This window comes from Malania oleifera, chromosome 4 (genome assembly GCF_029873635.1).
Source record: "Malania oleifera isolate guangnan ecotype guangnan chromosome 4, ASM2987363v1, whole genome shotgun sequence".
NCBI lineage: Eukaryota > Viridiplantae > Streptophyta > Magnoliopsida > Santalales > Ximeniaceae > Malania > Malania oleifera.
Genome location: NC_080420.1, coordinates 21923644 through 21995732, shown reverse-complemented (window position 1 = coordinate 21995732; position 72089 = coordinate 21923644). Strand labels below are relative to the sequence as shown.

General features: G+C 35.1%; 1 protein-coding gene across 1 annotated transcript; it reads right to left on the bottom strand.

The window, feature by feature from the left end:
• Positions 1-23781: 23781 nt before the first annotated feature.
• On the bottom strand, positions 23782-52904 carry LOC131153591 (uncharacterized). The gene is made up of 7 exons (XM_058106004.1): positions 52651-52904; positions 48703-48835; positions 48461-48564; positions 27094-27265; positions 26839-26979; positions 24094-24439; positions 23782-24018 (listed from the first exon to the last, which is right to left on the bottom strand). Exons 1-7 carry the CDS (start codon positions 52698-52700, stop codon positions 23993-23995), a joined length of 972 nt encoding a protein of 323 aa, XP_057961987.1. The 5' UTR covers positions 52701-52904; the 3' UTR covers positions 23782-23992.
• Positions 52905-72089: the final 19185 nt, after the last annotated feature.

Genomic DNA, 72089 nt, shown 5'->3' with positions numbered 1-72089 from the left:
CTGATGTAACCAAACTAGGTCTACTATTCAAATTGCTACTCATTTGGATCAGCACTTAGCAATCATGCTCAATTTTGTGCACGTAGATGTACCCCATCTGAAGGTTGTTTGCAAGCTACACTATTTTGGGCAACAAATCATCAGAATTATTCATAATGTGCATTGAGTTTGATACTTTAAAATTTATATAAATTTTAAAGTTCATCGTTCAATTGCGAGCATTGAACTTGAATTCAAAAAATATCCTCTTAAGCAATTTTTAAACCTCGCGAGGTTGTTTTCAAGGTCTATGAACCTATTTGTTTTACTATGTGAGGCATAACCTATTAATGCATACCTTCTAGCTTGAATTCACAGTTTAGATCTTTAAAAGATTAGATCGCCTTCAGTATGCTAGAAAATCATTCAATAGTTTTTATTTTTCATTTTTAGTTTCTTAAAAGAATTAAAAAAATGCTAACTCTTTTATTTCTAGGTTTCCCAAATAATTAGAATATATAAAATTATAATTTTTTTAAAATTTCTGAAAATCATATATAAAAAATCAGAAATCAAGAAAATAAGAAAAAGATATTTTCCAACTTTGCTAAGCAAATTTAGAAAATTGAAAAACAATATGGTATTTTTATAATTATTTAAATTTTTTAAAAATGAAGAATAAAAGTATTCTCCATGAGGGAATAGTGCCAAAACTTATTGTTTTTCAAATTTTTTATATAAATGTTAGAAAATAAAAATTCATAATATGGATTTTTTTAATTATTTGAAAAAAAAAAACTAAAAATGAAAATAAAAATTGTCTCTCACAACTAAACAGGCCCTAAGATTTTCTATTCTACCATTATAACAGGGTTAAAAATTCCCACCCTTTCAATAATTCAAACCTGAGACCAACATGGAAGTTCCAACTCCCAACCCTTTAACCTAAAAACACTCAAACTATTGTATTTACCAAATGAAGAAAAACTGGATTTTCCACTACCATAATGAATTCATGATATAAATTACGATTGAGAATGCAAGTATTTAAGTTCCATGATTGCACTTCACATTTTAAAGCTTAGGGAGTAGGGGCAATGGCATACCGAAAGATCTATAGTGGGATCAATAGAAATTTTATTGAATAAACAGTAGCTTCCCTAGCAAGAGGGTTTGGACCAACAACTTAAGGCAAACTTTGTAAACAAACAAGAAAGATAGAGAACACAAAGTCAAGAATCCTAAAGGGCTCAACTTGAAAATTAAAGAAGCTTTGAGTTATACTTGAAAATTTTCAAATGAGTTCCCATTAGGGGTGAGCATAATTCGGGGAAACCCAAATTAACCGAATTAACCGACCGAAATTGGTCGGTTCGGTTTGGTTAAAAAAATGGATTTTGTCAGTTCGGTTTTGTTTCATTAAAGTTCGGTGAATCGTGTTTCGGTTCGATGAATAGGAAATGTTAATTCGGTTAGCCGATTAACCGATTTAATAATTAATTAAATTTTAAATATAAATTAGTATCTATTAATTTGTTAAAGGCAGCAGGCGGCAACTCCTTCCTCCTTGGATCTGTGCCTTCTGTGGTTGCTGGTGAAGTGCGACAGAGAAACAAACTTGGAGTCTGAAACTGAACTGGGTAACGAAGAGTAAGGGATGTGGGTGGCCAGGAGAGGATCGGATTGAAATTCAAAACTGGAGATGGCATTAATGGCGTACTGAAGGCGAGCGGTTGAAAATAACGGAAAGAAGATAATGCCCACTTTGAATCTTTACACCAACATCCCAGTAGACGCTGTGGTTGCCTCCGACATTCTCAAAGATGCCTACAAAGTTGTTGCCAAGATTACTGGTAAACCAGAATCTGTTAAGTACCCATTTACCCACCACCTCCTAATTCGTAATCTTCATGCACTTGTTTTTGTGTTGTTGGTTTCCTTTTATTTCTTGTTATTAGCTCTTTTCTTTTTCGCATAATAGCGATACATTGACTGGCAATTGTTCGACAAAATTACTCTTCCAACCTGAAACTCTTCTGCTGATACTTCATTTGTCCACTTCAAGCTCTGCTGCTGTAGTACTTTTCTTGTTGACGTTTCACTTGGGGCAAAATTTGTTATCAAACTCTGACAGAGGATAGGGCCATGAATGCCATCTTTGCATTCTTGCCTTGAACTATTTCCTTACAATGATTCATATGATAATGAATTTTAAGAATTCTTTTCTATTCTAATTACATGACAAAATATAACTTATTTGCTATTCCAAACTTCAATTAATTAATTAATTCGGTTAAATTTGGTTAACCGAATTACCTGAAAAGATAATTCGGTCGGGTTCGGTTCGGTGAGGCCTAGTGGTTCGGTCGGTTCAGTTAACAGCATTCATTAACCAAAAATTTCAGTTAATTCGGTTAATTAACCGAATTTGGCCGAACCGACCGTTTGCTCACCCCTAGTTCCCATTACTTTAGAATATACATACACCAACCACCTTTCATCTACTATATTTGCAATCAAATCAAAATAATTATGTTGAATGAATGAGTAGAAAAGTTCTCCAGTTGAGGATCTACTAGCAAAGCTGCAATCAATTTTATGTAATTACAGTTAACATGCAACAAAAGAATTTGCTTCAAGGAGCTCTTTCAATGAAAAATCATCCTACAGATACTGAACTGTTAATTTAAGTCCTAACTTCTATAAAAATGTGATCAATTTAATGGGATGATCGCCACTTAATCGTGAAAAAAAAATTCAGCTCAATCCATATGGATCATGGTAGAACAAGGCATCAACGCTTCGCATCAAGTTGTCAATCAACCAATTCTATAGTAGATACGGCATGCCTTCAGTGTCTCAGATGTTATATAGCATTGAACCCAAATAGTTGGCATAAAGGCATTGTCAGCAGATGTTTTCTTTAAGTTTCAAATGATTCACATAGTCCATAATAATTAGAATTCAGACAGAAAATTCTCAAGAACAAGAGTTGTAAAACTTATTAATAAGTCAAAAATCTGAAGAACTCTACGCAAGATTATCTGATTCAAGTTCCAGGTTTATACCAACTCAAATAAGAATGGACAAATTTATTTGGTTTTGCACTGCCAAAAAGGCTTCCAAGAAGAAAGCACAACAATGCAAATGCCTATGTTCTCATGCCCACCCACACCCCCACATGCACCCACACACAAAAACAACAAAGAAATACAACAGAGGTATGCGACTTGAACAAATTCTTTCAATCCATTCTCCCACTCATGCCCAAATCTTCACATAATTCCAGTTGCTCAGTCTATTCCCATTAATTTCAAGTTTCCAAGTAGTATTGTGGCACGATTTGCCAAAAATATCTATAATAATAAAAAAATCTTAAAAGCATATACATAATAATTTTTTTCCAAAACCGATTGCTAACTCCAAACATAGAAAATTTTGACATACTAACTTTACCTTACTTTTCTTCTAATCTTAACTGTATAAATATGATTTGCAAAGAACATGAAGATAATAACTACCAAGACTTCTCCCTTTAAGAGATAAATAACGAGAGCAGATTTAAACCATGGCTCATAAAACAACGGCTAGGTAAAGCAGGAAATTTTACAAGCCTCCAACTTCTCTTTCCAGCAAAAACTCCAGCTTGATAGCATATAGAAATGTAGAGTGCTAACAGCCTTCATATCTAGCTATTAGTAAGAAATATTTAATAACTCATTCACTATGTTACTACAGAAGAGCTAAAACAATCATAATCCTGATTATCACTAGGGTGAGGAAACTTACTTGATTGTTTGCTTTACATGCTCAGGATTTCAAATCCTAATATAAAAATAAATATCACATACATGGGACCCAATACCTGCCCGCGCCCCAGCACACATACAAAGGAAATTATGATAAAATTGAATATGGAATTAAATACAGCAGATAGAAACATGGAAAGCTTAAACGCACATTTTGTGATGTAAGTGCATCAACACAGAAAAGGGTGTGTAAGTGTAAACATACACATGGTGCATAAAACAAACATAAATACCAAGATCAAACTCCCACAACAGGGATCAACTATATGAATCCTTCTTTGCCATTTGCCATGATCTAGGGCGGCATCCTCCAAATGTTGCCAAATGATAGTACCAAATGGAGAATACTCATATGTAAACACAATAACCAAATGAAAACTAATAACTTACTTGTTCAGTGGGATGTGCTCGACAAGGGTCGCGACCAAACCCAAGATGTTTGTCGAGAATTCCATCAGTCGGTTGGGAATAGCGGGAGACTGGGAAAGGGGTTCGATGGGGGTCGCGAGTCCACTAGGGGTTCGACCAAGCCTGAGACGTCCAGCGAATAGCACGTACCAGGCCGAGAGCAGTGGGAGATTGGGAGAGAGGTTCGTGGGAGTAGGAGCCAGCTAAAGGAGGAGGGAAGAGCAAGGAGCTGGGGAAAGTGTGGGAAAATATCCCGCGCGAAGGGATAAGAGTTTTGGGCAATAGTGATGGTTTCAAAACCATCACTACTACTCTTCGTCTAATATTTTTTTTTTTTTAAATGACATAACATTAGTAACGGTCCATAATTCGTCACTAATAATGGCTTACTAGTGACAAATCTAGAAATTTGCCACTAATAAGGGACCAATGGTGACGAATTTATAAATTCGTCACTAATACTATGAACATAAAATTTTTTATTTAAAAAAAAAAAAAGAAGTATTAGTGACGAATCTACAAATTCGTTACTATTGGTACCTTATTAGTGACGAATTCACACCATCATCACTAATACTCTGAACTGAAATTTTTTTTATTTGTTTTAAAAAATGCATTATTAGTGACGTTTTCAAATTCGTCACTAAGAAGGGACCAATAGTGACGAATTCATGAATTCGCCACTAATAGTCTGAACTTAAAATTTTTACTTTTTTTAAAAACAAGAAGTATTAGTGAGGGTTCTCGAATCAATCACTAATAATAGGTCAATAGTGACGAATTTACAAATTCGTCACTAATACTATGAACTTGAATTTTTTTATTTTTTTTTAAAAAGTGAAGTATTAGTGACGGTTTTCAAATTCGTCACTAATAATGACAAATAGTGACGAATTTTTTAATTCGTCACTAATTCTTTGAACTTAAACCCTTAACTAAATTTTTTTATATATTCATAAATACTAGTAGTGACGGTTGGTTAATCGTCACTAATAAGTGACTTTTAGTGACGAATTTAATCCGTCACTAATACCATAAAATCATTGTTAATATTTTTCCAGAAAAATTTTCGCACAAAAATTGTTTACCGCGCAGTTTTTAGTGACGAAAGTATTAGTGACGATTTTGAAGAACCGTGACTAATACAACACTATTAATGACGATTTTAAAACTATCTAATACTTTCGTTACTAAAAACCTGTTTTTTGTAGTGTAATCAACCAAAAATAAGTAATACCAACAAATTAATTCAAGTCTGAATTTTCAGCTACATCAGGGTTTGATCTCAATAGAAGTTTAAATCATTCAAGTCATTCACAAATCAATTTTGATCATTCACAGCATTCCCAAATCAGATTTAAATATTCACAGTAGATAAAATCAAGAAATATATGCTTGAAAGTAAAAAGATAAAGGGAAAGAAGAACCTTGAGATTTTTTACAAGTTTTGACAACATGCCTATGTCCTTGCGACGACCATGGTGACTTGCAGGTGGTGGCTTGCGACCGAGAGCAAGGGGTGACTGGAAGAGAGGATTGCCGGGGTAGGAGGGGTGGCTTGCGGCCGAGAGCAGGGGGAGACTGGGAGAGAGGATCGCCGGAGTAGGAGGGGTGGCTTGTGGCCGAGAGTAGGGGGAGACTGGGAGAGAGGATTACTGGAGCAAGAGGGGTGGCTTGTGGCCGAAAGCAGGGGGAGACTGGGAGAAAGGATCGCCGGAGCAGGAGGGGTGGCTTGTGGCTGAGAGCAGGGGGAGGTTGGGAGAGAGGATCGCCGGAGCAGGATGAGGCCAGGGAAGAGGAGGAGCTGGGGCAGTGGCTTGCGGCTGATCGAGAGTAGGGGAAGACTAGGAGAGAGGATCGCCGAAGCAGGAGGGGAAGAGGAGGAGCTGGAGCGGTGGCTTGCGGCGGAGAGCAACGGGAGATCGACTTGGAGCTAGAGAGGTTCGCGGGAGCAGGCGGAGGGGAAGGGGAAGAAGCCAACTGGAGAAGGAGGGAAAATATCCCGCCAAAAGCAATAAGGGTTTTTGGGCATTACTGACGATTTCAAAACCGTCACTACTACTATCCGTTTATTTTTTTTATAAATAACAAAGCATTAGTGATGGTCCAAATTCGTCACTAATATAGAACTTCGTCACTAATGAGACAACAATGGTGACGATTTTATAAATTCGTCACTAATATTCTGAACTTAAATTTTTTTTATATTTTTTTTAAAAAAAGGAAGTATTAGTGACGAATTTTTAGATTCGTCACTATTAGTCTCTTATTAGTGACGAATATACAACATCGTCACTAATACTCTGAACTGAAATTTTTTTTATTTGTTTTGAAAAAAGAATTATTAGTGACGGTTCCCAAATCCGTCACTAATATCCTTAACCAAATTTATTTTATGCTTTTTAAATAAAAACTAGTAGTGACGGTTTCAAAACCGTCACTAATATCCTCTTATTAGTGGCGGATCTCCCAATCCGTCAGTAATACCCTTTACTTAATTTTTTTATATTTTTTTAAATAAAAAAACTAGTAATGACGGTTTCAAAACCGTCACTAATACACCGTTATTAGTGATGGATATCCCAATCCATCACTAATACCATTAACTAAATGTTTTTAATATATTCATAACTATTAATAGTGACGGTTTGTTAATCGTCGCTAATAAGCGACTTTTAGTGACGGATTAAATTCGTCACTAATATCAGAGAATCGTCACTAATATTTTTCCAAAAAAAATTTCGCGTGAAAATTGTTTACCGTGCAGTTTTTAGTGACGAGAGTATTAGTGACGTTTTTAAAATCGTCACTAATAGTTTTGTATTAGTGACGGCTGCTAAAATCGTCACTTATGCTTACACTATTAGTGACAGTTCTGAAAAACTGTGACTAATACAACACTATTAGTGACGATTTTAAAACCGGATTTTAAAACCATCACTAATACTTTCGTCATTAAAAACCTGTTTTTTTGTAGTGTAGGAACGGAGCTTATGTCAACTATTTCATATAGAATGATATTAACTAAACTAAAGCAACTTAGGGTGTAGCTAGAAAATTTTCTCAACAAGGAATTTGTTCGATCTAGGACATCATCATAGGTTGCACTTGTGCTATTCACTAAGAAACATAATGGGGCCCTAAGGTTATGTCGGTGTTAGATCTTTGAAAGACTGGAGATGAAAATTGAAGTTGTTGAGTGTTAGTGCTGAAGTAAGGTGCATTAGAACATGATGTATAATCCATCAATTTATGTTAGTTATCAGTTCTGATAGACTTGTTTAAAAGATTAACTCAAAACTTATTGTGTTAATGATGGATTTTACATGATTCAACAAATTTCGAGGACGAAATTTTTATAAGGAAGAGAAAATGTAACGCCCCAAAATTAGTTATTACAGGAGGATGTAGTGGTTTCCAAATAATAATAATAATAATTATTATTATTATTATTATTATTAATGTAATTTGATTTAATTAAATTAAATAACATTATGGTTATACAAATATGCATAAGTATATAAGGATAAAAATATATGTATATAATATTAATATAAGATAATAAAGAAAAGAAAAAGAAATAAAAAGGGTATTAGGAAGCTTAATGTCTAAGCTTCTTGGAGACAAAGTTAACAGAATAGAGAAAAACAAAAAACCCACGCCCACTCTCTCTCTTCACGCTCTCCTCGTCTTTCCTCTCTCTCTCCTCGATTTCATCAGCCTAACGAGTATCGATCGGAAATCGAAAAATACCGTTGGGCTCCATTCTCCACCACCAACATTTTTACTTGAGTGAATTTGTCGTAGAAGTGACGTAGGCACTACTCTTGGGATAAGGTAAACTCTCCCTCTTTCTTCAATTTTTCCTTAAATCGTCAGCTAAATCGACGATTGGGCGCCACCACGAGGTCCAAGTCTCGATTTTCGACATTTTGGGGATCTTGGGCACCACTCCAAAGCGAGAGTGGGATTTAGGGAATTAAGCAAATTGGTTATTTTTGAGAGTTTAATTGTTTATTTAGAATTTATGGACTTAGGAAATTTTAAAGTAGTATTTTATTTGAGATGAAATTGATTGAACTATAGTTATTGAATTTAGGGTTCAGGTGAGCATCGCGGGTATAATTTCGAGATCCCTGCAAGCATAGTTCAGGAAACCAGGTAAAGGAATAGATTAAGTCGGGTATTTCAAAAAAATTAATGTTTATTATACAGTATATGTTTCAGGAATTATTTGTATAATATAATTAGTTTTGGAAAATGCTGATGTTGAACTGAGTAAATCATGATTTGATATTTAAAAATATTTTATCAATAAATTATGTTTTCTAGGCCAAATATTATTATGTAGAATTACTCACTCATGTGGCATGAGTATAAATTGAATGTATATATAGTATACTAGAGAATGTTTATATTTCACGAGACAAACCTAATTTTACAGTGATTTTAGAAAAATGATAATCAGTACAGGAATTCAGATACTTTTTCAGTATATTATGATATGATAACAAGCGCAGATGCTGAGATATGATAGCCGACGTAGATGCCGAGGTATGATAGCCGGCGCAAATGCCGAGATAAGATAACCGGCGCAGCTGCCATGAACAATATTATTATTATGATGATATGATTCGAAATTTATGAAATAACAGCTTTTATACAAAAATATGTGAAAGTCATATTCTATTACAGAAATATGAAAATGCTATTTATGAACTAAAATATGTATTATGTGAAATGTATTATATAGTATCAAAACCAGGATGGTTACTTAGGTTAAGAGCATGGTTCCATAGCTAGCTAGTCAAATCAGTATACTAGGTATACCCACTGAGTGCCGACCCCAGTGGTTTTGACAGTGTAGTAGGTTGGGTGGATCAGATTGGGTATAGCTGATAGTGCAACCACACTAGTAAGGAAGTGTGGGTTGGTGGCCGATTAGCCCAGAAGTGTGACGGGGTGGTAGGATACCCACTGTGTTACTAACCCGTTAGAAGTGTGTGTGGTGTAGTAGGATGGGCCAGTCAGGTTGGGTGGGCAATCGTGCATAGTATGTTATGTTTGACTTAACTTGGTAGGCTAGCCAGGTTAGGTCCAGCCTTCGGGCCGTATAACCTATATCATGAGGGGTGGAGTCATGATACACAGACATCTAGGGTATAAATTCAGTGTTATATAGATTCAGCAGATGATTTAAATGTTATGTATATCTATTATGAATATGTTTATAAGTACATATTTTCATGTTTTATCAGTTATAGTTTAAGATATACTACAATCAAATTACTTGCAGTACGTATTTATAGTATAATAATACTCACGTTGTCACACACTGATATTAGTCTTTTTCCCTTACTGAGAGATGTCTCACCCTAAAATTACAAATATTTCAAGGAACCCCGATAGACAAGTGGAGCAAGCTCCATGACTGAAGAGTTCGTTGGTTTTACCCATTAGTAGGGTAAGTAGATGAGTCAGGGACATGATGGATTTTTTGGGTTTATATGTTTATATGTAGAGATAGTGAAATTCTGGTTATTGTATATATGTTAAGTATGTTATAATTCCACTGCTTAGGTGATATGTATGCATAAACAGGTAAATCTCTGGTATCTATGAGTCTGAGTTGACTTTGACTACAGATTATGGTATCAGAGTTTTATCAGAGTAATAATATTTTATAAGAAAGAAAAAAATGATTTGAAAATCAGAGCGTTACAACTTGTGTAGTACCATTAGCCATTAGTTTTAATATATCAAAAAAACAGAGTGATAAGGATAGATTTTGGTAAATCTGATACCACCAATGTGTTCAGAAGGTCGAAAAACTTTAGGAGCCGGTTTTGGGTTGCAAAGAACCGGTCAAAATGACAATGAACCAGCCAAAAGAAAATTTCTGAACCGGTTTGACTTAATAGCCAATAGACGGCGTCAATGAACGCTATTAGAGCCACATGGCGTTTTCTAGGCCTACTGTGTGTTGGCGACTGGACGAGTGTCAGTTTGCCGATTTGAGTCGTAATCACGGGTCCGGTTTCGGGTTGCTAGGCTGGGTTGCAGATCGGGTGTCCCGGTTGGATCACGTCAGTCGGGTGGAGAAGATGCGCGCGGGCGCGTGAAGAGCATGACGTCAGCAGTCAGTATCCTCGCCGGTGTGTGCGGCGCATATGAAGGACGTTGTTTCATCTGTCGGCGCGTGAGAGCGCATGTGGAGGCTCCCGGACTCCGTTTGAAGCACAATTTTCACCGCTGAACTCTTCTCAAAGCAAATTTTACAATAGTATGCTAAATTTTGGATTTAGAGTAACTTCAAATTTGGGAAAAAATCAAATTTCCCCTATATTCGCCTCTGTTTGGTGAATTCCAGCAAACCTGAAACTCTAATACCACTAATGGGTGGAGTTTACTCACTTTATCACTGGTTGTGATTGAAATTCGGTGAGGATTACACTCAATTTGCACAATAAACACTCAATTGATTTCAATCTGAAAAATTACAGAGGAATTCAAAATACACAAACACTTCTTCTCACTGGTTAATGTCTCTCTCTACACCACATATTATATTACACATAGACACATCTATTTATAGCAAAGGATGAACGGTATGTTGATATTATTTTCAACGAAACTGACTGGTAAGTGGAGTAGATTGCCTGTAATTCAGAAAATTCAACAATATTTGGCTAGGTTTGTGGAGCAGCTGCCGTCCAAGTTTTGCTACCACTGTCCCACCATAAAGTTTATTCTTCAACACTTCTCTGATTCCACTTTGTTAGGGCCTCTTCGCCTGTTGAATGAGATAGATGACTCTACCTATTGAAGGAGAGAGGTAAGTCCACCTAAGTAAAGGAGAGAGGTGACTCTACCTAATGAAGGAGTAAGGTACTTCGCCTAAGTAAATGAGAGAGATAACTTCACCTACGTAAAGGAGAGAGGCGACTCTGCCTATTGAAGGAGGTTTTATAAAAGGCATCTCTGCCTACTAAAGAAGAAGACTTCTTTGCCTATTGAAGGAGGAATAGTAGAATCCTCATAGCGGATTTCTTGAGGCAAGGGCGTAGACACGATCGCCGAACTTTGTAAAAATATGGTGTTACTCTCTTCCCTTACTATTTCATATTTGTGAATATTGTGATTTATCTATTGTGAATGTTAGCATAAATCCTTTCATATTTAAAGATATCTATATTGATAGATTTATTTGTTGGGAATACTATTGTAAAAATCAATCTGAAAATTGATTATACTTCCGCATAAAGTTTAAAATATCTAATTCATCCCTCCTCATGGGATTACACCTCGACTTACATTTATAACCCTACTTAATCCTATATAAAGGAATAGTTCCTTCTAAATGTTTCTCATTTTGGATCATAAAAATGCTAAAGCATTAATATTGCGAGAATTTTAGGATGTGGAACCAACCAATCATAAGTAGTTAAGTACTAATGTTTGGGTTCAATGAAATATTATAGAACTCACATCATAATATAACAATACCTCTCAGTTATATAGGTACAAGTGATGACATTTGATCAGTTCCAAATTTATGTTGTACTCATTCCTTCTTAATATCTTTCTTTTGGAAAACAATCCATGCGTATGTGTGTGTGGGTGTGTACGCCTACTCTGCTAGCTGATGGATGATCACACACAGCAGCCTAGCTAGCCAGCCAGAGGTTATACAATATATATATATATAATCCTCTCTCACAGACAGGCACGCATGCACGCAGAGAGATGCTAGCTTGTACTGATTTATGTTGTGTGTGTGTGTGTGTGTGTATATATATATATATATATATATCTATATATATATATATTCGGATGTAGACTTTCTCAACTTGATATATATCTGTCTTATTATGCAACTCAAAACCCTCGTCTCTTTCGAAGAAGACACCCCTCATGCTATGCTACGCTATGATAGATATGCTATGCATGAAACTACAGCAAATACTTCTGTAAGAAAACAAGCCGTACTATATGCTCCTCTCACGCCCACATACAAACACAAAACAATATATATAGATCAGAGAGAGAGAGAGAGAGAGAGAGAGAGAGAGATGGTGTGAAGAGTGACAAAGATGTATCGTTTAGTTAGCAGCCGGTGGGGGTAACTAAAGCCAGAGGTAAAACCAAACCCAATAAAGAAACCCAGTTAGGACTCAACTGCATGATCTCGATCTCCACTGCAAATCCCACATTGATTTTTTTAAGATGAACAGTCGTTTTCCATCGTCTTGAACTTCGTTTATCATATATATACTGGTTTTTGAATTAGATCCCCTTTTATTTTAAATTTGTGGAGCAAACATTTCCTCAGCTTTATTTCTTTTTGTGTCTATTTTAATGAAAAATAATTGCGAAATCTAGCTTGGCATAACCAGAATGCATGTGTGTACCAGTGTACGTCTAAGTGTGAACGCAAGTAAAAATGAATCCTGCATATTGTACATAATCTTAATTACTAGTACCTTCATTGCGCTAGAGACTTCCACGCCAGCTATATGTATCGCATGGATACTGGCAAAGCCATGATTATATACAGTCCTAGTTTGGCCTCTAAATTATCATTGCAAGTGAGTAATTTGGATGCTGAATACTGAAGTATGAATTTTGGAATTGCATTAGTTTTATAATATAAAAAAATAACAATAATCATTCAAATTTTAAATTAATTCCATGCTCTCAAATATAGGGTGAACATTTTTTCCAATTTTTATATAACCATATATGCATTAATCTATGTATCACGTGCAATCTTCTTCTATATATGGTCACTCATCTTTCTTTTTTTTTTTTTTGTTTTCTTTTGTGTTTTTTTGATTTCCTACTGGTCGATTCTTCATCTTATTATATGCCCACATCTCTTTCTTCTTCTCTTTATTTTTTATTTTTAAAATTTTTCCTATTTAAAACTTAAAAAATATTAGGGAAAAGAAAGAAAAATGTAAAGAAATTCATGTTTTTTCATGTTTGGTTATTAAGAAAAGTAAAAATAAAAAATAAAAATACAAAAATATATAAAATTCATGAAAAAAATTCATTAATATTTAGTCTTCATAATTTTTAATAACGTAAAAACAAACTTTCATTTTTAATAAAATTTAATGTAGAAGGAAAATATAATGCAAAATGAATTTTCTCTTTATTTTTCTTTCTTTTCTTTTTCTCAAATAAAATCCATGATTCATGGACCCTAAAAATTTCATTGGCTCCCCTTCTCTTCTAGTTTTATCTTTTTCCATCTTTTGCATTCCTAAAGAAAATTAAGCAAATACTGTTTTTCCTACCCTCAACCCCATGGAGACTTGCATTGTGTTTTAGTTATAGTGAATTCATAAATTTTAAGGAGTATATTGAAAATTAATGGAATGATAATGTCTCTGAGCCAATTTTGTGCACACAATGTTTGTGTCATAATTTGACCGATCATAAAACTATATATGCTCAACCTATGAATGAGCCGAGCAGGTATAAAACTAAATATTTAATTAGATACAACTTGTTGGTTTTTTAAAAGAAGTAATTGGTTAAGTATATATGTCAGGTAATTTTCATTTATGGTTTGCGTATAGAAATATTATTTTAAAAAAATAAATAACTTTCTTCTCTTTTTTACTTTTCTTTATAAAACTAGTTAGATTGAACTTGATCTCTCTCTCTCTCTCTCTCTCCATAGATCAACATGTTTTTTCTGAATCCCTATCACAATACCTAATTAATTTACATTTTCTGCTTTAAAAGCTTTCTTTTACGATTTCTATTTCTTTCCCTTTTAACTTTTCACCACCGTCCATCCTTTCACTCTATGTTACTTGATTAATAAATAATTTTCCTCTTTCAATAATACTTTCACTCTCTTTATGATAGGTGAAGAGGACTCCCTCAATCACTGGTTGTGATTGAAACTCGGTAAGGAATTGCACTAAATTGATCTCAATCTGAAAAAAAAAATATTACCGAGGAAAAATCTCATAACCTCTCACTTACTGGTTATTCACTCTCACTACACCACACTTCATTACACACACATACATCTATTTATAGCAAATTCCAAATCATAATAATCAAAGATTGTGGACTGGTTGGTGAGGTTGGTGGCCACCGATCTTCAATGTCAACAGAAATGGGTTGCCGGTTGATGAAGCTGTCGCCGTCAAATTTTGCTGCCACCATTCCACTATTCAAGTTTACTCTTCAACATCCCCCCTTAAACTTGACTCTCCTAACTTTGTCATTTTGAGCATTATCTTTAGTCTTGCAAAAATATCATACTTGAGTGGTTTTGTGAAAATGTTAGCAATCTGATCATACGTTCTGTAAGATATCAACTTCACTTCTTTATTCTTGACATGCTCCCTAATAAAATGATACCGAGTATCAATATGTTTGCTTCTTTCATGGAATATTGGATTCTTTGCATGTAACACCCCAACCCCGAGGGGCCTGGGATATTAACTTTTTACTACTAATTTACTGCAGAAGCAAAATAAACTCAATTATTATTAAACTAGAACGCTAATTATCCATATTACAATCATTTAGTTCAAAAGAAGAAAATTTTACACAAGCATAGATATCTGACATCATACTAATATTTCTAAGTAAATCTTTATTTTTCTATCCCCACCCGCATGCTTGTTAAGCTTGATTTCCAACATGCTCTTCAGAGTTATCTGAAATAAAAATATGATTTGAGTGAGACGACGCTTAGTAAGTAAATAAGATTATTATTAGTGTGTGGTCAAAATGAGCTTTTTAAAAAAATTTCGTAAAACAATATTTAATACTATAACTTCAAATTTTCTTTTAGAATAAATATAAATTTAAAAATTTCTGCATAAAACTTTTGTCATCAATTACAACAGTAAAATTTTATAATTATATACTATAACTGTATTAAACTTTTAACTTTAAAACTATATAAACATTTAATGATAAACGTACATATACTTTTCCTTATACATTTTCCTTAGATCGTCATTTAAGCACCAAAATGATCCTTTTCACGTAAACTTACATTTTTCCTTCAAACCATTAGTAACTTTATACACGTAATTAAATATGTATAAACATATATTATAAAAACCACCTTTAGGTCTGTCTGCCGTAAGTCATGTTTACCCCCATGACTGGATTGTGCGGTTCGAAGACTGGACTTAGCTGGCTGGCCGACCAAACTAAATCAACGTACGTAAACTTTAAGTGAGATTTTCCTTATTAAATCCTGATCCGGAACCGGGTGTGCACTTAGGAGAAATCCACTAACATAAATAACCACTCTATAAACAGTGTGGGTGCACTCTGATCCGTATAAACTTTAAGCTGCGGTACCGAACATCTGTAACTTTGAACTTTCATTGCCATAAGGGGTTTTAAAATCATCTTATTATAATTTATGCAATTTAAAATAATATCATAAAAATCTCATCTTTACTCATATTTTCATAAAAAATGCAACGTAGAAATAAACTCATGCCACACAATTTTTGTGTTAAAAATATATATAATTTTATTTTTGAATAGAAAGAAATGCTGAAAATTTATTCGAGGGGATTAGAACATTTCTTAACCCAAAAATAGATGTAAGTATATTAAAGATAAAACTGGTATAATTAAATATGCGTAAAAATAAACTCATGGAAATTTTGTAAAACTAATTAACATAATTAAAATTTACTTATAAAATAAACTCGGGTATAAATTTTAAATAAAAAAAACTAACATAATCAAAATTTACTTACCTTCTTCCTTACGAATACTGTAACTATCTCTAAGAAATGAGATCGGAAAGAGTGGGTGATTGAGAACTTATTCAAAAATTCTCTCTCAACCACAAATTCTTTCACTCACTAATCCTTCTCTTTCTTGGAAAATTGTTGTGAAAAATGAAGGTTGAGAGCTTCCTATTTATAGGAAAATTTTGGAGAAGAAATGAAATTTATAAAAGTGTGGGGAGATGGGTGAAATTATAATTTTTTTTAAATTAAAGAATGGACAAGGTATGGGTTGAGTATGGGATGGGGATAGAGGCCATGTGGGAGTGTTTGCCACCATTCCCATTAAATAAATTTTTAATTAACCACTTACCTAATTAATTAATCAATTAGTTAATTAATTATTTTATTATTTTATTATTTTTCTTAATAATTATTATCATTATTATTATTATTGTTATTACTTTTAAACTATTTTTAGTATTTATTTATTTTATTATTTATTTTTGAACAATAATTAAATTTAAATTTTGAAAACTTATGTGGCCCCCACACAACTTCGAGATCCGAATGGATCCTACGTAATTCGAATAACTCTTATATGATTTTATGCATCCTACATTGTTTTGAGACTGGTGTAAACCTCCATACGATTTCGGGACTCATGTGGGCCCCACACAGTCTTGTGGGCCTCACATAGGATACCTATATTATTATTATTTTATCATATATTTCTACAAACTATATTAGTTAAAACATTATTTTATGTACTTATTTATGTATATAAACAGTGTCTTGTGGCTCCGTGACTCATGTGGACCCCACATAGTCTTGTGGGCCCCACATATGATACCTATATTATTATCATCTTATTATGTATTTTTACAAATTATGTCTATCAAAACACTATTTTATGTATATATACTTATTTACGTGTACAAACAGTGTCTATCCTGTTTATCCTATGAAATTCCATTTTGACCAGGCCAACCTCCAGGGAGTGACTAAGCCGCAATGGTCTCTGAGCACTCGTTTAGACAAGGTCTTTCTTAAGCATCAAACATGGAATCAAGGATCCTATAGAAAAACACTTCTGTATTAATATTAACTCAATGACCATTTTTATTATTTTATTATAATTGTGCTTTAATCATATATATATTTTTGGGTCATCACATTGCAAGTGCAATCGTTGATTGATTGTCTATATAGACTTTTGTGGGGTTATCTTGAAGAAATCTCAGATACTTCAGTACATTCCTAATCTATATACCATGACAAACAGCTGAGTTAGCAGCAACATACTTAACTTCACATGATGACAACGTTACAATGGGTTGCTTTTTCAATGACCATGTAAACTTTGTATCTCCCTTGAAAAATGTGAATCCAGTCGTGCTTTTTCTTTCATCAAGATCTCTTCCCCAGTCGCTATCTAAATAGCTGATAATTTTGCAATCACCTCTTGATGAATAAAACATACCATCAGTGATGGTACCCTTGACATATCAGAGTATCCTTTTCGCTGCATTCAGGTGAGACTGGTCAGGAGTCTCTATGTACCTGCTAACAAGCCCAACTCCATAGAGTATGTCAAGTTTAGTGCACGTCAAATACCTCAAGTTTCAAATCAGACTCTTGAAATATGTGGGGTCAACATCTCCTTGCTCATTCTTTCTCAATTCCAATCCCATTTCAAATGGTGTTGTCATAGGATTGCATTTGTCCATCCCAAACTTCTTCAGTACTTTTTTTGCATAGTGGCTCTAATAGATGAAGATTCCCTTCTTGCTTTGCACGACTTTTATACCAAGAAAATGAGTCATCTGGCCAATATCCGTCATTTTGAATTCTTTGACCATGCTCTTCTTGAAAGCGGAAAACATCTCTGGATTGTTATCAGTAAAGATCAAATCATCAACATATAGGCAGACAATCAGTACGCTCCCATCTATCTCCATCTTCATGTATAGCGCATGCTCATAAGGACACTTCTCAAAAATATTCTTTTGGAAGTAATCATTAATCCTTATGTTCCACGCACGAGGTGGCTGCTTCAGCTTCAAGCCATAGAGTGCTTTGTTCAGCTTGTATACTCTATCTTCTTTTCCCTTCTTCACATATCCAAGTGATTGATCGATATAAATCTCTTCTTCCAGAAAACCGTTCAGAAATGTTGATTTCACGTCCAGCTGGTAAATCATCCATCCATTTTGTGCTGATAGTGAAATTAGTAATCTGATGGTTTCAAGCTTGGCAACGAGGGCAAAAATTTCTCCACAAACAATCCCTTCTTTTTGCTTGCAGCCTTTGGTGACAAGTCTTGCTTTGTATCACTGAACTTCTCCTTGAGAGTTCTTCTTGGTCTTGTAGACCCATTTCACACTAATAGTTTTGTGACCTCTCAGGAGATTTCTTAGCTCCCAAGTCTTATTCTTCTCGATAGATTGAATCTCCTCATCCATCGCTTTTCTCCATTTGTCTTATTCGTTAGCTTCCTCAAAGCTAATCGAGTCTCTGGTCAACAACAGATAGTATAGAGTAACATATTCTTCTATAAGTTTTGTAGTTTTATACAGATCAACTGGATTACGAGCTCCTCTAGGCCTCATGTTTGAGATTTCACGCTCAATTAGTGATAGAGATTCATTCCTCTGTGGTGAACCATGTGGAGGTTTCTGCAGCTCGCAAACTTGTGACTCGATAGTCACTTCTCTTGTCTGTGTGGGGTCTTCTCCTTCAAGTGTCAATTCCACATCTTTGGAAGATTCAGTCTGGTCCCACTTCCAGGATTCATTTTCTTCAAAAATGACATCCCAACTGTGAATAACTTTCTTGTTGATGAGATTGTATAATCGATATCCCATGGTGCTGTTACCGTATCCAACAAAGATACACTTCTCTCATTTATCTTCCAGCTTTGTCCTTCTTGCTTCTAGGATCTTGGCATATGCTATAGAGACAAACACTCTAAGATGACTCACACTGGGCTTGTGAGTACTCCAGGCTTCATGCGGTGTCTTTGTATCAAGACTCTTCGTAAGACACCGATTAAGCAGCTAGACTGCACATGATGCTACTTTTGCCCAAAAACTCTTGGGCATATTCTTATCCTTTAACATGCTTCTAGGCATGTTAAGGATTGTGCAGTTCTTCCTCTTAACTACACCATTCAATTGGGGAGTGTAGGACGGGGTGAATTATTTTTTAATCCCTTATTGCCTAAGGAATTCCAAGAAATTTTTGTCCTTGTACTCTCCTTCTTGGTTTGATCGGAGTGATTTGATGCGATAGCCACTCTGTTTCTCTACAAGAGCTTTGAACTCTTTGAACTTGTCGAACACCTCTGACTTCCTTTTCAGGAAGTAGACCCAAGTCTTCTTGCTATAGTCATCAATGAAGGTGAGGAAGTATCGATTCTGTTCATTTGAAAATGTTCTCAATGGACCACACACATCTGTGTGTACTAGTAGGAGCGGCATGGTAGATCTTTAGTCGGCTTGCTTTCCAAAGTTGTTTCTATGTTTCTTGCTCAGAACACAACTTTCACATATCACATTTGGGTGGTGGATGTTGGGTAAGCCTTTCACCATCTTCTTGCTTCCCAACTTTTTCAAACTTTCAAAGTTCAAATGGTTGTACCTGAGATGCCATAGTCAGTCTTTGTCTTTGATGATAGCACTCAAAAACCTTGGTGTATCATGTTGAATGGTGAGCGGAAATATTCGATTATTTGCCATTTGTACTCGAGTAACGAGCTTACCTCGAGTGTTTGTTATCACCATCTGCTTATCTTTAAGTCTAATTCGGTAGCCTTTCTCCACAAGCTATCCAAGACTAAGTATATTAGTCTTCATAGCTGGCACATTATATATGTTGGAGATAAAAGCATGGTCTCCATCCTTTCTCTTGATTAGGACATTTTCCCTTCCTCGAACTGGGACTTTAGAGAGATCACCAAATGATATCTCTCTCTGAACTTTCTCATCAAGTTCATTAAATAGGTTTTTGCTATCAATCATGTGATTACTAGCTCCAGAATCAAGGTACCAAACATTTTGGTCCTAGTGGGTTGAATTGTGTGCCATCAGCATCAACGATTCTCCTTCGGCTTTCTCCTTTTCTGAAAAGTTCGCATCTTCATTTACTTCGTGATTTTTGGAATTACCTTTGCACTCATTACTGTAGTATATGTACTTGTAACAGTTGTAGCACTGAACGTTCCTTTTGTCCACGTTCAGACGATTATTATATCCCCCTCTTCTTCCTTGTCCTCTGCCTCGTAGGACATAGTTCTGTTGATTTCGTCCATCTTTAGTGGGACCTCTTCCGCCTCTGCAACATTCTCTGGAGTTAAAATTTTCATAATTTCTTCCACGAGATCCTCGGCCTCGTCCTCTTCCTTGCTGTGATGTCCCCCTTTGTTTTATCTATCTGTAGTGAGGAACAACTTCGTTTGGAGGGCTTGCTCCAATGCTTTATCTTCACTCCTTCTGTTGACTTTCTGCTCGTGGGCTTGGAGTAAGCCCACAAGTTCTTCTACGAACATGGTTTCCAAATCTTTTCTTTCTTCCATGGTCATAACTATATAATCATATTTTGGATCCAAAGATCGCAAAATTTTCTCACAAATTCTCTCGTCATTGAGAGTCTCTCCATTTCTTCTCAATTGATTTGATACTACCATAACTCGTGTATAGTAGTCAGTAATAGATTCAATAGATTTCATTTTTAAAAATTCGAAATCACCTTGCAATGTTTGAAGACGAATCTTCTTTACTTTGTTTACACCTTTGTGTATTCGATAAAGAGAGTCTTAAACTTCTTTGGATGTCTTGGCAGAGGCGATGATTTCGAATGTGGCCTTATCAAGGCCTTGGTAGATTATGGACTTCACCTTGCAATCCTTCTTTCAATCGGCTCACAAGGTCGTTCTTTGAGTATCGGACATAGCTGCTTCGACTTCTTTCAATGAGCTTTCTCTGTACTCATCTTCAACAATGTCCATGACATCTTGAGTACCTAGAAGGGCTTTCATTTGTATTGACTAGTTGCCATAATTCTCTCAAGTCAACTTTGGAATGACTGCTTGGGTAGCACCGTTCGCCATCGGGTTTAATATATCAAAAAACAGAGTGATGGAGACTGATTTTGGAAAATATAATGCCACCAATGTGTTCAAAAGGATGAAAAACATAAGGACCTGATTTTGGGTTGCAAAGAACCGGCTTAAAAATCACTGAACCGACCAAAACAATTCTGAACCGATTTTTTTAAAAAAACGGTTTGACTTAACGGCCAAAAGACAGCGTCAGATAATACCGTTAGGACACGTGGAGGATTCTACGCGTGCTGCGTGTCGAAGACTAGAAGCGAGTCAGAAGCTGGGTCGGGTCATGCTCGCGAGGCTGGAGCTGGGTTTCTGGTTGCTGGACCAGATCGCGGATCGAGTCTCGGGTCGGATCTCACTAATCGGGCGAAGAAGACGCGTGTAGGGGCGTGACGCCGGTGGTCAGTGTTCTTTCCGGCATGTGCAGCGCGTGTGACAAACGCTGTTTCGTCTGGCAGGGTGTGATGGCACGTGTGGAGGCTCTCAGACTCCGTTTGAAGCACATTTTTCACCTTTGGAATCTTCTCGACATGAATTTCACAATTGTAAGCTCAATTTTGGATTTTGAGCAGCTTCAAATCTGGGAAAAAAAATCGAATTTACCTCTATTCGCTCTGTTTGGCAAATTTCAGTGAATCTGGACGCTCTGATACAACTGATAGGTGGAGAGAACTCACTCAATCACTAGTTGTGATTGAAATTCAGTGAGGAATTGCACTCAATTGATTTCAATCTGAAAAAAATATATATATATTACAAAGGAAAAATCTCATAACCTCTCGCTCACTAGTTATTCACTCTCACTACAACACACTTCATTACACACACACACACATCTATTTATAGCAAATTCTAAATAAGAATAATAAAAAATTGTGGGCTGGTTGGTGAGGTTGGTGGCTGCCGATCTTCAGTGTTAACAAAAGTGGGCTGCCAGTTGATGAAGCTGCTGCCGTCAAATTTTGCTGCTACCATCCCACTATTCAAGTTTACTTTTCAACACTTTATTGTCTTTTTTTTTTCATAAAAAGAAAATAAAAAATATGCATATGTATTTTTCCAATTTTTTTTTGTTCCATTAGTTGTAAAAACAAGAGCATATTATAAAATGCACCCTATAATAGGCATATTAGGCAATATGCATTAAATGTGAACACAAGAATACAACAAATCTTAAAAGAGTAAAATTGGATGTGACAAGAACATAAGAATTTTTGTGTTTATTTAGTTATTTTTATTTTGGAGTTCGGAACCAATATTTATCTTAACTACTATATGTATGAACAAATAATAATTAATATTGATTTTGTTTATGTAGGAAACAACAATGGTAAAGGAATGTAGGGGACGACATTTGCAATGTATATGAGAAAGATAAATCAACGCATACATGTATAATATTACAAACTTTATATTTGGAGAGGTCATTAATTTGAATTTATACTAGATTTGGATGAGATGTAATATTAAATTGTTAGGTAAGAAAATGTTGTTAAACCTAAATTTCCAAAGCATGCGTACATCAATGAGCAAGAAGGAAAGCAAACAATAGAAGCAAAGCTAATAATGCTCCCTCTTCCAATAACCCAAGAAAATCCATGAAGCAAGTACCCAATTAGAATTTAACGATTAAAAAAAAACGTAAATACTCGCTACTAATAGCACAACCCTTCCAACCATTAGCTCGGCCTTTGAAAAATGACTTACAAGTTACAATCAAACAAGTTAAAATATGATACCTCCCACTGCACAGGCAATGTTCTTTCAAACAAGTCAAATCACCATTTTATATTGTACTTCGTTTAAATCTACACTAATCCAAACGATCATCCCTAAGAAAGCCTCATGAACTTGGAAGAAAAAAAATGCGTGAGAGATTTACTGCTATACAATATATACTTTTAAAAAGTGTCAATTTAAACTACATAATCATAAGAACATAGTGGATAACCTGATAATTTACTTTAATATTTTGGAACAAATACAAACTTGGATTGTCTATATGAATAACGCCAAATTGCACATTTAAAACCGTTCTTCACGATCTAAATTAATATATAAACAGGGCGACAATTTATAGAACATGTCACCTATGCTAGAAACACATTAGGATAGGAGTGCATCATGAGAAAAATTTCCAACTTGTCCAACCTATTGCTTTTACTCGTAGAAATTCCGAAAGAATGTAATTTGATCAAATAAGAAAATAAAAAATAATAATTTAAAATATAAATATTTGAAGGGGGGGCATTCCCTCCCTATAGGGCACAAACCCGCCCACCCAACCCAAACTGGAAGACCGGATCCAGATCCTACCTCTGACTCACTAAAATCCACCCAACCAAACTGACCGACCCAGACCCACCCAGATATAAACAAAAACTGAACTGAGTACCCACCCAACAATAAACCAAAACCAGTTTGCCCAACTCACCCAAGCCAAAGAAGGCCGAGGGGAGCACCACATGTCAGCACTCATAGGATTCGAAACTCACTTTTAATATATACAGATTCTTACAAAAAAAATATAATAGCTGCGAGAGTGTCTCTCATGAGATCAGGTGTTCAAACCCTCCTAAGTTCGTTTCCGCCCCTGGACTCCTGAATTTATCCTCCCTTTGAAGTTGTGGGACCAACCTCAAGGGGCGCAGGATTAGTCACATGAACCGTAAAACGGACACATGGATACCCGGTGTGTAAAAAAAAAAGCCGAGGGGAGCACCACATGTCAGCACTCATGGGATTCGAAACTCACTTTTAATATATACAGATTCTTACAGAAAAAAATAATAAGAATTCAGTACTAAAGGGATACAACAGCATGCAAGTTAGATATAAATCATTAATAGAGCACATTTCATCAGCCCAGTACCAAATATACATTTTGTAGCAGCCTAAGTGACTCCTTTCCCTTATTCTTTCATTTTTCCTTCTTCTTTCTTCCCCATTTTTCACGCTTAATTCTTCAGTTCCCAAGTGGAAACTACCAATGAAACCACAGAATCTCAGTGGATGCCCAAATATCCATTTCAGAACTTTCAAAATGTTGAAGGCTTACCTTCTTCCGACTTCCATCCAAATTTAATGTTCACAAGCTCAGCTGCCGCACGGGCAGCAGCAGAAGCACGCTCTGCAGATGCAATAGCAGCTTGGGCTCTCTCCAAGACGTCTGATGATTGTGATCTTGTATCTTTCCTAACATCAATAATTGGTTCCACATCATGATTCTTATTCAATGGTTTTTCTCCAGCAGGGCTGGATGACTGAATGTCTTGAACTCCATTGATACAAGTTCTAGTCATCACAGTTTTCACCACATTTGCAGAAGAAGATTCCAGAGAAAGCTTCTTGCTGGAAGGGTCTTGGGAAGGTGCAGCCTTGCTGCATATTTTTTTTGGTCCATCCTACAGGTAACACCAAAAGGTTATAAATAAAAAACAAGAGGGAAAAATACCAAATTATACAAGAAGCAAGCCCAATAGAAAATACTGAATAATCATGCAGCCCAAATGCATAAAGTAGTTCAGCATAGTAATAGCCTCCACTATTTGAACCATGAATTAAGATTACATTTGGTTGGTGGAATGGAAACCATTGTATAAGAATCTCCAGGCTCAAGAATACTTCCTTCTTTTGGCAATGAAAGTTGAGTAAGGTTTTGCCTCTATTGAAATATAATAATTTTTTTTAATATTTATTTAAACCAATCTAGCATACAATGCATGACAAACATATTGAAGATAAAAATCACATTGAGATGACAATTTTGAAATATATGCTTTTCAAGGTTTTGTCAAACAATAAGTTTCACGAATAAGCATAAACAACCACCACCACCGAGCCCCACTAAGCATGGTTGGCTACATGAATCCTTTTCTGCCACTCTGCAGAATCTAAAGCAATCTCAGATGATAAATGGAAGATGTCAAATCCTTACTATCGATATACAAGTTATTCTACATCCACTCCTCTCCCTCCTACTGTAATTAGCTTTAACTAGCTCACTCCTAACTAACATGTTATTTATGTTGCAAGTGCCCAAACCATCTTAACCGTCTCTACCATATCTTACCATCTACAAAAGAGATGCTTAATTTACCATCTATATGTTCATTTCTTAATTATCTTTTAAGGTTATACCACTCTTGGTATCTTTTGGGAACTTTTAATTTTTCGAATATGTTGTTTCTTAGTATCACAATATTTTGATCCATACAACATAGCTAGCCTTACATCCAAATCACTTCTCCATTTTACCCAACTTGTTTTAACTATATGTATTACATCTCATACAATTTCTACTTTAACTTCTATAATTGATCCAACATGTCAAAATATACTAGTGCTATTAATTTCGTAACCACTAAGTTTGATCATTTCTATAACATACCTCCTAACATGACTAAATTTACATTTCATATATTGTCTTATTTTTGCTATATATCTTAAAACCTCTAGATCCTAAAACTTCTCTTGATAATTCTAACTTAGATTCTACCCACCTGGCCACCTCTAGTTTCATCAATCAAGACAATATCATTTACAAACAATACACGCCTTAGAACCATATTTTGGATACTCATAGTTATTTCATCCATCATAATGCCAAAAGATAAGGCCTTAAAGTAGACTTCTCGTACACCTGTGATAGTAATTTCATCCATCATAATGGCTTAAAGTAGACTTGATGTACACCTGTGATTGAGAATTACCTAGAATATTTATCATACATATCCCTAATGACATCTATATACCTACTAAAAAATCACTTTATTTTTTTAGAAAAAAAAACCACCATACAACTTTCCTAGATTGTTTATGATGGCTTTCTCTTGGTCAATAAAAACCATGTGCATGTCCTTCATCTTTTCCCTAAACTTTTCTATTAATTGTCTTCATAGATATATAGCTTTATAGTTGATTTCCCAAGCATAAAACCATACTGATTTTCTAAAGCCTTTGTTTCTGCCCTTTGTTTCTGCCCTTAGTCTTTATTCAATTACCTTCTCCATAATTATAATATATGACTCATGAGTTTAATTCCATGATAGTTGTTACCATTTTGAATATATTTTTTATTTGTGTACATAGGTATTAAAGTGTTTTTTCTCCATTCATTGTCATTTTATTAACTCATATAATTGTGTTAAAGAAAATTAGTTAACCATAATTCTGTATATTATGACCTAGGCATTTTCAAACCTCGATTGACATGTCATCCAGTCCTACAAATTTTCCATTTTTCAATTTCTTTAATTCAAGCTTAACTTCATTGACTCCAAGTTTGAATATGGGTCTCAAATTTGTTAGCATTTTACTCATTTTCCAATCCAATGTTTAAATTTCTACTTGATTTTCATTAAATAACTCATTAAAATAAGTTTTCTCCATCTTTCTTTTAGTTCTTCTTCAACCAAAGCACTATTATCCTCACTTTTAATACACTTGATATTAACCAGGTCTTTGCTCTTTCTTTCTCTACCTCTAGCAAGTCTAAATGTTTTTTTTCTCCTTATTTTATATCTAATCTGGTATATAAATTGTTATATGTTCCATGTTTCGCTTCACTTATTCTCAAATAAAAATGTTAAAAATAATATGGTCAGAGTGATAGTTGAAATTGGCTCTCCTTATTTAGACATATATTTGTGATGGGTTGCAGCAATCCTAAACAAGTACTGCACTTCATTCCGAACGACTACCTGCAACTATAATATACATGTCTGATTATTAATTGAGTAGACATCAGGAAATTGTGCTAGGACTGCCTCTCATAAATGAGACAAATAATATGGCAAAATACCAGAAGATCCTCGTGTTTTCTACTGAGTTCTGCTTCAGAGTTGGAGGAATCCCAGTCCAGACTGTACTCTTGTGCAATTTCCTTCAATAGGTTGACCCTTGCTTCCACGGATGGAGCACTAACTGAAAGCTTTTCAATTATCTGCACAAATAACATAAGATTAGAAATGTTAATATTAATGCAAGAAAAGTGCAGCAGCCACTCCTGCAGAGTTATCATGCATGGAAAACACAGCACGTGATAAAGTCAACTAACTGCACGATTGACACTAGTATCAGGACGGAGCTCAGAGACAGCCAATACAAACTCCTTTCCATATTTTGCAGTTAACAAATTTTTGATTTGTATCAAATCTGGCAGATCTGAACATCTTGGTGCAGCAAAGATTATGCTTGCAATAGCTTCCTGCAATTCAGACGGGCACTCCCTGGAACATGCAAAGACATGGTCAAGAACTTTAGCACGCACAAATCCTATAGGATCCTACATAATTTTTTATAACAGAAAATAGTCCAAAATAATTCAGAATGCAAAACCAAATTGCAGCAAGATAGGGAACCTACCTTGACATCCTAATGTGGAAATATATAGAACAATCTAGCAGAAAATATGTAATTTCCTACCATCTTTACACATTTCAAAAAGGGTACAAAGAATACTTTCAATACCAAAATAAGTACCCATGAAATTACAAATTAACAATGCTGAATTTTCCACAAAATTTCTGGGGCCCATTTGGTTCCCTTAGAATGGTGACTGATCTATCTCAGAAAGACATTTAGTGATCATACTTGAGAAGGGTAATGGTGTGAAAATTTATGTGTCTTTTTATACACTATTTTTTAGATAAATAAAGTTTTATATCAAGAGAGAAAAGAGAAAAGATACAAAAAGGACAATGAAGCATCCTCCACTTATCCAATAAACCAAAAAGAAAAAAGGAAACAACATTAAAACAACAAAAAACAATCAGCTCAAGAAAACTATTGAAGAGCAGCTCTCCAGTTTCTCTGTAGACCAGTCAAAAACATTCATCTAAAAAACCCAACTTCTGAGAGGCAAAGGCATAAGGTGTTTTAACCTTTATGAGGCAAAGCCACAAGGCTTAGCACCTTGAGGTGTAAGCCTTTTGAGGATTCTATGTATTATATAAAAATTAGTATAAAATTTTTAAAATAAAGAATAATTTTCAAAAATAAAAATAATTTCAAAGAAAAATTAAGTTGAATAGTTGTAAATTATTTGTTGGTCATTCTAAGAATACCAACTTGTCAAGAAAACTCCTAATTATCTGAGCAGTTTTGGGATATTATACCAGGAATGATCAATCTAGAGAATTCTCGCAGAATTAGATGGTATCTGAGCGACACCAGACACCCATTTTCAGAAATTTCTTTTTCTGATTAGATTAATTGACTGCTTAGAGCATCAATAGTGACTGGAGTATTTGACTCTTCTGCATGATCGGATCTTAATTCCACCAGTATCACAAGGTGTTGCCAACAGCCATTATTCTGGTTTTTCTCTATTATCTAGTATTTGATGATGGATTCTGCCCTACTTGCCCTCCTTGTTTGGCTCTACTATATGGCAACAGATTCTGCCGTCTAGTTATAGTCTTGAAGTCACCATTTCTGCTGTTTCTAGTCTTCTTGGTTAGCTTTGTGAAGAGCTGTTCTAGTTGTTTGTTATCTGGCCTAGGCAGCATGGTGAAGTAAAAAATGACAGTAACCGATAAAATTACAAAGGGCACCATTAATATTCAGTGCCTTCTTGTTTGTCTCTTATATATGGTGATGGATTTTGCCTTGTTTGGTAATATTCTTGAAGTCATTATTTCTGTGGTTGCTTGTGTACTGACCGCTTTGCGAAGAGCTGTTCTAGCTAGTTCTCTTGCCTTTGCTGATTGGTCAAAAAGGTTGAAGTACACAATGACATCTACTTATAAAGTTACAAGGACCACCGTTAATGTTCAGATCACTGTCATTAAATTGACAAGAGCTTCAAATTACCTTTCTATGTTCTCAGCCTGTGAAAATCTATTTTAATGCATTAAGTGAAAAAAAAAATGTACAATTTCAAAAATTTTGGGTAAAATTTTGCATTCAGGAGGGAGGGGGCTGAAATAGAAAGGCATACAATTTAATTTTTGCAATTTTTCAGCTATAGCTTCAGAAATCTCTAAAATTTTTCCCAGGTATTTAAATTTAAAGTGGGAAAAAAAGAATAGAAAAAAATTGGCGCTTTCCATACGTATTAATCTTGCTGAGAACAAGAGTCCAGATGAAAGCCCACATCATGAAAAGGAACTTTTGCTTGCCAGACAGCTTTATTCGAACAGAAATGGAAAGGGCTAGGATTTGAAGACTTTATAATATGAATAGATAACAACTTTGAGGAGGAAGAACCCAAAGAATACCCAACCTGCAACCTGGCTTCCACCCACTGCACACCCCCCCCCCCCCCCCAAGGGGTGGGAAAAATTTTAAAAAAAAAAAAAAAACAAAAACAAAAAAGAGTGGAAGTATGAATAAAAGAATCCACGCCAAACAAAGAAGTAAGCTTTTCAACCTCTCTTTAATTGAGCTCCAGTCTCTTTAATTGAGCTCCAGATTCCCGAAGAAAATGGAAATGGAGCACTACAAACAAATGCAGCACCGACGACTCCATCAAAGTCTCTCCCACACAAATATCCTCCTAGCAATGGATTCTATTACCATTACCCACTTTAAAACAAATGAGAAAGAAAAGTCTAGCTACCTGAAAACAAACTTCAAGGGGCTTGCACGGGTAACACTGCCACTTCCTTTAGTATCCCACTCATTCCTATAAATTCCATACTTACTCTTAATCACCTGATGCCATAAGGAATTAGACTCTATGGGGAACCTCCATAACCACTCTCCAATTTAGAGAGATGTTTCTAGAAAACACATTACCAGGCCCTAGTCCCCCTCTGATTAGAGTCTTCTGGCCACATCCCAACCATATCCTCCCCAAAACCAGACCGCAAGAAATCTCTCATAATTTTTTCTGAGGTCCTAGCTACCCAATGGGAATTCTCAAATGGACAAAAAATAAATGGGAATATAAGAAAAGGAAGCACTAATAAGAGTGATCCTAACCCTAACAACAAATAAGCCCTCTTCCAACCTTCTAGTATCCTCCCCCCCCCCCCCCCCCCCCCCCCCAAAAAACTCCCTCAGGCCTCAACCACACATTCCTTAAAAGAAGTGAACAAAGGATTAGCTTCGAAAGGAAGGCCTAGATACAATAACAGCCAAGCCGAAGAGTTGTAGCTATCTAGAGTTCTAAAACTCTCTAACTCACTACCACTCAAATTAATACCCACCACCACGCTCTTCCAAAAATTAATCTCAAACCTCAAAATCTTCTAAAAAATTCTAAACGAAATAATAACCTTGCAGAATTTCTCAACACTATTCTTCAAAAAGAAAATTGTGTCGTCCAAAACTCCTTTTCAAGGTCCAATATAAAGACCATGCCCTTCTTACCCCTCCTCACATCCTCAACCTCATTTGCCACCATAGCTACATCTAAGATTTGTCCATCTTTAACAAAAGCAAGTTTTAAAATCACCTAATCCTCTAACACCTCCCTAAGTCTTCTTGACGGAACCTTAGTTAAAACCTTGTAAACACTGATCACTAGACTAATAGCCCTAAAATCCTTCACCTTCCTAAACCTCTCCTTTATAGGAATAAGGGCCATAAAAGTAGATTTAACAATCTTTCCCATCAACAATCTACGAAAAACTCCCTGAAGAAACCTCATGATATCATCTTGCAAAATTTTCCAACTATGCTTTAAAAAAAAAAAAAACAATCATGAAACCTCCGGACCCAGTACTTCATCCCTATCCATGTCAAACACAGCCCTCCTAACTTCCATCAATTCAAAAGGCCTTTCATTTGCAAACAAACCTCACTAGAGCCAGCATCTCATTCCTTAGTATTTGACTATGGCCTGCAGGATATTGGTGGGATGCTATGTCAAACACAGCCCTCCTAACTTCCTCCAATTCAAAAGGCCTTTCATTTGCAAACAGACCTCACTAGAGCCAGCATCTCATTCCTTAGTATTTGACTATGGCCTGCAGGATATTGCTGGGATGCTAATTTGGGGTTTGAAATGTTCTTGTGATAGTCCTTGGAAGGGTATTTCACAGTTGAATATTCTTTTTTTTTATTGTTGGAAATGGGTATTGCGTTCAGTTTTGGGAAGACATTTGAGTTGGGGTTTGTCACTTTTTGTTCATCTTTTCCCTGCTTACTTAGATTGTCCTCATTGCACAATGAACCAATTTCTTCTTTCTTTATTTTGAATGGAAATGATTTTTATAGGGATTTCAAACTTCATAGGGCTCTTGATGATAGGGAGATTTGGAGCTTGCCTCCTTATTAAGTTTGTTGGATGGTAGGTTTCTCTCCCGAAGGAGATATTATCGTTCTTTGATTCTTGATTCTTTTGGGGAGTATTCCTGCAAATCTTGTTTTGAGCATTTAACCATTAAAAGCTAGCATTTCTCACTTCATAGATCCATGGAAGGCTAAAGTCCCTCTAAGATTTAAGGCTTTTATTTGGTTGGCCACTCTTAATAAAGCTAACACTAACAATTTGTTGCAGAGTAGGAGGCCTTTTGAGGCTTCATCAATAAATGTTTGTTCTCTTTGTTTTTTCAAAATTCAGAATCTGCTGTTAACTTTTTCCTGCATTGCTCCTTTTCTTGGAGGGTGTGGAATAACCTTTTTGGTTTATATGGATAGAATTGGGTGTGTCTGCAGTCGGAGGAAGTTTTGTTTGCTATCCATTTTCAGGTTTCGGAAGGGGTAAGGATGCTTCAGCCATGTGGAGGTGTGCATATGTTGCAGTTTAGAGGGGAATTTAGTCGGATCGAAATGCTCAAATTTTTGCAGGGTAGAAGATGTCTTCTGTTATGCTTTGGGATAGGATTCAGTATTTGGCCTCCTTGTGGGTTTTTGCAGCTAGGTGTTTCAAAGGATTTTCATTTTCTGATTTACAGCATGATTGGTTGGCTGTGCTGTTTTGATTTATTTTGATTTAGTTTGGTATTTTTTGGAAGAGGATGACTTAAGCTCGTTGTTGTACTTCTTCTTAATAAAATCTTCCTTCTTGATCCAAAAAAAAAAGTGACCTTCCCACTCTTGGCCCTGAAGCTCCCAACACCCCCATTAATTGGCCCAGAAGCACAACTCTTAGAAGCCCATGCCCACTTTTCTCCTTTGCGCCAATAAGCTCCAACTATGCCATTTGAAAACTTCACTAATAATTTCCTGGATATCCTAATCATATTGAAAATCATTTTGGTGAAACTATCCTTGAATAACATCTTCCCTCCCTTGGCTTCCCTCACTGGAATTCCACCATGGGAGTTGCAGAGATGCCTCACCAACCACCACTATAGCTGGCCAACTTTCATGCACTGCTATGATTTTCAGCCCCTTGACACATGTTTGTGAAACCACAATCCACACATTATGGCATTGGCATAGCCCATCAGGCATCAAAAATAGACCTGCTCCCCACTGCACTGCCCTTCAATTGCCCCTAAAAATTCCTTCCAACCCTCTGCCTCTTTGCCTTTGGGGACATGAATCATTTATATGGACGCCTTGTTTGGGATCTTCTCAAGGGATAAACCTCCAGTAGCTATTCACCCTCAATCTACCCATGAGAAAATGTTTAGGGGCTCTGAAGGTTCTAACCCAAGGATTTTCTGTTTTCATGAATAGAAATGAACGTAACTCATCCAAAAGCCATCATCTTCCACTCATGAAAGCAAAATACAAAGAAAAAGAAAACTATGGTCCCTCTACTCTGTTATTTTGAAAATTTTGCCTCTGAAGAGAAAAAAAAATTTTTGCCAGTAATAATTTTAGCTTCCCCCACTAAAATGAGAGGAAAAAATTATCTAATCGTGTTTCCTTATGTTCCCTGTTTGGCGCAGCCTACTTCACGCTCCCTTGCTTACCAATTCTTGTTATCTCTTGAAACAAAGCCAAAATGTCGACAGTAATGGTGATTTCCCTCATCTCACTCTCATCTCAATTCAATTACAAATTGATCACTAGAGGATGGAAGGAGAGAGAGAGTACAAATTCATAATTTGTAAATCATTGAGTAGAATATGAATTCCTAAAATCTTTGAGTAGAATATGAACTCCTTTGGTTAAAGAAACTAGACCTCGAATTTTGAAATGGCTCAGTTGGAATAACTCGAGAATCTAGAAAAACTTCAACCAAGCAGCAAAATGAAGTACTTACATAAAATGTAAGGCATTTTCAAGCAACATAGGAGTGTAGCAAAGAGATCCTCCAACTAAAGAATCATAACTTGAAAGCTTCAAATCATCCACATTGTGATTGGCATGCAACATCACTCATGACAACAGCATAAAATCTTGAAGTTGAGCAACACTAGCTAATCTAGTGACCTACAAGCATAAAAGGCTCCAACATCCTTCCATACAGTAACAAGTCCTCCAATTAAACTATCCAAATCTACTCTCAAATCAAGAAAATATGCATGTGCTCAATATTCAAAAACGATTGGAAAAGTTTCACCAGATTTGATTAAAGAACACGTGGATAGAAAAGAAGTAGGTGTCAAAAGCACGTATTCAATTGATGGAGATAAATCATCCAAATGGGATCCTTAATAACAGGTCCAACAAGTAAGGAATATTGAATAAAAAGTCCAGAGCAGCCAGTTCTGGTTCATTCATTAGGTTAGGGTGGACCTAGTTCATGAATTGAGTTATTTACAGGCATTCTAGATAAATCATCTTGAATTTCATTGCAAGTCATAGCATCTAAGTCTTGTGACAAATCAAGGTCTGTTTCTAGCCCAGATGTAGCATCAAGTATGTCCAAGGTCACTACAGATGAGTCTACTATGTTCCCTTAAAAAGAACTATGACTCATTTCCTGAAAGGAATCAATTAAAAGGTTCAGAAATTGTGCAATAATAATACATGAATCATTAACATAATCATGATATTCAACTATGCAATAATTCATACAAGGACTTGGAATAGAGAAATGGAACCTCCCTCTCCACAATGGGATCCTAAAAAGAAGTTGCATGAGCAACCCCCCCACTAAAAAAAATCAAAAAGGAAAATTTAAAGGATCATAAACCAAGCACACTGCCATAGCTCCTTCTCTTCCTTGCTTTTGTCAAATCCCAAAACATCACCATCAGGTGGAGACACCCACAACTCTCCAAAAAATGTTTTAAAATATTGCACAGACTTGTATAGCCATTAGCCACTTGACAACAAGAAACAAATATGTCACGTTAGAAAGTAGGCACATTACACAAATATTTGAATAAATTGATTTATTAGGCCCCATCATCTATAACATTCCATTACTATTAGTTTTGACACTGGACTAAGTATGTTCAACAAATTGAGTCTTCTCCTGAACATTTTGGACAAGCTCATGGGCATATTTTGACCACTTAGAACTTGCTCTAGGCTGATGAAACTCCCTCACATGAGAGTTGATGTTCTTTGATTGCAAACTAGGAGAAATCTCTCTAACTTCCAAATGTATGTGATAAACCTTAGACAAAGTGCTAGAAGCTTTTGGGTTTAGCCAAGGAATTTTTTACCTTTATTTTCTTGTCTTTTTTTAACAGGTGATAATCTTTGTGCTTTCATCCATATGACACCTAAACATAAGATCATTAAGTTTAGCAAAATATTTAGACACTCTATAAGACAATTGTTTACAGTCATACAATTGGTCTACTAGTTGTCTGCAATAAGAACCCAGGACATATTTATCTTTTAAAAGGTATTTCATTTTAGACCAAGTGGTAGAGGTTATCCAAAATACACTATGTCGTTTCAATCTTGTGCCGGCATCCTTTCGCCAATCCAGTTAGTCTAGATTAAGCAAAGTGCATGCATTGGTGTTCAATAAATATACCAATCAGAATAGTTTTCTGTGTCGACAAACCAACATAAGAAATAGTGGAGGTTTGAACTACCATCAAACTCAAAGGGACAGCTAGGTCCAGTCACTTGTTGAGAGTTCCAAGCTACTTGGTAATCAAATGGGTCAAAATGGTTCATTCTTTTTTTCCCCTTGGACTGAACAGGGATATGCAATGATAAGGAAGGAAAAAAAACAAAATCATGATTTGATGCAAAACAAGACTGATTTCCTTTTAATAAGTGTGTGTGTGTGTGTGTGTGTGTATATATATGTATATAGACATATGAGCGCAAGGATGAAGAACACATTGGACCTGGTTCGAATTCACAAGCTTTCCAAATGGATAAGAAACACTGAATAATAATAATAATAATACATTTATATAATATATATATATATATATAATATATATATGTGTGTGTGTGTGTGTGTGTATAATGTATTACAAGAGCAAGGATGAAGAACACATAGGACCTGGCATGAGAATTCACAAGCTTACCGAATGGATAAGAAACACTGAACTAATTTTCAGAAGAGTACAAGCACATACTTATGTCCATATAACCTTACCAGCTGCAGACCAGAACAACTTCGCTTTTGAATTCTGGAACTGATGCAAGAAGGAAATATTTCTTGTCAATATTCTGAATATCTTGCAGCAAATCCTTAATTTATAGCAATCAGATTCAATATCTCCAGTACTCAAAATCTCACAGGAAAGTCTAAATTTATTGCAATCGCATTCTACTTATCTTCAGTATCCCTTGCAGCAATCCAAAATGACTCAAGGAGCAATCAATATCTCTTCGATGAGATTTTGCATGTGGAAAGGATTTCAAGCATCGTTTAAAACCCAGACCAGACCAGTCGATCTGTTTTGGTTGGTCCAGAACTGGTCACTTTTTCGGTCCTGATAATCGCATTAACCCAGACTTGCGGTGAACCAGGGTCAACCAAGCCGAACCCAGGCAACTCAGTTCAACCAACCAGACCCGTTGAACCAGACAGGTTGACCCAGTTCTCATTAATAAGTTAAAAAAGAAAGTAGAGATTCTGCACGAGGCAGGTGTTGAACCCAGAAACTCATGCTTAAGTGCCATACTGCCACTAAACCAACAATCACCTAGTGAACAATTTCCAACAACTGTTATATATAATTAGTTTATTCCTTGCATCCGCCCATGCTTCCTTTTCCATATATAACTAACCCTACGCACAGCTTAAATAATTTAAAATGTGATCCAAACTCTTCTTTTTCTGTCATTAAATATTTTCTAACTCTTCATGTGGTATTTTACTATTGCATAAAATTCAAGAATGTTTTATAAGATAGAAATTTATAAATTTTATCCAAATTATTTCTAGTAATTAATTTTATTATAATTAATAGATATTCATGAATGTAACCACATATTTGTCATATTATCTTTGATGATGATGATGATGATGATGATAAAAATAATAATAAAAAAAGGCAGCTTGGTGCACAATGATCCTGTGTATGCAGGGTCCATAGAAGGAGCAAACCATGATGGATCTGTAGTATGCAACTTTACCTTGCATTTTTATGAGAGACTATTTTCATGCCTCGAACCCATGACCTCTAGTTTACCGCTGCGCCCAGGGTCCCCAATAATAATAACAATAATATAATTATTATTTTTATGTGTGTATGTACATTTATAATATACTAACGTCACTTATTCAACCACCAGTTTGACCAACCAGACCAATTAGGGGTGGCAAAAAGGGTCATAACCCGACAGGTCAACCCAAACCCACCCGTTTAAACTAGATTGAGGTTTAGCAGGAGGCAACCCGTTTATAAACGGGTCAACCCGAACTTGACCCATTTAATAAACAAATTGGGTTGGATTAGGTTGGGTACCCGCCAGGTGACCCGTTTAATTTGATATATATATATATATATATTAAGGTTTTTTCCTTCTTCATCTCTTCTCTCTCACAATCTCACGACTCTCACCGTCAATTGATCAAGATTCAGCGCTAAGGCGGCGACCCAAGAGGCGCAGCATGCAGAGCTCCAAAGGGCCTTCCCCATTCGGCCATTCCTGCATTCCACTGGCCCTAGTGACTAGTCTCGTTCAAATATCGGCAACTGCCGCCACTCATCTTCCTCGAAGAGTCGAAGTCAAACCCTCCACCCCTAGCCTTCCTACATTCCACTGGCTCAAGTCTCGTTCAAAGATCGGCGACCCCACCGTCGTAGCCACCACTCATCTTCCTCGAACCCTCTACGTCTAGGCACAAGTAGAGACTGTCTCCAATTTGACAATATCCAGTTGCCGGTATTGTTGCAGTGAACACCCCATGGGCGCAGTACGCGCACTGAGCATTGTGGCCACAAGCTTTGCAGCACCAGCAGTCTTAAGAAGAGCAGTTCATGCTCGTGCATCCCTTAATAGCTACCCCCACAAGCTCTCTAGTCTCTTGCTACAGAACCTTTTGCTTTGTTCCTATCATAACTCCTAGTTCTTCAGGTAGAATGCATCTTTGGGTCATTCATTTTTCAGCATAAAATCCTGTAGATTGCACTTAATATGTGCGCATTTGAGTCTAATTTAAGCAATTTTGCGTAATCTCAGGAACCTATTTGGAAACAGTGAAATTAAGGTAGATTTTGTCTGTTGAAAAGAGTATCATGGGCAAATATTTCTCAAATAGTATGTTGGAGTTTATATGTGAATCTGTTTAACGATTTTTTGATTTGGGCAAATCGCCCCCCCCCCCCCCCCCCCCACCATCTTCTCCTCTGATTTGGCTTGGATTCATACTATTTTCTCCATTTTATGTTTTTTTTTGTTAAAATATTAATGAATAAAATAAGGGTGCAGTTTTTTTTTTAAAAAAAATTATGACACTTCATATGAAATGTTTTTAAAAAATTAAAAATAAATAAATTCTGTTTTTAAACGGGTGCTTAACGGGTACCCGTTTATGACCCATTTATTAAACGAGTGGTTTGGGTTTATATGTAAGCCATCCGTTAGTAAACGGATCAACCCAAACCCAAACCCATTTAACCTCTACCTGTTTTTTACCTGCCCAAACCTGACCCATTAACCCGTTTTGCCACCCCTAAGTCCAATTGATCTGACCGACCCGGTGGCTGCACTGAGTCGGTCACTAGTCCAGGTTTTAAAACCATGATTTCAAGCAAGGTAAAGGGCTTCAATGATGGGTGGTTGACAGATTCAATGGTGGTTCTGAAAGCAAAGAGTCTGGTCATAAGTTGTGATGAAGGAATCCTTTCTATGATTTTTTTTTTTCCTGCTAAGTGGACTCCTTTCTATGATGAAACTTCCTGCTTGGTGCAACTTAGAAGCAGCAGCAGCAACAGTCCCCAATCTTTCCCAAACTCATCTGAAGTTTAGAACTGGCAGCAAAAAAAATTTTCCTGCTGCCTCTTGCTTCTTCTCTGGTCTTTTTGGCAGCAGCAACAGTTTTTCTTCCTGGGGCTTTTCTTGTTCTCTTGGGGGCTTTGGCTGATGGGTAGAAGGTTAGGGTTTTGACTTAAGGGGGTTGTACTAGTAGATGAAATGGCCTGGGATGGATATGGGCTAAAGGGATCTATTGTAGGGTGGCAACAGAGGGATTTGTGGCTTGAACAGAGTATGCTCTGATACTAATTGATGAAGGACAGCAACAGAGAAAGAGAAGAGGGAAACGAATAGATTAGAGAGACAAAATAGGGAGGGAAGAGAGAGTAAGTAGAGAATAGAAGGGAAAAGAAAGAAAAAACACAGAAGACAGAGAAGAAGAAAGAAGAACCAAGAAAATACACAAGACAAAGGAGAGAGATTTAGACATGAGGAAAAGGGAGAGAGAGACTGCATTGAGAGGAAAATATTTAAGACTTTATTAATCATCCAAAAATTAGTTATCCTTACATCATAGGTATGTTTATAGGCAACTAAGAAACCTTAAAGATTAAACTCTCAAAAATTATAAGATAGACTCAAAACAATTAAATATCAAAATAAAAACCCAAAAGAACTAAAATAAAATATTGAAAACAACCCTAAATTAACTGAAATTCCTATGATATAAGATTTTCCAAACAAAAGAAAATCCCTAGTTTTGAATCTTTGGGTAGACTATGAAATATGAATGCCCAGAATTATCCTTAGGCAGCACTTCATCACACATGCTTTGTCACCCATGCCCCAAGCCTTAGGCTTGCATCGGCTGGCAAGATTACGGAATCAAACAATGCACTACAGGTAATATTAGGATTGCTTTGAAAAATAAGCCTAACACAGGCCCAAGTTGAAAGAAAATTGACATCAGTCACAAATTGATAAGACTTGAAAATTTCATCGCTTCAAAGTTAGACCACATAACTAGCAATCCAGTTGTAATACAATTGAACTGTGCCAACAAGCAGTATAGATCCACCACTATTCAGGGTCCCCAACCAAGCTGGAATATTAATTCCACATTGCATGACACACCTTCATGCGCCTCACAGAATCAACAGGAAAGTTTGAACATGGAAAAAACTGAGAGCCGCCAACAGAATGACAATCAGGCAAAGCATCTGAGTTACCCAACCTATCCATTTCTAGATTCATCCTCGAAGGTGCAAATTAATATTAGGCAGGGCATTAAGATCCACAAAACCCAAATACACCTAATATGAAAAGAATCTGAGATCAATCAAGACAAATAAAATGCTAAACAGTCAAGCATCATGTCTCAACAATATACAAGCACAGCAGTTTGCTCCATGATTCAGCCGTAGCACCACACATAAAAGCGGAGAAAAGCAGGCTGACCATTTACAACAGGCACACATGGCAATGGTGATGCCATGACAACTCTGTTGGAGATGTTTCAAAATCTAGCAGTTTTTTTTGTTCTTTATTTTGTGGATTAATGGCAGCAGTTTTTTTTTATTGGTGTTATTTTTCAGCTTTTTTTTTTTGGTTTAATTTCTTCCAACAACTAGATATTAATGGTGGTATTTGAACGGTCAAATACCTTTAATCTTCTGCAATAATTGGCTGGAAGTTACTCCTCTATGCAGCCTATATAAAGGCTACCTCCTGCCCTTTCCAAAACACAACCAAAGAAATATATTTCTTCTCTTTCTTACATACTTTTTCTATCCGTCATCCAGTAGTAGTCTCTAGTAGATATTTTTGTTATTATTTTCCTTTTCGATTATCTTATTCTTGTTTTTCTTCCTTCCTCTACATTGGGTAACTCTGTATACTACAGCTCCTAAAGCTCTAGAGTTTGTGAGTACACACAAACCGAGCCTAGCTAAATAATCCTGGAGACCGTGCATGTTGTGACTATTTGCACCGAGAGATTTTCTCTGTAAGCACAAAATTGGTTTTAAGGACAGTGGTCCTACCACACCTCAGCTTCTCTATTTTTTATTCTCACTAATTTAATTTAATTATTATTTTTATTACATCTAAATCTCTTAAAATCTTAAAACTGGGATGGCTGCCTTCAATCCTACACTGGAGAAACTACTAGCTGATCTCACTTGTGTGGAATCTTTTGATGGCAATAATTACAAAGGAAGGAAAGCAAAAAATTATTTTTCCTTGAAAACGCTGTCAATGGTCTATGTTCTAGAAACTCCCCAACCTCAACTTGAAGGAAACAAAGAAATATGAGAAATCTTCAACAAGAACTACATCATGGAAGATGCTGAAATCAAGAAATTTGCTTGTAGCAAATTCTTGCACTACAAGATGACAGATGGAAAAACAATAGATCTCCAAATTCAAGAATTTCAAAAATTGTTGCACGATATGTTGGCAGAGGGAATAGAAGTAAAATGATGTACTTCAGACAACTTCCCTGATTGATAAATTGTCACCATCCTAAAATAACACTAAGGGAGCTTTGATGTACAAGAAGAAGGATATGAACTTAGAACAACTTAATGACTTATCGTCTACCTGAGGATATAAGAAGCCAATAAAAAAAAAATGGCGGTTCAAAATAATGAAGTAATAGGAAAAGCAAACTTGGTGAAAGATGGCTAGGTGAGATCTAGAGGGACTTCAAAACTAGGAAACAAGCTAGGGGGAGCTACAACAACAGAAGGTTCAATGCTAGAGGAAACAACCAAACCAACAATCAACTGCACAATCGAATCAACAACCGAGGAGACGATTGGAATAGCAACCATTCTAACAATCGACTGAGATACAACTCCTCCAACATAAAGAAGACACGTTGTAACTTTTATGTTTGTGGTAGACCTGGACATCATGCACCTCAGTGTAGGTTTCGCTAGATGGGTGGTAATAATAGTAGTAGTAGTAGTAGTAATAATAATCACAATCGTTATAATAAGCCCCAAGTCAATATAGTAGAAGATGAGGTGATCACTGTTGTGGTATCCGAAGCGAATCTTGTGGAAAATCCAAATGACTAGTTAGTGGATACGGGTGCCACCAAACATATATGCAGTGATCGTAGTCTTTTCAACATATATGAAAAAGTTAATGGGGGAATTAGTATTTATGAGTCATGCCCAATCCTCACCTATGCTAAGAAAGGGTATTGGGAACCTTAAGCTCGCCTCTAGAAAAACCTTAAGATTAACTTATGCATATCATGTACTAGATATTAGGAGAAACTTGATTTTTGGATCCATCCTCAATAAGGTTGGTATCAAACTGGTTTGAGTAAGACAAATTGATTTTGACTTATAACGGTGTCTTCTTGGGTAAGGGTTACTATAATAATGGACTATTTGTGTTGACTGTTATTAATAGTATGAATAAAAATGTTAGTTCTTCTACTTATTTGGTTGATTCTTTAGATCTATGGCATGATAGATGAGGACATATAAACTTTTCTTTTGTTATGAGGAATCAAGGTGTAATAGCAAGCCTAGCTAACTCTAACAAAGGAAAATGTACAATTCGCGTAGAAGCTAAATTTACTAGAAAACCTTTTAAATCTGTGACAACTAGAAGTACACAATTATTAGAAATCATCCATAGTGATTTAGGAGATTTTAAAAGTCAAATCAGTAAAGGTGGTAAAAGATATTACATAACCTTTGTTGATGACTTATCAAGATATACAATAGTTTATTTATTAAAATCAAAAGGTGAAGCTAAAGATGCTTTAATTAAGTTTAAAACAGAAGTGTAAAATCATAAAGATAGGAAAATTAAAACATTAAGAACTAATCAAGGAGGAGAATACGAATCAAGATTTTTAAGCGAATTTTGTGAACAAAATGGAATAATACATGAAGTAACAGCTCCATATACACCTGAACAAAATGGTATAGCTAAGAGGAAAAATAGAACATTGAAAGATACGATGTGTTAGTAAGCTCAAGTTTGCCTTCTAATATGTGGGGAGAAGCTATTCTATCTAATCATAAACTCAATAGAATACCACCTAAGAAAAGTAATAAAACACCTCATGAATTATGGAATGGCTATAAAGTATAAACCCAATCTAAAATATATGAAACTATGGGGGTGTTTAGCTAAAATAGGTTTGCAAGAAGTAAAGAAAAGGAAAATTGGTTCTAAAACTAGTAACAATGTATTTATAAAATATGCCCAAAATAGTGTTGCATATAGATTCTTAACTATTAGATCTAATAATAATGTGTTAGAACCGAATACAATAATAGAAGCATGAGATACAAAATTTTTTGAAAACATTTTTCCTTTAAAACATGAAGAAATAAAAAATGAAAGATCTCGTGGAAAAGAAATTGTTGATGACAATGTCGAAAATCCTAAACTTAGGAAAAGTAAAAGATGTAGAAAGGAAATAACTTTTGAATCTAACTTTGTGACAAATTTTCTAGTTGAAGATGATCCACTTACATATCAACAAACTATAACTTCACTAGATGCCTTGTTTTGGAAAGAAGCAATTGAAGATGAATTAGAATCTCTTAAAATAAATAACACATGGAATCTTGTAGATTTACCACCTGGACATAAAACAATAGGGTGTAAATGGGTATTCAAAAAGAAGTAGAGACCAGATGATAGTATTGATAAGTTTAAAGCTAGATTAGTAGCCGAAGGGTATAACCAAAAAGAAGGAGAAGAGGTTTTTGATGTTTATTCGCCGGTTACAAAGGTCACAACTATTAGGGTTTTAATTGCCTTAGCTTCTATATATATAACCTATATATACACTAGATGGATGTGAAAACTGCATTCTTGAATAGTGATCTAGAAGAAGAAATTTATATGCAACAACCTGAAGGTTATAAAGTAGATGATGCTAAGCATAAAGTTTGTAAATTAGTTAGATCTTTGTACGGACTTAAACAAGCACCTTTACAATGACATGAAAAGTTTGACAGCATTCCTATAAGTGATGGATATAAAATTAATGAATTGGATAATTTTTTGTTCAGCAAACTTGATGGTAATAATGGTATAATAATATGATTATATGTTGATGATATTTTAATATTTGGCACCAGTTTAGAAATCGTAAACTCAACGCAATTGTTTCTTGCCTCAAAATTTTGAAATGAAAGACTTGGGACAAGCAGACATAATTCTAGGTATAGGAGTTATACGTGAGCACAATGGTATTTGTTTATCCCAATGACATTATGCAGAAAAAATTTTGAAAAATTTTGATCGTACTGATTGCAAACCCTAGTTTACAATTAAATAAAAATAAAGCGATCCTTTTGCTAAGGTTGAGCATGCTCGAATAGTAGGTTCTTTAATGCATTTAATGAATTATACATGCCCAAATATTGCATTTGCAGTATACTGACTTAGTAGATACAATCATAATCCTGAGCATGACCACTCGAGCACTAAAAAGGGTGTTGAAATATCTTAAGGGTACTATAAATTATGGACCTTTTTGTTGTGGATTCCCTAAAATTGTAGAAGCATTTTCTGATGCTAATTGGATATTAGACACAAATGATATCAATTCTATGAGTGGCTATGTTCTTACCTTAACCGATGTTGTTGTTTCTTGGAGATCCCATAAACAGACATGCATAGTGAAGTCCACTATGGAGGCAAAGTTTGTAGCTCTGGAGAAAATAGCTAATGAGGCTGATTGGTTAAGGAATATGTTGGTAGACATTCCTTTGTGGGTTAAATTGGTACCACCTCTATCTATAAGTTGTGATTGCCTAACAACAATAGCTCGAGCAAATAATAAGATTTATAATGGCAAGAGTAGGCATATACGCCTAAGACATAAGATAGTGAGAGAATTAATCTTACTTGTAGTGATCACTTTGAGTTGTGAGATTAAAGAGAAATTTAGCAAATCCTTTGACAAACGGACTAGCTAGAAAGCTAGTAGAAAAAACATCAAGGGGGATGGGTCTTAAGCCCTTAACATAAACTACTAATGATGACAACTCAACCTATGTGATTGGAGATCCCATGAATTAGGTTTAATGGGTAATAACAAATTGTTGAGTAGTTTGTTGAGCACTATTTTTTTTGTTTTGCTCATCCCTATGGTGTTGGAATAGTGCAACTACAACGCTTGTGAGGTTGAGTTTATCTCTTAATGAATCAATAGCCTTTGTTAGGTAGTATATTTAGTTATAGTTATACACTTGATTGATTTACCTATATGAGTTTGGAAGTGAGTCCGCTTCCTATAAAAGTTTAGTAAGCTAAAACTTTCTCGAGCATTCATGAAAATCCAGGTATGGTATATGGCATATTCATACCAACCCGCAGAAGCCTTGTATTCATGTGAGTTGTGTGTTTTATAAAGTTACACTAAAAGAGGTTGGTTCAAGATTATAAAATTCACCAAGTTCTTATAGCTCATAGCACACATTCTCTAAGTGCAATTCAAACCGAAAGGTATTGTCACCCTTTGCATGACTTTTCATGGTTACCCAACCTTCGTTTTACTTTGGTTTTGTTTTGTTTCATAATTTGAAACATGTGGGGGATTGTTGAAGATGTTTCAAATTCTAGCAGTTTTTTGGTTCTTTATTTTAAGGATTAATGGCAGCAGTTTTTTGTTATCGGTGTTATTTTTCAGCTGTTTTTTTTTTTTTTTTTTCAATTTCTTCCAACAGAAACTGGCTAGAAGTTACTACTCTATACAGCCTATAAAAAGGCTACCTCCAGCCCTTTCCAAAACACGACCAAAGAAATATATCTCTTCTATTTCTTACATGATTTTTCTCTCCATCATCCAGCAGTAGGCTTTTGTAGATATCTTGTTATTATTTTCTTTTTCAATCATCTCATTCTTTTTTTTTTTTCTCTTCTTCCTCTACATTGGGTAACCGTATACTACAGCTCCTAAAGCTCTGGAGTTTGTGAGTGCACACAAACTTGAACCTAACAAAGTAATCCTGGAGACCATGCATGCTGTGACTATTTGCACTGAGAGATTTTCTCCGTAGGCATGAAATCGGTTTTAAGGACAGTGGTCCTACCATGCCTAAGCTTTTCTATTTGTAATTGTCTCATTAATTTAATTTAGTTATTATTTTTATTACATCTTATATTCTTACAAGTTCAACTTGATCAATGAGGCTCCAACCCTCATCCAAGAAATCCTTCTAAATTAATAGAGCCCACCTCTACTCTCCCATAAAGAGCATTTAATGTTTAGGTCACTTAGCATTAAGAAAAAAGACCCGAGTAACAACAATTATATTTGCAAGAAACCATTTAATCCAGCTTAGAATAATGCAGAGTATGTTGATACAAACTCTAGCAACCTCCAAACATTCCTAGGATATTGAGAAAATAATTAAAAATGCCTAGTAGCAATATGGCAGACCATAACACGCTTGGGCTTAAGCCATGCGTCTAAGCTCAAAACCATTGAACAAAATAGTGTTTCATAGCTCCTTGATGGTTCTTCTAGCTGACAAATAATAATGCTAAACTCCCAGTCAAGGTCAAACTCCATGCTCAACATACCATGATAATGGGCAATAATTGGATTTTTTTAGGGCCAGAAAAATAGTATATAGCTAACCTATTTCTAAAATGATATGATATGTGCACAAATAAGATTATTATCTAGTATTTTACATAAGAAAATTATAAAATAGATATGTCAAATCTCACTTTCTAAGGACATAACCACAGAATCATAACATGACTAACACCCATATACTGTAGTTCTATATAGAATCAATAATTTGTTGTGCTTGCGCAGCAGCTGGTGGCCAACAATGGCCGGCCATTAGCAACCACAGTCAGCCAAAAATGTTCTTTCAATACAAGAAGCTAGGTTGAGCAAAGCATTAACTAACATAGATTTGTAATGTGCAAGGCTTTCATAAGTTATGATGTGACCAAGGTCATAAATTTCTATTTTGATTCAAATTTCAAAGCTCCAAAAGTACAGAAATTTCAACAGAAATTTCGATTTCGATGTCAATTTCAATTTCAATTTGAAAAAATAACAGAAATTAGTAGTAAAGCATGGAATTCTTTGTGAAACTTTAGAAATGGTTAACAAACATAATAATATAAGTTTTAGAACTAATATATTACAAATTAAATACATCTTTTGTATGAGGTGGAAAAGTTGTAAAATAGTATGTGTATCAAACATGTTTGTAAGATAATGTACATTAAACATATTCAATTAATACAAATGAAATTCATAAATCATTTAAATATAATTTATTATACAAATAATGATAATTTAAACATGAATGGTTAAATAAAATGTTACTGTAAGTTTATTTTTTTATATAATTTCAAAAGCACTTGTAATAATATTTCGTTTCTATAAAATAAATAAAATAGATTAAAAGAGAAATTTCAGTTCACTCCTAAATCTCTCATTTGAATTCCGATGAAATTTCATTGTATAGATAAAATTTTGATAAGTTTCGTTAAAATTTTGAGATTTGTTAAAATTTTGGATGATTCGCTGAGATTTCGACGGAAATTATGCAAGACGGAAATCGATTGCCATTTCAATTTCGACGGTGACGGAAATCGGAAATTTCAACGGAAATTTCGATAATTTCGTGGAAATTTAAAACCATGGATGTGACCATATGCTACATACTCTAGGCACAGCATAGGTGCATACCTTGATATATCCAATAGAAATTTAGTTCCCTTATGCCACACAATTATAAAGTCGTGCAAACATAAATAAATTTCCAAAAAGGACTTCTCTTATTAGAGCAAAAGATTATTCTATCCTTCTTGCATATCATCACAAGTAAAAGTACCCAACCAGCAAGGGATTGGGTGGCATAATCATGAAGGCAGATTAAGTGTTTAATGTTGATATAGGATAATTCAATTCATTAGGTAACAGTTCTACAAGGGACACAATACAGTCCATATATTGGCTTAGGTAATGACACATTTTGCTTGTAAACAAAGTTAAAAGAATACAATCAATTGGTGGACCAGATATGAAAGTTTCAATGTGTTAGTTCATCAAACCTAACACAGAATGCTACATACACTACGTCTGTAAAAGCCAAAAAACATGGCCATATCCTAGCTTTCCACTTTTGTAAGATTCAATCTCAATGGTGAGATTAAAATTCAGAAATTGAAAATTCACTCACACTATCATTAGGTTTTCAAAAAAAGTAAAAATTATTACAAGGACCTCTCAAAACCTTGTGGTAAATTGACTAAAACAAGAAGCTCCTCAAGACAATACAACAACAAGTCAACAACAACAACAAACCAAGCCTTAAGTCCCACTGGATAGAATCGGCTACATGATTCCTTTTCCACCAATTTATGCGATCATAGGGAATTTTCTTTGATAGATTCAGGGCTACTAAATTCTTACTATCTCATTCCAAGTTATTTTAAGTCTACACTTACCCCTTCTGCTACCCCTCATAGTAACTAATTCACTTTTCTACATTGGCACAATATTTGGCCTAAGTTGCGGGTGCCCAAATCACCTGAACAATCCCTCCCTTATCTTATCCTCTACAAGAGCTACACCTAACTTACTACAAATATCTTAATTCCTTAATTTATCTTTTAGCGTTATACCACTCATCCATCTTATCATTCTTATCTCGACAATTTTTTCTTACTTTTGGATATGTTGTTTCTTAATCGCCCAACATTATGATCCATATATCATAGCTGGTCATACAATCGCTCTATAGAACTTCCTTTTTAATTTTAAGGATATTCTACGATCACACAAGACACTTGAAGCACTTCTCCATTTTAAGTAGCCTACTTTAACTCAATGCATTACATCTTCTTCAACTTCTCCTTTCCGCTTGCACAATAGATCCAAGGTACTGAAATCTACTGGTGCTATTGATTTCTTCATCATCAAGTTAAGTTCCTCAAGAGAATATGAAGGCTCAATGATAAGACAACATATTCATATGCTAGCACAGAAGTTCAAGGATACACCCAAGCTGACCAATGACAGTTAAGTTTGACATTAATCTTAGGCAGCATTAGGGCTTAAAACACTTGCACAATTTTAGGGGGAAAAAATATGGTGGGAGCATGTTTTAAGAGCAAGTATTTTTTTTCAAAAAAAACCATTAAATCAACTTCTTGGTTAATATAACTATCGCAAATGGCACCTATATAATTCAAAGCATGCAGGGATACCCTTTTGTTGAGTTTGTCAAAGAATAAGTTCAATTAATAACAAATCCTTGTGAAAAGCAGCTTACCTCTGGTTTTCAATAATAGGAACACGGGCAAGAACAAACTCGCAGAACAGCTCTAATATCTCATATGCAGCCCATAAGTTTTGTTCTCTTATGACATGCTCAACCTAAAAAAGGATGATAATAATAATAATGATGATGACGATAATGATGATGATGAATGTAGACAGAATGCTTAAAAAAATAAATAAAATAAAAATAACAACAACATTTATCAGTGTCAATTATTAAGGCCATGATGGTACCCGTATTCTAGCTATGGCTTCCTGGCCAGTCTGCAGAAACTGGGCTATCTCCTTTCGCATTTGTTTAAGCTGCACAATTCTCTTGTTTTGCACCAATTTGATGCGAGAGATTGCTAAGTTCAAGCATGTTTTACTACAATGCCATACATAAATATTTGAATACACATTGTGAGAGAGAGAGAGAGATGCATTCATGTGAAAAATGGAACTTTTACATAATATAATGCATTCATTCAATACTAGAGCAGAAAAAGTTACAAATTTAATGATAATTTTTATGTGAAAATGAAACAATCAGTTCATCAAAGATAAGACACAACAGCCCGAGGCGCAGAGGATGGAATAAAAAGGAAGAGTTCCAGCTTTCTCTGCCAGAAGACAGAGAGTTGGGGGGCGTAAATAATCATGCATCCATTCAATTGTAGAGCATAAAAAACTGCAAATACAACAAGAATCTTGATGTGGGAAGGAAACAATCAATTCATTAAAAATAGCACTCAAGCTACCCAATGCAGGGAGGATGGAATTAAATGGAAGAGTTCCAGGAGTTAGGTTTTTGAAGTGAATTCCTTTTATCAGATCATCAATTGTCAACACTGATAACCATGTGCCTTTTACAAGCAATTTCCCTTGGGAAGTTACGTGGGAGACTCTGGCTCCTCTAAAAGTGGCTTTTTTCACTTAGGGAGCAGCGTGGAAGAGAATTTTGACAACAGACAACCTCCAAAAAAGGAGCATTACAACTGTTAATCAGTGTTTTCTAACTTTGAAGGAAAGAACAGACCGAGACAGTGCTTACATTCGTAGTTGTCAAATCAAGATTCAAATCGTAAATCAAAATTCGAATTTTGGGAATAAAGAAGCAAAACATAGGATTCTATAAAATTTCCAAAGCAAATTGAAAATTACATGCATATATTGATATACAAACAACAAGCACAATAATAAAACACATTTAATAGTAAAAAAAAACCATATTTCATGTGTATACTTTCCCTAAACGAATGACAAGCAAGAGAACGAGTTAGGAAATATTAATAAATTAATGAGCTTTATTCTGTTTAAGGAAAGGAATCAAGATAAAAAAAATTGAACTTTTGGTGTTTATCATCAATTTTAAAAAACAATCTTTCATGCATATTCTTTTTCATATAAAAATAAAAAAATAATTAAGATACAAAAATGAAAATAATTGAACAAATTACTAAAATAACTAAATTTGAATCTTAACAACACAACAAAACATGAGTAGCACCTTAGTCAGTGAGTGTTCTGCCCCTTCTTCTTAATGGTAGAACACTATACTTAGGGGTGGCAAAACGGGTTAACGGGTCATAAACGGGTCGGAGTTAAACAAGTTCGGGTTCGGGTTGGCCCATTTATTAACGGATGGCTAATAGTCCAACCCAGACCTGCCCGTTTAATAAACGGGTCATTCGTTTAAAAATATAATTCATTTATTTTATAATTTTTAAACATTTTTTTTTAAAAAGCACTCCATTTGAAATGAAGGACGCATGCAGTGAAATTTATGAAATTATCAGCACTCCAGCAAGCCTACAACCAACAAGAAAGTTGGATCAGTATGAGATGCATTCCGCTACATCTAAGAACCAGAGCCACAATTGGACTGTTGGAGCAATAGCATATGGTTGTGGAGGTTTGAAAGGTGACTTGAATCATACCAATTGGCTAGAAGATACAATAAGATTCAAGGTGAACAAGATTACAAGAACAAGGTTAAAGAGATCCCTAAAAGTGTCCTCATCTCTGAAGAATATCTGGTGTTCAAAACACAAATCACACCGGAAGCCGATGTTCACATTCATAAGAACAAATCGGGGGATCAAATCGGCTTCATCTAATGCTTGCTACTTAGCGGAAGAAAACCTCTTTTCTTAACTGCAGCGGCATCTCTCTGCAATTTCTTCCCCAGCTTTCCCTTCAAAGGTAGCTATGGAGGAAGGTGACTTGTCAGAAATCGCCGGTTGGCTTAGTCTCTCCTCAAGCAAGGAGGGAAGCAGATTCACTGATTGAGTTGATGATCGAAAACAATGACAGAGCTGGAACCAAAAACACAATTCCCAAAGGATGTCTTGGTCAGGGAAGAAAACACAAAAATCAGCCTCTTCGCAAAGGGCATTAGTTGCAGCAGTGAGACAAAAGACTTGAAGCACTGTTGCACAAGAAATCAAAAGTTGCTTGGGAAGGTAGAAGATGATGGGTCTTCCATGCGCCACAAATGTGAGTGAATGAGATGAGAAAAGGCTAAAAAGCAGCGTACCAGCATCTCAAGTGGTGGGCTCCTACATGGAGATCAACTCCAAGTCTCCAACATTCGGCTGTCAAGGAGGGGGAACAATAAAAGCACACCCAACAGCACAAATGAAGGAATACCAAGTATATATAATAAGTTAAATGGGTGACCCGACGGGCACCCATCCCAAACCCGCCTAACCCATTTAATAAACAGGTCGGGACCTGGTTGACCCATTTATAAACAGGTAACCTTGTATCAAACCCAAACCCGATTTATACGGGCAGGTCATGGGTCACTCGTCGGGTTTCGACACATTTTGCCACCCCTAACTATACTAAAAGTGAAGAATGGCTTTGTAAAGGCAACATAAGACCTAAAGTTCTATTTTCTCCTCTTTTTAAGCACAAACTAACATAGGCAAGGAAAATCGTACAATCATAAAGCAATAAAAAAGAAAATAATGTTGTCTTTGGGGTTTTAAACTAGTCAGGTTCGTCTCCCTCGCTAGACAAACACACATTGTTAACGGAAGTGTTAATAATGAATTATGTTGCTTCAATATTTACTACTTAAGTGTCACTGCTTTCATAAGTTGCTTATTGCTTCTGCTTATGTCTGCTTGAATGACAATGAAAGTTTTTTGTTAGTGAATTGTGGTAAACTCTAGACTGGCAAGTTAAACAAGAGAGCTTTAGCTAACGCCACACGGTCCTTTCACAACGGTATGAAATATTCAGCCTGTGACACTTGGTATCAGATCAATTCAATAAATTCAAGAGGTGAATCGACAGATTCAACAATGATTCAGTTTTTTTCAGATTCACTAGTAAGATTCAAATCAATTTGGTGTGAAATTTATATGAATCGTATCAATTGCACCATGAATCATAAGATTCAAACAATTATATTTACGTCTTGATTAGCCCCAAGTGGACTAGGAACTTGTGGGACTCTGCAGCAGCTATACTGGGAAGTAAATGAGCAACAGATGACTCTATCAAGAGAGAGCTGTGGGCTTGGATGGATTATGTATGAACAGGTTAAGGAAAAGAATAGTACAGCTGATCCCTCAAAACATTTATTTTTGGATGGTTGGGGAGGGGGGGGGAATTGAAGGGATTTTGAGAATACCGATATGTCTGTTAACATTTTAAAAGACAGTTGGATCAAACTTTTTTTTTTTTTTGCTCAATGGCAAGGAATGTATTGATATCCAAGCTGCCATTGACTATATTAACTCTTTCCACTTGTAATCTCTGTCTCTGTAGATGGATTGCACATCCTCAGTGGCATTAATAAATATTTTCTCTTCTCATCGAAAAAAAAGGTGAATTTCTAACACAGCACATTCGAACAGTCGAAAATCTTCAAAAACGCATAAAATTAAGCAAATCTTGCTACAAAAATTATTGGCAAAGGGCAGTCTAGATGCTAAATTAACTGGAATCTTATTGAAATCATGGAAAGTGAAAACAGAAAGTAAACGAAACTACAGTTAAACTAAAACTATAGTTTCAAATTAACCAGATTGTTTACACCTCTTATGAATTAGTGACCCAAATTAGCAAACTAAAATAAATTAAATAAAAAACAAGTTCCTAAACTAATTTCGAGAACCACAAAGCAGAAACAAAAAATGAGACAGGAATTGAAAGAGGTTTTACTGGAGAAGTAGGTCAGGTACTCACCACTTGGCCCCGAGAAGACCCCTGTTGAACAGCTGATTCAAGAGTGACATATGCGCTGAATAATGAACAACAGAGCATATAAATGTAAGAACAACAGCGCCCGACTACAATATGATTCAGGAACGTTGCACTCCCTGCGATCTATGATCTAAGACTAATGGCACAGAAAATGATAGGTTCAGGAGGAGGGCGATCATGGTTTTTGCAGAATACAAGATAGATTCTGTACCAACGAGTTGAGTGGCCCATTTGACATCGTTTTATTGTGGTTTTTGGCTTTTGCTTTTTTCTTTTTCCTTATTTTTGATTATAGTTTTTTTTTTTTTTCCCCTTTTCTTTGCTTTTGTCTTTCCAATTTAATTTCTATTTTCTAGTTTTTTTTCTAAAAAATCATTTTTAAATGTTTTCCCTTTGTTAGGCTTATATACAACCACAAAAGAGAAAAGTGTATTTTTATTGAACGTATTTATATTTAAGAGTAAAATAACTTTTAAAAGAATAACTAATTTTTTTCACAAAATTAATTATTTCTCAAAAATAATTTTTTTAATTTTATTTTGAGCTAAATAAAATAAACAAACTTTTGTTGCAAATGCCGTTTGTGGATAAGCACAATACCTATTTCATTCCATAATAAAATTAATAGAGAGTTAAAAGAAGTGAAAAAGTGCATTTAATTAAATCTAAATGAACAGAATAATTTGATTCTGTTTATTTAATATTGTTGTTCAATAATTTGATAATCCAATTAAAAATTAAATTTGAGATTTTGCTTTTGTGTTATTGATTTCATTTTTTAAAAAATCATATTAATTGAATTATTCAATGTAAATTTTATAATTTTATTTGACATTGCACAATGAATTATGTGTGAGGTAAAATTAAAATGAATATAAATATTATTATTTCAGTTCACCACAATTTTGTCACTCACTAATTAATCAAAAAACACTTATATGATAGCGCACATATTTTTAATAGTGACCATATAGTAATGTATTTTTAAGACTTGCCTTCCTAGACATTTAACTTTCAAAGGATTTTGATTCTTAATGATGTTGATAGTAAAAGTCTTAAGCTTCAGTGAACATTTTCAAGTTAACTATTTTTTATGCACAAGAAACTATGTTCATTAATAGAATAACATAATTGAAGATTATCTACTATGGTCGTATAATTTCATGATAATTTTTGTCAATCCTTAACTTTACTCTAGCTCTCACCAAGTTTCTTCTTCCTTTATGTTCATTTTAATTCATTATATGACGCATAATTATCCACTATTCTCTCCTCAAAAGAGGGACCAAAAATATTACTAAAGTCTTGAATGCCCTCCTTTATAATTAAAAACTCTTTAACATCACCATCCTACATTCCTAAATTCTATCTCAGAGGTTCAGGAAGAAAATCATGTCTTTGTTGTATCTCTTTAAGATGCACGCCATCAAGTTCTTCTTTCATACCCCAACTCTTTAGCTAACTTCATTGAACCATGAACACATCTCAATTAAATGTTTGTAATATGCTATCGTAGTTCCTTTTCCTAAATGAGCAATTTTTTTTTAATGAAAGTTAAACAAGCCCTACATCATCATTAGATTCCATAATCTAGTAGATTTCATAATATCATGCAACGAGGATGGACACTAGTAGTTGGTCATTGGTAGTTATTTTAGTTTGAATCTACGTTTCTGTCAGGTCATTCCTATATCTTTTACTTGGCATTCATTTGCATGTCCATTTTGTCTTATGTCTTATTTGAGAATATATGTTGACATGATTGATTATGCATCATTCCAATGTATGCATCTTAATTTTGAGTGATAACATGTCATATAAGATCAATTTAAATAGGGTTGCATTTTGGTTTCGAAGAAAATTACACAAAAATCTTAAATATTGTAAAGCATGCATGCAAGCGATCGACCGTCTCTCTACAACTGGTTGACTTGCCTGAATAGAATATTGGTTTTTCATTATTTTCATACTTTGCTTTGATTTTTTGGAATGCTGTCATATTTATATGATGTGTGATGATATTGGTCAAATCCTCTGGTAATGAATTACGTTAATTTTATGGATTTTTATTTTTAAAAAGTAAAAAAAAATCATCATTTTCTCAAATTTCATGGTTTTCTTCTTCCAAAAAAAAGTCAAATTGTTTTTTATAAAATTTAATGAACTATTCATGATGTGGCCATTGGATAGATTAAAAGACCTCGTTTCTAAAAACAAAACCATTGATGTCAAGTTAGGTTTTATGATTTTTCTTCCAGGAAAACCAAAGCATCCTTTTAGAAAATTTATTTTTTTGAATGAACGATCCATGATGTTATTGTTGGATGGATTAAAGAGTTTCTTTTCTAAAAGGTAAAATCAAAATTTTCAAGTTGGATTTTATGGTTTTCTCCAAAGAAACCAAATCATTCAAGTTCAAAGAGCTTTTTTTTTTTTTTTAATAAAAATAACCTAAAATTATTTTTAAAATTGAAATTGACAATGTTTTTTTTAGAACTATAAATGGCTTAATTCTTCTTCAAAGGATTTGTAGACGGTCTACTTTAAAAATCTAGCTATACCAACCAAAAACTAACAAAATCACTCTCTCTTTTCTCTTCTTTATTGTTAAGTTTGTGTGATTGTATGTTCATTTTTAAGAAGCATTAAGTAGTAGAGTTTTCATAAGGTTAATTCTTATTTATAGACCATATGAAAGCCTTTTCAAAAGGGGGTTACTGGTTGAAATTTCTAAAAAGAATAAAAAGTGGAAGAAACTACAGCAAGCGGTCTCAATTTTAGGTGAAGCTTTATTCTTATACATACTTGGATAGAAAATATTTCTCCCACACTTTATACTAAAAATAGAAAACATTTCTTTTTTTTTTTTTTTCTAAAAAGGACTAGATTGCTCCTTTTTCTATAGTTGAAGTATCCTCTAAAGTAGGACAAGTTCGCATACTTTGTGTAGTAGTAGAAGCTCCTTTTTCTCCAGTTGAAGTATGCTCTGAAGTAGGACAAGTTCGCATACTTTGTGTAGTAGTAGAAGTAAATTTTGAGGTATTCTTACTTACAATAGAATGAACTTTAGTTTGATTTTCTCATTGAATACAAAAATTCTCCTTGATAATTTCAATCTCTTCTTTTTCTTCATTATCTACGTACTAAGACTTCAAAAGTGTTGGCCCTAGAGTCATGTCTAGAGTGGGGGTGAATAGACTCTTTTGCGGAATATTATTTTTTTCTACAAAATAATAAGACTTGGTAAGATACAAGCAATTAAATCACAATATAAGCAAAATGATTAACACAATAAATATAAGAAATATAAGGGAGAGAAGCTTAACACCAAAGTTAACATGCTTCGCCCTCTTGCCTACGTCCATGCCTTGAGACACACTCAAGGATTTGAAAATCAACTAATCAATCTCCTTTCAAGGATGGAGAATCCTTTACACAATCGGGGAACAAATCCCCTTTCGCTCACCAAGATCTTTACAACAAGGTTCACCAAGAACCCCTCAAAGTTGGTTCACCAAGAACCCTAAGTTCACCAAGAACCCTTTTACAACAAATGGAAGTAAAGAAGATATGGTTGATACAAGTGATGCTCCCTCTATGAGCTGATTACAACACAAAGAAAATCCTCACACTAATCTCTCTAGTAATGAATCTTCACAAGTATAAAGAGTAAGAGAGATTTTTTTAGCAATAAATGATGCACTAAATGCAAGATTGATATTCACTAAATGTCAAAGGTATATATTTATTACTAGTATCTTGTATTTATAGGCAAATGGACGAACTAACTGTTATATAACCGTTGGGCATTTAAAACAATTAAATACTTTGAAAACTAGTTGTTTTATGGTCGTTGGGTTTAGAATCCCAATGCAAACCATCAACAAATTCCCCCAAACCATGGACGGTTTGCTCAAATCGTGGACGGTTTCATTCAGGTCAAATTCCATTTAACTAACTGCCTGAATCCATCGAAATACCTGACCAAACCATCGATGGTTTGCCCGATTTCTTTACTTGGGTGCTTAATCTTGGTTTAAACTTAATCGAGACGAAGTATCTGAAAGATTATAATACTAAGATCGTTTAAAACTTGTCCCTTATGAAAATACATTTGATTATATGATATTCTTTATGAAATGCATTTGAGAACTCATTAAGTTTTGTTCTAAGAGTTTGGTGATATCCTATATGCTAGCATGCTCATGCAATTGCTCAACTCTTTGTAAATAGACTTGCGCGAATCAAAACTACAAGAGTTACAATCAATTCCTACCTCAAACACTTCCCATTTATAGTATGGCTTTACATTTGCTTTAGTTGGTTGTGCTTAAGTTCTTCCGAGTGAGTGTCTGATCTGATCTTTGCTACTTGAATGTTCACTCGATCTTTATTTTTGATCTAGTACCTTCATGTTGTACATGTACTAACTTGATGTGCAAAGATTAGTTTGACTTACAATCACTAATGAATTGTTATCATAAAAAATATGTCAATTATAATTATGTAGCCACTAAGGCTAACAAAAATAATTGAACATCTTGATTTCTTTCATACAAATTTCCTTACATTTACTACTTTCAGGTTTATATTCACCTTTAGGCTTCCATATACTAGCGAGCTTACAGTTTTTCTCATTGTGACCAAACATCAAGCACTTGGAGGCATTTCATAGACTTCCAAGAATATTTTACATCAATTGTCAATTCATTACCATCAAGGAGCTTTAAATCAATCAAATAGAGAAGCTCTTTACTAGCATCAACCTCCATGCACATTATCACTGATAGATTCCTCATTTGTTTTGATCTCAAATCTAAATACAAAGGTCTTCCAATCCCACTAGTTATATAACCTCAAGTCATCAATAGTCCAGCTGATTAATGGAATGTTAAAAAATAAAAATAAAAAATTATCCATATAGGAATTTTTTCCAATTCTAGATTCCCAAGTTCACCAGTTAGATTCCAAAGCAATAGTAAAATAGGAATATTGCCAATAAACCATTGGCCATTTTCTAGAGTCCAATTCATTTCCTTCCTTTTAGATAATTTAAAGATATATTCTTTTGAAGCAAGAGAAAAAAATCTCTATCCCACTTGCATTTCCCAAACTGTTCTCTATAATATTCTCGATATAAGTAAAAGGAGGTGCCTTACCTAAGAAATGTCCCAAACTCGTCTCCCCATTTTGCCAAAAAAAAAAAAAGAGGTGTTATTTTCCACTCTGTACATATGCTACACCTTCACCTTCTCAAATGCCATTTTCATAACTCAAAACATCCATATTTAGTCTGAACATCATAAAATCAACACAAAATGAAACAACTTTATCTTCATGACATTTTCACCTGCACAACACGCTCAAATTTTGAAATTTCAATTATAAAATCTCACACAGAGCGCAAAACATAGCAAATTCACATAAAAGAAGAAGAAGAAGAAGAAGAAGAAGAAATAAAAGTGCATAAAGAAAACAAAAGAAGAGAACGGAAAGTTAAGGCAACAAGGAGCAGTAGCTAATATAGGAGAATCAGAGAACTGAGGGTGAAGCTTGAAAGAGCATATTAAAGAATCCAGAGAGCTGAGCATAGGAAAGTTTGAAGATTAAGGTTGAAGATAGTGGACCTTGGATTTAAATTCCATCTAATATTTAGTCAATTTAACATCCATCTAGCTCTGAAAATATTACATTTGACTGAAATTGATGCTCTTCAGTTAGAGAATGGGATCAAGGCAGGAGAGTTTAAAGGTGTTTGAATGGGACACTATGTTTTTGAAGTCAATTTTCCAATATATTTTTGCCAAAATTGGCAAACGTGCCGTTTTTATTTTAGGAAGTAATAATTTGATTGATATATGCTTAAATAAGGCTCATTAAATAAGTATTTGCATAATGATTTGAGAAAAATTAGAAGTGAAACTGAGTATATAAAGGTATGTAAATTTGAAATTAAAAAAAAAAATTCTATTTTAAAGTGATCGGGCGTGTGATTTTTTTTGAAACTGGAATAGAATTTTGAATGTGATATATGTTCATTTTGAAGTTAGAATGGATAAGTGAATTAAACTTAGGGTGTGTTTTATTTGTTTGTTGAGTACGAAATTTCAAGAAGAAAAAAAAATCTTACACTAAAAACAAGGATAAATAAAATATAGAGCGTGAAAAAAATATGCAAACAAAGAAAGAAAGAATGAGTAGGCAAGGAGAGTTTTTAAAAGGATGAAATGAGAGAAGCCAGAGATAAAAGAGAGATTGAGTGGCAAAGCAAAGAGAGCGGCCAAAAAAGAGAAAACCAGAGATGAGAGAGTGAAAGAGGAAAGAGGGAGAGAGATTTCTCATCGGAAATTAGGGTTAAACGTCTCCAGTGATGCTGACAGCAACCGGCGAGGTCAGCCAGTGGTGGTCAGCCATCTACGGCAACAGCTCAAGCTTGCCCACCCCCTTTATTTTAGCTTTTGCGTAAATGAGGTAAGGAAAGAGATAGGGTAGTAAGACGCTCCAAGTTGATACGTCACCCTACAAAATGTTAGCACTAGAAATTATAAAGGGACCTTCCCCTCTACGTGTTTGTGTGCCCGTTTACTTAATGTTAGATATATGGCAAACTAGTCCTACATTCATCAATGTCAAAGGACTCATTTTTCATAAATGTATAATTAAAGAAACAGACACATAGACACGTGGAGGGTAAGGTTCTCTATATAATTTCTTATGTTAGCACGCCATTTTGCCCTAAAAAACAAAGTTTCTTGCTTATTTTTACCCCACTGGATTGACCTAGTTTTGAATAGGGTAACCTAGTTTGACTTGGATCAACCCAATTTTAACCGAATTCACCCATTGACCGTTTGACTTGGGTCAACCTGGTAGGCCCAAGTTGACCCCTCAATTTGTTTATTGATCGAGTTGACCCACCCAGTTTGACTAAGTCAATTCACTTGCCTTTTTATTATTTTATATTTTTAAAATCATTTTTTAAAATATGAAAATGTATAAAAATTAATTAAAAATCATATTTTTTTTAAAAAAAAAGTAATAAAAATTGCAGAGAAAAATTCTAGGAGTTTGAAGTTTAAAAAAACTAAAAGTAAAAAATTTAATTAATTTTAATTTTGGGAAAATAGGTTTGAGAAATAAATTCATTAAAATCATTAAAAATAAATTTAAAACAAAAAATTATAGAAAAGTTCAGGGAGCTTTTGGGAATTTTGAAATTCAAGAAAATACAAAAAATCATAAAACTTTAAATCATAAAATTGAGAAAACTATTGAAAAATCATTTAAAAATCATTAGAAAATTACAAAAAATTCTAAAAAAATAGAAATTTCAAAAAAATTTCTATAATATTATTTTTTAAAATCATTTTTCAATGTATTTTGAGCTTTGATGCCTTTCATTCCCCCATATTTTGGTGTGTTTCTCGATATTTGGATATATGATTGCATATGCTTGTTTACTTGTGTGTGTAAGTGCATACTCCTACGAGGACAGGTTTAATAAAAAAAGTTATTGTAGTGCCCCAAAAATTCTCAAAACATAATAACAATAATAAATATAATATTAACATCATCACATGACATCTCTGATACCATACTGTTATGTCCCTTTTTTTTTTTTAAATAATGATCGTAAAACATATATTCATTATATTTGAAATATTACATTTGAATCCATCCATTGCCTGCGAAAGCAAAATAGACCTTTCCAAAACTATACATACTGTCGTGTCAGGCACCCTATTTGTGTCAAACACCAATACTACAACTATTGCTATTGAATATATAAGAAATTAAAGCAATGCAGAAACTAATAATAAAACAGTAAAAAAAAAACAAGACAAGAAATTTATGAGATTCGGTATAGAATTACCTACATTCTCGGGCGCCGATAATCAATTTACTACTTCTTGACAAAGTACAACTTTGAGGTGTGTTTTACAAATGAAGAGTTGAGCTCTTTATATAGCTTCAACCTCAAGTCCAAAAAACACTTCTCTCCAATGTGGGACAAATAATATAAAAAATTCAAAATAACCTTTTATACTAATGTGGAACTATTCTACCAATGTGGGACAAAAAATAACAAATCTCCACCTTGACGATAAATTCAACAAAATTTTCAGTCATCAACATTTTCTGGAGTTCCACATCATCTGCGCCTTCCAAAAATATTTAGACTTGCAGGATACTGATCAAGTCCAAACAATGTTTGAACTTGATTTGTTGTCACAATCTTGGTCAACATATCTGCAGGATTTTCAGTTGTAGCAATCTTTTGAAGAGGTATTTTACCTCCATCAATAATATCCCGCATAAAAGAAACCGGACGTCGATGTGCTTCGTTCGTGCATGGTAAACTTTGTTCTTTACCAAATGAATAGCACTCTAACTATCACAGAACACAACAATGTGTTTCTGAACAATTCCCAAATTTTCAAGTAAACCCTGCAACCAAATAGCTTCCTTAACAACCTCTGAAACCGTCATGTACTCTACTTCTGTTGTAGACAAGGCAATGGAGACTGTAAGGTAGACCTCCAACTCACTGGACCATTAGCAAATGTAAAAAGATATCTAGTAGTTGATCGACGTTTATCCAAATCACCTACAAAATCAAAATCCACATATCCAACAACATGTTGATCAATAGTATTATTTTTCTAAAATACTATACCAACATCAATCGTATTCATAATATATCTCAAAATCCATTTCATAGCTTGCCAATGTCCTTTACCCGGATCATGCATATACCTGCTCACCATACTAATAGCTTGTGAAATATCAGGTCTAGTACAAACCATTGCATACATCAGACTACCAACAGCACTTGCATAAGGAACCTGTGACATATACTTACGTTCCTCATCTGATTTAGGAGATAAAACCGCACTAAGTTTGAAATGAGGAGCAAGAGGAATGCTTACTAGTTTTGACTGCTTAGACATGCCAAAACTTTGTACTACCTTCTTCAAATACTATTCCTAAGATAAACTAACTCTTCCTCTCATTCTGTCTCTACGAATCTCCATGCCAAGTATCTTCTTTGCTTCACCAAGATCTTTCATCTCAAACTCTTGATTTAACTGACTTTTTAACTTGTTGATTTTTTCCCTATTCTTTGAAGCTATCAACATATCATCAACATATAGAAGTAAATATATAAAAGATCCATTTTGTAGTCTACGAAAATAAACACAATGATCATGTTTATTTCTGATGAACTTCTGACCCATCATAAACTGATGAAATCATTTGTACCACTGTCTTGGAGACTGTTTTAAACAATACAACGATTTAGCCAGTTTACATACCCAATTTTCTTTTCCACCAACCTAAAATCCATTTGGCTAAGTCATATAGATTTCCTCTTCCAAATCACCATGTAAAAATGTAGTTTTTACATCGAACTGAACTAGTTCAAGATCAAATTGTGCTACCAAAGGCAACAAAATTCAAATAGAAGAATGCTTAACAACTGGAGAAAATACCTCATTATAATCAATGTCTTCCTTCTATGCGTAGCCCTTAGCTACCAATCTATCTTTGAAGCGAACGTTATTTGCATCTGAAAATCCTACCTCATTATAATCAATGTCTTCCTTCTGTGGGTAGCCCTTAGCTACCAATCTAACTTTGAAGCGAACATTATTTGCATCTGGAAATCCTTCTTTCTTTACATAAACTCATTTGCAACCAATTGCTTTCTTACCCTTGGGCAGCTGGGTTAGCTCCTAAGTCTGATTCTGATGAAGAGACTGCATTTCTTCATCTATTTCTCTTTTCCACTTGTTTGATTCAGAGTTCCTCATTACTTCTTTGAAAGTGTAAGGAACATTATCATCCACAACTGAAAGTGCATAGGCCACCATATCAATATACTGAGCAAGTTTTCGAATTTTTCGTCTTGGCCTTTGAGAAACAATTGATTCTTGTTGCTATGAAAATTCTCAAATTGAAATCTCCTCTTCTTGTACACTATTCCCCACCGTAACTGGAGAGTTACCTAATGTAGTCTCATTTCTCACTGGGTTTCCCAAAATTGTCTTAACCTCCACATGTTGTTGAGTACCACTAGTTTTCTCTTTAACTCGTGACTCCTTGCATATTGTTTTCTTCATCATCGCAAGTTCATCAAAAGTCACATCTTTGCTTAAAATCTTTTTTTTTTGTCTCTAGACACCAAAGACGGTATTCTTTGACTCCTGCACTTATCTCCAAGAATATTGCTTTCTTGACTCTCGGATCCAACTTAGATTCTTTAACATGATAATAAGTCATAGTACCAAATACATGTAAAGAATCATAATCACTAGCAGGCTTTCCAAACCATACCTCATAGGGTGTTTTTCCCCTTATTGCAGATGATGGTAGACGATTGATGAGATGACATGCATATCTAACAGCCTCAGCCCAAAACCTTTTGTCTAACCCAGCATTAAACAACATACATCGAATTTTCTCTAGCAAAGTCCGATTCATGCACTCTGCTACCCCATTCTGCTGTGGTGTATTTCGAACTGTAAAGTGTCGAGCAATACCTTCATCCTGATATCCCTTCATAAACAGGTCACTCGTGTATTCACCACCATTATCTGATTTGAGTCGTTTAATTTTTTTGACAGTTTGAGTTTCAACTAATTTTTTCCACTTAAGGAAAATATCACACACTTCATTTTTATGCTTCATAGAATACACCCAAACTCTTCTGGAAAAATCATCAACAAAAGTGACAAAATAATGCATACCACCCAACGAAGCCGTTTTTTGTGGGCCCCCATACATCTGTAAGGATGTAATCTAAAATACCTCCAGTCTGATGGATTGCTGTGCCAAATTTCACTCTAGTTTGTTTTCCTATAATGCAATGCTCACAAAATCCAAGTTTGCACACCTTTGCACCCTTTAACAAACCTCGCTTAACTAATTGTTGCAAATATTTTTCTCCTGCATGTGCTAATCGCATATGCTATAACTTGGTTGTATCTGAATCTACATCTTTCTTAGAAACAACAGCTGCTGAGCCAATAACTGTACTACCTTGTAAATAATATAAGTTATTTTTCCTTATTCCTTTCATCACCACCAGCGCACCTGATTTAATCTTTAAGGTTCCATCTTTCAAAGTAATAGTGAATCCTTCAGATTCTAAGGCACCCAATGGAATCAGATTCTTCTTTAGGCTTGAAACATACCTAACATCAGTCAAGGTCTTAATAGTTCCATCTTGACATTTCAACTGTATTGATCCTACTCTAGTTGTTTTACAAGTATTATCATTTTCCATAAAAAACAACCCCACCATCTAATTCTTCAAAATTAGAAAATCATTCCCTATTGAGACACATGTGATAGGAACAGCCAGAATCCAAAATCCACTCACCAAAATAATGTGACGAAAATGTTCCAACAAGAGAAAAAACTGACTCACTTCCATCATCATTGACTATATTGGTATTAGAATGTGCTTTACCTTTATTCTTCTACTGTAATTTAGGGCAATCTTTCTTCCAATATCCTCTCTCACGACAAAAGGCGCATTCATCTTTAGTAGGTCTCCCGCGAGATTTAGTCCTCCCATGAGATTTACTCGTCCTTCCAGGCATACGACTCTGAGAACGTCCCTTTATTGTTAGTGCTTCTACTGTTTCCTTATGGACCCTCTGATCCTTATTTCTACATTCAGTACTAATCAATACAGTACAAACAGCATCATAAGTAACTTTATCTTTCCCATACAATAAAGTGGTGGTCAAATGATCATACTCATCTGGGAGAGAATTCAGTAACAATATGACTTTATCCTCATCTTTCACCTTTTCATCCAAATTTAACAAATCGGCCAAAATTTTATTGAAAGCATTTATGTGGTCATTAATCGAAATACCTGGTTGATACTGGAAGCGAAACAATTTCTTTTTCAAATAGAGCTGATTTTCCAAACTCTTGGTCATAAATGTATCTTTCAATGTCTTCCACAATTTCTTTGCAGATGTCTCCCTCATAACACAATATTTCTAATTTTTAGCGAGACACAGACGAATCGTACCACATGTCCGACGATTAATCTTTCCCCAATCTCTATCACTCATATCTACTAGTTTATCATCCAAAGCAATATCTAGTTCTTACTGATACAAGATGTCCATCACCTCACATTGCCACATACCAAAATTATTGGTACCATCAAATTTCTACACCTCAAACCGAGCATTAGCTATCATCTTCGATGATGATGTCGAAGCTGAAGGGGTTGGAGTTCGTGTGGACAGAGTTTCTTCTATTGCTGCACTAGTTTTTGTCATCTTCTATATATTTTATAACAACCAACAAAACAAATGGCCTATGATGAATAGTACGTACCAACTGTGTCTACTCTGTTTTATCCTATGAAATTTCACTTTGACCAGGCCGACCTCTAGGGAGCGACTGAGCCGGAATAGTCTCTGAGCACTCGCTTAGATAAGGTCTTTCTTAGGCATCAAACATGGAATCAAGGATCCTAACAGAGGAACACCTCTGTATCAACACTATTCAACCTAACTCTGATACCAATTGTTGTGTTAGGCACCCACTTGTGTCAAACACCAATACTACAACTATTTCTATTGAATATATAAGAAATTAAAGCAATGCAGAAACTAATGATAAAACACTAAAAAAAACAAGACAAGAAATTTATGAGGTTCGATATAGAATTACCTACATCCTCGGGCACCAATGATCAATCCACTACTTCTTAACAAAATACAACTTTGAAGTGTGTTTTACAAACAAAGAGTTGAACTCTTTATATAACTTCAACCTCAAGTCCAAAAAACACTTCTCTTAATGTGGGACAAATAATATAAAAAATTCAAAATAACATTTTATATTAATGTGGAACTATTCTACCAATGTGGGACAAAAAACAACACATACCGAGTATTATCTCACAACCATTTCTATACCATTTTACCAAACAAAACTATGACCCAAAATTGCCAAAAAACCTTATATACATTGATCCATATCAGCACTTACCCTATCTGTGATGTCCACACCCCGACCCTGGGCTCTTAGGTTAGCTTTCCTAGCGATCCTGAAAAGTAAAATTATTTATTGGGGTGAGACACCTCTCAATAAGATGAACTAAATTATTATCAATGTGTGGTAAATGAGTTATCATGTAACATTATACATTCCTTAATTAATTTTGAATGAGATAACATTTATAAACTGTATTCATACCTATATAATTGCATGACAAATATATATCATTTCAATTCATTATTCGACTCAAAACCCCATTCACATAAATCTACACTTCACATAATCCATACATAACTAGTATTCGCTGAAATTGAGGCGTCTCGTGCCACCGTCTCCCAATTGTGTTATTCATAACAAGCACTCGCTAAGAGGCATTTCGTATCGCTGTCCCACAAATCAACAAGCTTTCAGACAAAAGTCTCGAGGATTGGGGCATTTCATGCCGCCATCCCCCTTTGCCTTTCTCTATAATTATCAGGGCGTTTCGTTTCGTCGTCCCCATTTTCCTTTCTCTATAATTATTGAGGCTTTTCATTTCGCCATCCCCCATTACAATAGTATTTCCACAATTTCTAATCATTCACGTAATCGTATCAAACTATCAAATCCATAACTCAGTATCAAATTGTCATTATCATAACTTGGTATAACTGTAGTGACCCGAAAAATAATAAGAATAAGAAAATAACGGAAAAGGAGATTTTTGGTCTGGTGTGGACCAAACCGTAAAAATAATAAGAATAAGGAAATAAAGGAAAAGGAGATTTTTGGTTTGGTGTGGACCAAACCGTCGACGGTTTGGTGGGGGTGTAGAAAAACTGTCGACGGTTTTCTAAGAACCCAAGAAAACCATTGACGATTTTTGCCAGGGACAGAACACTATATATAGTTGCATGTTAAATTTCTTAGTAAAATTTTAAAATCTCTCTCTCTCTCTCTCTCTCTTAGCTGTGATCCTTTCCCTCTCTCTCCTCATTTTCTCTCTCTAAACTCGCCCCATCGATGATTGGACTTCATATCTAAGGCCTAGCAGCAATCCTCGTCAAGTTGACCGGAGCAAAATTATGTTTTGAGGATCCTAGGCACCACTCCAAAGCCAGGGTAAAGGAGTTGTTTTTAAAGATAAATTAGTGATTTGGGTTGTGTAAACTTAGAAATGTTAGGATGATGTGAATTCTGGGGTTGAGCTGATAGAACTGGGATTTATGAAATACAAGGTTTTTCACGACCGATGCAGGCGTTGATTTAGGGTCCCTGCAGGTTTTTTTTTTAGTAAACAGGTAAGATGAGTAAATTATGTCAGTTATTTTAAAAAATTTGGTGGTTAAAATGCAGTATTTGATTACAGAATTTATTTATATGATTTTATTGGATATTTAGGCTTATAGGAAGGATACTTATGAATTAATGTATGTTTTTTAGAAATCTATTGTTTGAACTGAGTAAACCTTAGAAACAGATTTAATATTATTTTTAGCAAAATATGTTTTCCTAAGACATTTACTATATTATAGGGCAACACTCACTCATGTGGCATGAGTGTGATTATTTTACAATATGTATAAACTGACTACAGTATTTTATGATTATACAGAACAAATGCAATTTGATATCAGAATGACACGGACATCATAGAATATATGATATTACAAATTATATTATTACAGTTCAACCGGCCCAGTGTCGTGAAAGCTCAGCCGACCCAATGCCGTGATAGCTCAGCCAACCCAGTGCCATGATAATTCAACCGACCCAGTGTCGTGATTAGATATATATATATATATATATATATATATATATTATAACAGTTGAGCCGACTTTATGCCAAGTACAAAAATATGATAAGATATATTTTATACAAAATTATAAAAATGAGATCATGAAATAGATTTATTAGTTATAAACAGTATTATATATTATCAAAATCCTAATGGACTAGCATGATTCAGATTCAAAGCATGGTACCGTAGCTAGCTAGCCATATCGGATAGTGTAACCTCCTTTTGTGCCAACCCAAGAAGTGTTGCAGCGAGTAGGATGGGTGGACCAAGTTGGATGTTTAGCCGACAATGCAACCGCACTATTCAGAAAGTGTTAGGTAAAAGGCTGATTAGCCTCGAAGTGTTGCGGTGAGTAGGACACCCATTGTGTGACGACCTGAGAAGTATTGCGATGAGTAGGATGGGTAGATCAGATTGGGTGGGCAATCGTGCATAGTTATGTTATGTTTGACTTTACCTAGTAGGCCTGCCATGGTTAAGTCTAACCCTCGGGTTGCACAACCCGATCATGTGAGGTTAATTCATGATAGTATGCCAGTACCATCAGGGAAAGAAAGAAAAGAAATTATACTATGAATATATTTATGTAGATTTATGAAAACAAGTTTATTTATTAAGTTAAAGTATGTTTGAATAGAAGATAAATATATTTTCAGTTTTAGGTGGAAGTTACAATTTAAATGTAGTTTCTTCACAGCTAAATTAATGTGTATATATATATAAACTTTACTCATGCTAAGAACTTATTTGCCACACACTAATAATAACTTATTCCCACTTACTGAGAGATGTCTCACCCCAATGATATTTTAACATTTCAGGGAATACCAAAAATCAAACATAAGAGATTTCGGGGCGAGTCTAGATAATGTTTGGTTCTGAAAGTAAGTACTGGTGAGATGCATGTATATAGTTATGTTTTGGTATGTTATGGGTTGTATATCATTTCGAGGAGATATGTATTTAATAATGGTGATCTTAGAACTCTGGCATTGTATCTAGGTTATTGTGTATGATTCCGCTGCATGGTTAGATATATGTGATGAACAGGTTAGCCCAATACCTCTCTGGGTTCGGGATATTACAGTTGGTATTAGAGTTTTATATGTAGGGGGAAAAAAAAAAAGATTTTTCGAGTCATTACAATTTGGTATCAGAGCCTAGGTTGTTAGGCTCTGTAGACTTTAGTGTACAATGGAAAACAATATCAGAGTATAGGAACGAATTTTGATGAGAGAAGAAATAGGTAGACTGAGATTTTGCAAGTCAATGTGAGAAAGTAAGATGAGAATTTAGGGTTTCGTTTCACATTTTGGAGGCAGAAACTTCAGGGTGGTTTCTGTTTTTTCTTGGAGTGACGATTTTAGGAAAACCATGGTAAACTATCGTCAATTTTTTTTTCTGAGTGGTAAAACCAAACCTTAAATTAGTTGATTGGAGGTATGAAAATATTTTGTGGTTCTTAGATAGATTGATGTATTAGTTGTGTTATGAAGTTAGGATTCTCAAATTATTTTCGTTCTATTTCAAGATGGACCCTGAAAATAGCGATGCACATGCTGGTGGTGGTAATGATGTAGGACCTTACAGTGTGGGTGGCAATGATTCTGATGCAGTACTACGCAGTGTCGCCCAACAAGTAATGGCAGAAATAGCACGAAATTCTAAGGAACAAGACTACCCACCAGCTGATTAGGGTTGTAAGATTAGACATTTTACTCATATGAACCCTATGTCATTCTCAGAAGGAGCCGACCCGTTCATGGCAGAGAATTGGGTCCAAGAGACAGAGAAAATACTGACAGTGCTGCATTAAACTGATGAACAAAGTGTTCTCTATGCGACATTCAAGTTGACATGTGAAGTTGAGCATTGGTGGACAATAGTGAAATTACTAGAGGAGTAGAGACTAGTACTAGTAGTTATGACCTAAAGCTGATTTAAGGAAATATTCTTCGACTGGTACTTCCCCACCACCACTAGAGAAGTTAAGATGGAGGAGTTTCTGAATCTAACCTAGAGGCACCGACGGCTCAACAATACGCAACAAGGTTTATTGAGCTGTCTTGATTTGCTCCATACATAGTTCCAGATGAGGCGAAAAAGGCAATAAAATTTGAGAGAGGTTTGAGACAAGAAATTTATGAGCAGGTGGCAGTTTTAAAGGTGCAGGATTTCTCAAAATTGGTGGATAGGGCCACCGTAGCAGAGGAGAGCAAGTAGAGGAGAGCTAGGGTGCAGAGTCAGAGGAAGAGACCCATGCCTCCTGGTTTTCAGGTAGGTACAAGTCGGGGTCTGTGGAGAGGAGATAGAAACAGTGGGGAGCAGGGATAGGAGATGAGGGGTTGAGTGTACCCTATTTGTCCTAGATGTAACAAGAAGCATGATGGGAACTGTCGAGCTGGAAAGAATGTCTGCTATCAGTGCGGTAGACCAAACCATATGGCACGAGACTATCGTGTGTAATACAGGAAGGCGCCTACTCCTAGATAGTTCCGGGGAAATAATCAGGTACTAATTTTCATATTTTCAAGTAAAGCTATTGTGTTATTTGATTCAGGAGTTATTTATTCTTTTATATTTCTGAATATATCAAACTATGAGGAGTAAAAACCCAGTTGCTAGATGCTGAAATATCTGTAGTCACACCAATAGGGACGATAGTGATATGTAGAAAAGTGGTTAGATATTATCTAATGGATGTGTAAGGGAAATGTTATCAGCCAATCTAAGAGCGTTTGACATGCATGGATTTGATGCCATTTTGGGGGATGGACTGGTTAGTTTTCAACTATGCCAGTAATGATTGTCATAGGAAAGAGGTACTGTTCAAACCTCCTGGGGGGCGGGAGCAGATTTATTGGGTCATGCGTGCGCGCCCCACCACAGATGTTTCCAGTTAATCAAGCGAGGAGGCTGCCTCTAGAGAGATGCTTGAAATACCTGACCTGTGGGAAGGAAGTGCTAGGACAAGGAATTAAAGTTGAAAGATATCCTGGCACCAATCTTTAAGACTCCAATAAAATGAGAAAGATTTGAAGGATCAGTTATGGGAATCAATGCATAAAGAATTCATTGGACCCAGTGCGTCATCATGGGGAGCACTCATTTAGATTGTTAAAAGAAAGACGGGTCATTAAGGATGTATATTAATTATCGATAAATAAGTAAAGTGACAATTAAGAACAAGTACCCACTATTATGTACAGATGACTGGTTTAACCAACTTTGGGAACACAAGTCAAACTTCGAACAGGGTACCATTAGGTGAAAGTTAAGACAATAGAATATTCATTTAACCCGAGTGATAGAGGCGGTAATGGATTGGACGAAACTGAAGAACATTGATGAGATCAGAAGATTCTTGGGTTTGATAGGGTATTGTGGTCAAATCATGGAAGGTTTTTCTAAGTTATTAGGTTCTCTGATAAGTTGACAAGGAAAAAAATGTGAAGTATGAATAGATAGATAAATGTGAACAAAAATTTCTAGGAGTTAGAGCAATGATTCATCACTGCTCCAATACTAACAATTCTTTCAGGGGAAAACATTTTTGTGAATTACAGTGATGCGGTTTGGAAAGGGGCTTAGATGCGTTTTGATGCAACAGGAGAAGGTTGTGGCATAAGCATTTTGGCTACTCAAGGAGTATGAGAATAATTATTCTATACATGTTTTGAAATTGGCGACAATGGTATATGTGTTGAATTTAGAGACACTAATAGTATGATGGTAAATGCGAGATTTTTACAAACCACAAAAGCCTTAAGTGTTTCTTCACACAGTAGGAGTTGAATATGAGATAAGGGAGATGATTTGAAATAATAAAGGATTATGATACATTAGTCGATGTATGGAGTCGGAAGTCAGGGAGTACAACAGTATCAATATTAGTATATCAACACCAAATCAGAATGGATTTAGGAAAGTTTGGTGTAAAATTGGTACAAGAAATCCCTATGCATTTATTGCTAAGTGCAGGGTGGACTGGGGACAGAATTTAATATCTCGGATGATGGGATCTTAAGGTTTCACACCAAAATGTATCGAGATTTGCGAAAAAATTTCTAATGGGAAAGTTGAGCACCAGAGTGGCACAGCAGAAGCATGATGGGTGCACACTATCATGGATTCTGTAATGGGCTTATTGTCAATATTTCAACATAAACTGATGGATAAACAAAGAAAATAATTCAGATACTTGAAAATATGTTGCAGGCTTGAGTGTTGGATTTTGGGGAAAACTAGATACAGTACCTACCGTTAATAGAGTTCGCCTATAACAATAGCTACTAGGCCAATATTGGGATGACGTCTTATGAAGTATTGTATGGTTGGAGGTGTCGAACTCCATTATATTAGGATGGAGTGGGTGAAAGACAAATTTTGGGACCGGAGATTGTACAACAGACTTATGAGAAACTTAGGCTTATTTAGGAAAGAATTAAAACAACTCAGAATTAGACAGATAATATAATAGCTCAGGTGAGAACTCAGCGGTATGTAAGTATGTTTGAATAGGTTCAAATGTATTTAATTGTAGATATTAATGTAATAGTTTTATGTTTTGAGTGGTTTTGGGAGAGTTTTGAGTTGGTTATAGTA

Excerpts from the sequence above, each read along its gene's own strand:
- LOC131153591 (XM_058106004.1), bottom strand. The coding sequence starts at position 52,700 with ATGTCACTCTTGAATCAGCTGTTCAACAGGGGTCTTCTCGGGGCCAAG. Across the intron at positions 48,565-48,702 it reads AAGCCATAGCTAGAATACGG|GTTGAGCATGTCATAAGAGA; the intron begins GTACCATCATGG and ends ATCCTTTTTTAG. Across the intron at positions 24,019-24,093 it reads TGGATGGAAGTCGGAAGAAG|TTTCCACTTGGGAACTGAAG; the intron begins GTAAGCCTTCAA and ends TTTCATTGGTAG.